The sequence below is a fragment of the Aquila chrysaetos genome, chromosome 12 (assembly GCF_900496995.4).
Source record: "Aquila chrysaetos chrysaetos chromosome 12, bAquChr1.4, whole genome shotgun sequence".
Lineage (NCBI taxonomy): Eukaryota > Metazoa > Chordata > Aves > Accipitriformes > Accipitridae > Aquila > Aquila chrysaetos.
Window position 1 is genome coordinate 29,161,460 of NC_044015.1, and position 72,089 is coordinate 29,233,548.

A 72,089-nucleotide genomic window follows, 5' to 3' on the forward strand; every position below is an offset into this window, starting at 1 on the left:
TACTGAAAAGATATGTACAGACCAACATTTCTGTATAAAAATATAAACACTTCTTACATATATGAGAACAGTTTATTCAGCTTTGAAGGCTAAATCATCCAAAGCACTGTCCTTCCTTCTGGCCATTAGCTCCTACTCACGCACAATAGGTGGCTCACCCAAAGAGCAGGAGCAGAGGAGATGTTGGTATGACACACGAAGCATGCCCCTGAGCTGCAGCTATCATGCTTTGATTAGGCAGTCTTCAAACAGACAGCAGTAGAGAATGATGAGCTGTGCTTTCTCTTATGCAGTTTATTTTAGAATTATTCTTTAATTAAAAAATTTTACTTTAAAAGTGATCGCATTTCTTTCTTGGGGATTTTTCTACAATTCCCAAGAATCCTTGCCATTTGCACAATGTGAGGCCTTGCATGATGGTTGTGTAAAAGCGGGAGGCAGAGGATCACTGAAGTAGTAAGGTGTTATTTATATCTTGTCAGATTCAGACAAAATTTTTTTATGGTTATTTTCCAAAGCTGTCAGTAAGAAGAAAATGTTGGGGTTTTTTTATTCCAGCTTTTTCCCAAAAAACTTTTACCATTATCCTTCCATGTGCTATTAGTCTGCAAGTTTCTGATTCTATGGACTGTAGTACAGAAGTAAAAATTATTTCCTGGTTAAATGTATTTGCAGAGAATCATATAACATGGGTGCATTTGGAGGACATAAATCTCAAGCAGATATTTCATTTTCCATCATGTAAAATTTTATATTCCCATCATATTCGCTTAAAAATCACTCCTCTTCTGGGACATGATGTAAAACCATAAATGAGCAATTTCAATGTGCTTTGTTAAATTTTAAGAGCCGGGATGTGCAATCAAATAGAGTATTTGGTTTGGATTGCTTAAAGCTGAAATTAAAGGGGATCACTGCTGATCTCCCACAGTAGAAGGCAACATGGGCTGGAAGAAGGGTAACTACAAAGAACTTCAGAAGTAAGGAGTGCACCAAATATTTTGTCAGAAGGCACAAGTCTGTTGACAGAGTAAGCCCAGCAGCCAGAAAACCTGTTTTATCAGCCACAAATATAGATGAGAGAATAGGCTCTATTGATAACAAGCCTGGCTTGGGACACATGGCTGGGAATTTGTGCAAGAAACATGAAATAATTTAGGTTGGAAGTGATCCTGGAGGTCATCACGTCCAATCCCCTGTTCAGAGCAAGGCAAGCTTTGAAGGTGGGTATCACCTTGTGCTTCTGAAACTTGATGGTACAGCTTCCTGGAGTCTGTCACCACAGAAAGGGAAATCTTGCCCACCACAGAAGGGCTGGTAACAGCCAAGATGGAACAGCCAAGGGACTTAGATATTGTCGCCACTGCAGTGGAAAAATACAGAGAAAGAAAAGGGAAAACAACAGAGAAGGTCACATCACCCACGTACCAGATGAATGCATGAAGTTCAAGGTCTCATACTCACAAAGGGACTCGGTTGTCATGAGTTAAGCAATAATTGGACCCCGGGGCTCAGCACAGTTTTCTGTTGAGACGTGAACACTCTGAACACGCATTGCAGAGTCATGCTCCTTCCCTGCTGGGGGGTCAGTCACACTGGTTTTTGCAAACACAGACAACAGATGTCAAATTACTGTTTTAGGAAGCGGGGCTTGAATTCCTTCAGGCAGTCACGGATTAAATTCTGCCTTCTTCATCTTCCTCTCATGACTGTGTTACTTAGACCAGAAGGAGCAGCAGATAGCGTGTAGTGTTTCAGGCATCTGGGGAACTTAATGGATGAAAACTAAGGCACCCTAGAAATTACTAGAAGTCACTGCTCGTCAGGGATTATAAAAATATAAAATTTGAATCCTGAAGTGGAATTTAGGCTTTATCACTTGTCCAAGTGTTATTACAAAAGTTTTGCTCTGTGCTACCAGGCTGCTTTGGCATGGACTACTGCTATGACTATGGCTGTGCTGGAGCCCTCACTTCCACACAGCTCTGCTTCTGTCTGAAGCAAAAACAGGACTGAAATGTGTAATCCAATGAAAAAAAATGTTTCCGATTACAAATATCTGAATTTAAAACTGATAATGGAATTTAAAGTGGTTTTCTTCTGCTGGCTTCAGAAGAAAGTAAACACACACTCAAAGTTTTGCTGGGAATGGTAGCTACTTGGTAGATATGTTTTACAGATAACATTTTGCCTCAAGTATTTTAACTTGTCAACCTCCTACTGGCAGTAGATTTAAAAAAAAAGTGAAATGGATTTATCTTTTCGCAAACTTCTGTAGCAAGTATTTATTTTGCAACCATGGTGCTGAAATTAAACAGCTAGATAGATAAATGTTTATATTCCTGCAACCACAGGACTTTTTTTTAAAGACTCCATGAATGTGTTGCTAAGAAACAAAGTCCTTAGCATATCTATGTCACTCTTTAACTTATCCTAACTGTAAACATTTTTTTAAAAATTGCATTTGAAATCATATTTTTAATATTTAACCGTTGTCCAATCACTTCAGACATCATTGTTTACAGGAGACAGTAGAAAAAAGGGGCAAGTGAGGTAAACAGATTTGCTCTTAAAGAATCATCATTTGGAGCTGCTGAAATGTTTCCAGGAAGCCTTTTTCCCCATGTAAGGATGGTCAGATCTATTATGGCAAATAGTTGTGATTGACTAGATGTTTGGTATTTTTGTGTTACTAAATCTTCCTGTAACTTGCTGCAAATACTGTTTGTTTTCTTGTTTCTTATGAATAAATTGTACTGAGTAAGACCTAATGTTTTAAGTTTTGCACAATTTTCAGGCGCTCTGATCAAATCCCTGGGTTTCCACCAATAGATATATTCCTTGATTGCACTGCCTACTCATTCTAAACATAAATTGCCTCAGACTACTACATCTCTCCAGAGCTGGATGGGATTTTTTCCTGTGGTATTTCTCTCCTAAAAAAAAAAAAAAAAGAGAGAGAGAGAGAGAGTTAGATGGAAAATGGAAGACCTTTCTTTTGGTACCAGAAGGAGCATGGAGAACAGAGCTGGAAATACTCACACCTATGTTCTCTGTCCCGCTAGGGTTGGATCCTTTCTGCACAGTCCCTAGCTCAGATCTCAGAAAAGGAAGCCTGCTAATAAGAATTTGTACTCAGCCATAGCGTTTCAGATACTTGACCCAGCAAGGGTGGGTCACAGATGTATCTATCTGCATAAAAGCAGAGCACCAGCTACATAAGGGTCAGACTGCAAATCTGTTTTGATTTGCCAAACTCTACTGAAGTGAAGTGAAAACAAGAAAAAGTATGGATTACTACTTACCAAAGAACAAATAACAGATGATGAAGAAAAACCTGCAACAGCCATTGCCTTTTCCTGCCTTCACCAAAAAAAATTGTGACCTACTTAGTTTAAGTAACCAGAAAAGCTTGGAAAAGCCTGAAGAAAGTATGAGTTAATGAATCTATGAGTTACATTTAAGAATCCTATAATGATAAGCAAGTGTAGGTCCTGCTCACGAGCCTGATCTCCTCCCACCAAGGGTTCACAAAACAGCTGAGCAAAATTAACAGCTCCCCTGCTAGGGAGGTCTCATTGTCCTTCCCTCCACTGATGCACTTCGCCCCCATGCTCCCCTTGCTTCACCATTGCAAAATTCCTGGCACTGCAACATAGACCAATTTGACTCATTATGCCCATAAACAGCTACTCCCTTGTTTGCTGCGCTCTTTTTTTTTTTTTTTTTTCCATTTTTGCAAGTTCAGTCAACTCACAGTGCATTCAAATGCCAAAACCACTGCAAAGGCGGCAGCAAGAGCACATGGCCAGACACCTCGTCCTCCCAGCTGTGGTTCGGGCAGCTCGCTCCAAAAGCACCCCAGCAGCCCAAGAAGCTGATGTAACAGCAACCTGGCGAATGTTTTGGTGTAGAGGGGGATCCTTTACTTGACAGTCTGAATTGTTGTATTTACAACAGAAAAAGGTCTCCCTCCAAAGCATCCAACGGGATGTACTAATGGTCACAGGAAAGTGAGCTGTGACAGTGGTTGTTCCATGTAGAGAATCAAATACAGTATTTTTCCCATTGTTTACCCAACTCCAGTGTCCGAGATGAGAAGCTGTGAGACACAGAATACCTGTCACTACTACTCCCCACATTGCTGAGTCCACTGGCAAGGAGCAACCCACCTTTGAAAAGCCATTTATATGAAAATAAAAAGCATGTTGTTACTGAACCAATCAACATAGCACTAATGTGCAATATTTTCCATCTGAGATAACACACTCAACACTATCTTATGGCCAGGGGGTACTAAAACTCATAATGGATCTTTTTCCTTGCAGCTATTCCTCATCACAAAGTAGTAAATTCAGGGTTATCTCAAGAACATGCAACTACTCATCTCAAATAGCCCCTCTTTTATCTCATCTTTGGAACAGCAGTACAGTGTTAGTATTTAAGATTTCCTAGTAAGTATTAAAATTAAACTCACATTTAGCAGGAAAGCATTGTCTGTTAAAGGAGTAAATACTTTCCTCAATATAATGCAGCAAGATTGAATTGAAAGTCATTGTTTGCTGAAGTCAAAGACCAGTTTTGCCATTTTTAATGGTGGCAGATCACAGAACTTTAAATTGAAAAGCATCTGTTTCTTTTTTAGGAAGTAACAAAAGTCAGGATAGGTGTTGTAAATTCCCTTGGGATTTGAGCGCTCTTCCCAGGAACCAAGTGTTGAGAATTAAATCTCATGCCAATCGATGCAGTTAATCAGCGGTGTGCTGTTACCAGTAACATCCTGGCGGAGCGCATCGGCAGGCAAGATGCAGCTGGAAGGTCCCAACATCTTGTCCTAAAGGATCACCATGGCTACAGAACTGGTACATATTGCTGTTTCTGAAATCATTCCCAACATATCAGACTAAAGTAATAGAAACACTTATATACAAATATCTGAAAATAATCACACAAAGTGGACACTTTTCCTCAAGAATTAGATCAAAAAGACCTTGAACCTTGCTCTCCATCTTTGTATCTAGGTAACAAACTACAGGTATTTGCCTAATCCCTGTGATGAGCAACTTGTTATTGATGCTTTCTTTGCTTCAGCAGGTTGATTCAGCCCAGGCTAGGAGCTCGGTTTAGGATAACTTACCTCCTTATATAGCCTGCCATTGTTTAAGATCCCAATTAGATTAAAATATTCTCCCACCCTGAGGACTTCCTTGGTCATTAGTCAGAAATGAGATTCAGTTTCTTCCTACCAGAACACTTATTGCCCCTGCCTGCTCTGGAGACACTAATCACTGCCTAGCATTACTGCAACTGCTCGCATCATTAGCCAGCCTCTAAAGAGATCATAGGCGCGTTGCTAAGCAGACTATCCTTTTCTCCCTGCCTGGGAAATACTCCGATCCTAGTATGAAGCTGCCCCCTTTTTTTTTCATAATCTCTTATTCCATAAAACATATAATTTGCTAATCATACAACACAGCACATTGCTGGCTCTCCTGTGAGATGAAATGCAATGATAATCAAAGCCCTTTCAGTGGTAACATATCCTTGGGTGACTGTATCCTGAGCTACCTCTGCAGGCTACGACATCACTGGACAAGACAAAATACTAAGAGCAAAACTCATATTTTTTTCAGGATTCATAGTGTATGTGAAAGTAACCAGAGTCTGTGCAACATGTTGGCAGATACTTGGATAAAAATACTTTCATTCCAAACACCGAAATCCCTCAGCTTCACTTTTATTTGCATTTTCTAAGCATGGATCATCAGAACTTGACCTTGTCTGCCTTAGACCACCAACTGCACTGGGCTACTCACGTGACAATGAAGTGTACGAATGCTGGCACCTCCTATTTGAATTCTCGCTGTCCTCCTCTCTACCTTCACAACTGCTATCGCACACGTGAATGGCAGTGGCTGGCTTGAATCCAGTGTGAGGTTTTTTGTCATAAGGATTAGTTTTAACAACGTCAGATCTCTCGTTATGCAAAAATATCATAACGCAAGGTACAGTTTGATAACTTTAATGAGGCTTTGCAATTTACATTCAATATGTATTATTACACAAAATATAAGAAATCACATATACATATAAACTTTTGTTTGTTTTACAAGTCAACCAGTATGAACTACACAAGCTACATTTATACACATAACAAAATGGAACATTGACGAGCTTCATTCACCGATCAACTATCTCGACACTTTACGGACCAACATTTTTTTGCAGCTGCTAAAACAACAATCTTCCATAAAGAACAAATAATTTATGTCAACGGATAGACTGACGTCACATTCTATGAAATGAAAAAGCCAAATTGAGCACTGACTGAACGCTTCCAGATTTCAGCAGAAGCCACGTGAAGCAACAGGGCGGAGCTTATACCAGCATCAAATCTGTCCACGGTTTATCAGCTCTGTGACTGAGAAAATAAATCACATATAGAAATTCTTTAGGGTAAATGAAGCCATTTCATTTTGTTACAGGGTTATTTAACCCACTTATTTTTCAACCTTTTTAAAACAAAAAGGAAATAGCTTTTAAAAGAAAAAATTGAAATATTTAAACCTTTTGGGTATTCATTTTCTGACTTAAACTATTCTCACTTACAATGTGAATTTGTAGTTTGCGAATAGTTTTGGTCCCTCAGACTGTCTTCTTGGTGAATCAGTTTTTAACTTTGTTGTCCAAATATACCAACAATTCACTGATGTAGTTATTTGAAGTTAAGTAGGTAAAAATAACATAGACATATCTATCTTAAAACACTCCCTCTGCTTCAAAGTCTCTGATACTCTCATCTTTGCTTCTGAACAGAATACAGTCACAAAAACCAAAGCTTCTTTTAGCAGTATTAAAGGTCAAGGGCCTCCTGTGTAAAGTCCTGGAAACCTTCTGGCACCTTCAGATATACTGATTGTCCTCAGCTCTTCAGACACAGACCCTGCAAAAACTGAGTGTGCAGTTTGCTTTCACAAACAAAACCACGCTCCCAGTGCAGCTCCCTGTAGAGGTGCTCATTTGATCACACACATTTTTCATGAGACATGTGTGACCTTTTACAAACAAAGCAGATGTACCTCATGAGCATTTCAGTATATGCATTAGGGGAACATTTCAAGAAACTTCCTTCAATTTGGGAAAAAAAACCAGCCTACTCTTTTTACAGACTAACCACAGCTTTATGCCTGTTAGTTTCAACAGAATTTGTTGAAAGGACTAAAAACTCACCAATAGATCTGAACATGTAACCGTAAGCAAGCTGAGCTGATCTGCTTCTGTGCTCCCAGAGGGAACCTCATGTTTTGTCAGTGATTTGAAAGTAACACTTACACTGATGAAGTTTGCAGGTCTCCCAAAAAATTCATGGAACAGTAAATAATCAAGAGGCCAAGTCAATGAACCAAGCAAATTGGATCATTTAATACGATGGGCACAAGCAAAATGTCTTTTATATATCCAACTGGAAAATTCAATGCCTAGAGGCAAAGAATACCCTTATGGAAAGGATGGTGGACCTAGGAAGCAGTGACTTTGCAGAGGATTCCAGGATATCACTGGTAGATAAAATCTACCCCTTCTACAAATCACCTTGGAGATCACTTTCACACTTGCATGTGTTCTTAAGAAGCCTGCTAAGGTTAAGAATTTGGTGGGGAGTACTATGAGGAACACTGTTCACTTTAGTACCTGGAAGGGAGAAATACAGGCTGATTTATCATTCTACTACCTGTTTTGGAAGGGATGTATTCTAAAGGGAATTAAAACATTCAAGTGCATCTTTTGGAGTAGCAATATCAAACTGGTAAGCAATAAGAGCAAACCACTCCCAATTTAAAACAAATGCCAAACCACTGAGCCTTGGAATTAATTTTAAGGTATTGCCTGTATATGAGCATTGCCTCCATCATCTCTTCATACACTGTGTTTAACTTTATTGCCCCATAGAGCTGAGTGGCTGTAGGTTTATTTGTTTGGAACTTACTGGTGAGTCAGATATTGCTGCAACCTTCAGCGAATTCTTGATGGAGCTGAGTTCCCACATGTGTAAGTTTATGATGTGCACGCCACAACATCCCCTTGTGATCTTGTACAGGTTTTTAAGAACAGCTTTCCGGAGAAGAATGTACACCCAGGGATCTAAAATCTGATTCCACGTTGCCATTCGGAGAGCGAAAAGTATTGTTTCACAGGTCTCCTTTGAACGACTCTCATTTATCCCAATTCTGGCCATTGTCACCTGAAAATGGAACATTTTAGAATTATACATCAAAAAAAATACACCAAGAGAGCACATAAATGAGTGAAATCATTTCAACATTATCTCTAATCTTCACACCTTCACAGCATCAATGCATCCCAATTGCAAAGTAAATACCTTCAGGCATGTAACATTTATCATCCTAAAAATCCTCTAATGTTTTACATGGGACATACATGTGTGTCTGCTGAACTAATTCTGCTGAACCTTGAGCAGAAAATGGCCATCAGCTAGAGAATACCGTCCAAAACCAGGGACTGATTTGAGCAAGGACTAAAAACTTATCCAGAATTTGAGCTAACAAAGCATGCCAAGACTGTTCCAGGGATGGATTTTTTTCAGGGATAGAGGCCACTGGTAGATCAGAACATTTTTATGAAAGGTATTTATTTTTTCACATTTTCCAAAATAAAGTTTGCTTAAGCAATACGGCACCTTGATTTCAACAAGAAGATTCACATGTTTTAAGCTGCAACAGAACACAATTTATTGACACCAAAGGGTTTAGAGGTTTCTGGGAAAATTTGAGCCACGGTGACAAAGGCCACCGATACCCCTCCTCTTGCCAATGGAGACACAGAGGGTTTCATTCACCTGTGGAGGTGCTGGACATGGACAGACCTCCACCAGCAACAACACTGCTGGAGCCAACAGTTTCACATGGGTGGAGGCATTAGTCTTCCAGCATAGCTCAGCAGGACTGCTTCTGGCAGAGGATACCCAAGAGCTACACCAGCCCAGTAAGTTGTGGCTGGCCTCCCCACCTTGCAGAGCTGCAACCTAGGCTTTGAAGCACCAGCCCTAGTGAACCACGTGCCGCTGGGGCTCCAACCCTGCAGAGCCCTCCTTTACAGGCTTTCTGCCACTGAGGTTTTGTAACCTGAGTTCCTGGGTGAAGAAAGCGTGACTCTGCAAAGCCAGGAATCTGCCAGAGGATGATAAATTATCTCTCTTTATTATTAATGTTAAAAGCACATGAAGACTTTTTTGGTAGAAGGATGAAACACTGTAAGGCTTTCAGTTCCAAAGCCTTTAAAATGATACAGTTATTTAACTAAGAAACAGGATATTTGACAACTGATGCTATGAGTACACTGTTTTATTGGGCAATGAGAGTTAGGGGCAGTCTGTCTGAGTGCAGAGGGTCATATTTTCACAAAGATACATTGTAAAAAAAACCAACCCACCACTAAAAAATAATAATGAATGAAGAGAGAAAACTACCGCTGAAGATTCCAGCAAACCTATTTTACTCCTTTTTCAATGCTTCTCTGTATTCCTAGGCCCTACCTATAGCTCGCAGGTCACCACATCCGAGTATAAACTTGAGTGGAACAGAGTGAACGCATAAAAGGAGAGTTTACTTGCTTGATTAAGCATTTAATCAAGCATTTCTGTACGGACATCTATGGCAGCAATGAAAAGAGCCCCTAGGAACATTCCAAAGGAAGCTGGTAAGATTGGCAGAAGCACAGCTGGGAACCGGTGCGAGGAGGAGGAGGAATGTCTGAGCACCAAGCCAACACAAACACTTACAAGTCAGTTCCCTGAATCTGCTTTTCACCCCACAACTGTTGGGCGCATTCCTCTCTGACATCAGCAGCCCACCCAAACTTGGACGAGTCCTTTGGCTGCTGCACGGGATGTTTTCTCAGGACAGTCCTACACTTTATTTATTAGAGGTCCAATACCACAAGCCAAACTCAGACGGAATCCTCCTTACTCATGCAAGTAGGACTGGGCAGCAAATGACAGCACAACAGAGCTCATAGACCAACATCCTTATCCGATATACCGCACACTTGACTTAATACAGACATATAGCTTCCTAATCTGCTTCTTGATGTACTTCAAAATTCCATTTGCTGTTCTTCTCTCGCATTCTGCAAAGTTAATAAACGCCAAATCCAACGCAGTTTCATGCCCAGAAGAGGAAGGAGTAGACATTGCCATCTAGGAAAAGCAGCTCCATTCAGATTTTGTAAAACTGTATTATTTTCTCATGTTACCTAGCAAATTTGTGAAATTCCTTTCCATTTAGTAGTAATCACCTCTAAGTAAATCCATTTATTTGCTGTTCAACTTGCTGGCTCAACATAAAGTACCTCTGTTTGGATTATGGAATTACATGAAGTAAATCAGGACAGCAAGGAAATCTGATACATCATTTTATGGATTCTGATACTTGGAGAAGCTTCATCCAGAACATTTAAGTTACCTCTTCGGAATACTGGACATACAAAAAGTAATGTATCTGAACTCGCAAGTAGAGCTTATGTACATAATTAAATGCTTAAGGAACTCAGCTGTGAATCCCTGTATTGGAAATAAGGTGACAAAATCTACATTATCTACAAATTTTGTTTCATAAAATAAGAATCTTCTAGCCATATTACTTATATTATTTGGGAGTGTTGTGCAGATATTAAAAAATGTTTCCTTTCTTGTATCACTAAAACCAACATAAAATGATATCCCAACTTTCTGAAGTTGCTGAGAGGCTGAGATTTCCATATAGGCCTGGACTAAGACAGAGAATCTCATTCCAACCCAAGGCATGAGCATTTTTATCCTAAAACACTCGTGGCAGAGCAGCGGGAGTGACAAACATGTTACCATCGCATTGTCTCTGAGTATGAAGTGAGATAGATAGCTTTTCACTCCTCCAAAGAGCCTGCGCTGGCTGTGCTGGGCCCTCTTCCATGTCTTCTGAGAAAATACGTAAGAAAAGTGCAAGCGACTAAAGCCAACTGCATGCAAAGACAGGGCAAAGAGGAGACCATGTCCTGGCTACTGGAGCCTTTCTAAAGCCATCTGATGCTTTCTAGAACAAGACCCTAAACTGCAGCTGAAGAGGGGTAGAATGGAGTGAGGCAAATATAAATTATTATTTCTGTCACGTTTTCATGGTTAATTTTTATATTTAAATTTAAATTCTTAAAATACTATTCCAAAGTCAGTTTGAAATCATAAATAATAAAAAGGCCTAATACGCTACCAGCTGTTTAATAAAGGATTGCATTGAAGCAAAACACACAGACAGTCTGTATTTGCTCCCTAGGTGCAAGAAAGTCATGTCACTGAACTGGCACAAGTGACCGGCTCAGAAACTGCAACCAGAGCTTGCCCCAGTGCTAAGCTGACTTCCAAGAGCAGGACCTCCTCTGCAGGCACAGAAAGGACACTTCTTTTCTTCTTATTTGACTAATACTGTTCAATAATTAGTTCACAGTCAAGAAGCCAGTTCAAAGACTGACTCTTTTTTTCCTTCCGTGTAGGTCCATCAGGTTAGTGTGATGCAGGAATTCTGTCCTCTGTAGCCAGCAGTACACAAATGGGGAAGCGGGAAGAGGCAATGTAATTGCATCATATCTAGTTGCCTTTGATCTCCACAACTGAATTTAGTATTCATGCAGATTCAGCAGTATGACTCAAAAAATTAATCCCCGGCTGGTAAATAATAAACCTAACTCATGACATTTTCTAACGTATTTAGAAATGTAAAAATCCAAGTAGCATTTTCTGAGTTATACAATGTTTATATGAATACAGCTGTACTATGTCTCCTTCGTTTGCAAAAAAATGAAAGTATCACACGATGTAACCAATAGAATTCAAACTTTCTTTAGGAAAGTAACTATGAAAGCATGACTGTAAAAGTGACTTTTTAAATCAAGGCTGCCTGCTTGTAAGATACAAAGTTACTCTGACTCATGTTAGTCCTTGATGGTTTAAGGAAAGACCTGAGAATTCTCTGTCCCTAAAATAAATACAGAGAAACCAAATTTGTGTCAAGCAAGGACTTGACACCATACATTAAACTTCTTCATCCTTTTTGTCCAATTTTAAGATTCACTAAAACCCAAACTCACTTTGCAAGATCCAGAAAGTCTGCTGGAAAAGTTTTAAAAACATTTTTAAATTGTTGACTTCTACAATTTTGCATCTAGCAGATAGCATCAGAGAATTGCCATTTCCCTTAGGGACAAAGCTCAGTGCAACAAACCGAAAAAAATTGCTCCAAAGCTTCACACCACTCTCCAAATATAAACAGCATGACTTTAATTTCCCTTCCAATTGGATCTCAATTATATGAGAACAACTAATAAGCTAAATGGCAGTGCTGCTTAGTCACATTCCTGTTGGTACTCAAGGACAGCCAGTCAAAACAAAAAGCAGACTGTACAGCTAGTTAGGAAATAAGACAAACTGTAATGCTACTTTGATGTATTTCAGCACAGAGGCTCTAAATCCAGGTTCTATCCTTGACTTCAGGAAACTGGATAAAAACCAGTCACCAAGAGATTGACATGGAAAGCAGAGCAGACAAATACCATCATTTCTCTTCCTCTGTAGCTCAGCCTTCAGGCTCCACTTCCCTGTGGGAACCTTGCAGACCCTCCCAAACCTCTTCCTCTTCCTTTGGATTTCATCACAAGCAGTTCTGAGAATTTCCATTCACGGAAGAAAGTCCATGTTTTTTTCAGTATTTGCAGAGTACTTCTATTTTATCACTGATGCCTGCATCGAATCCAGAGGTGCATATCCCCTTCTCCTAAACCACATAGGACTCAAGGCGGTATACTACTGATGATCTCCCACTCCATGGAAACAAAAAATACATAATTATTTTGAATTTCCAGAGCTTTTGGAACTTCCATGCTTCATACATGTTACAAAGAAGCTGCAGTCTGCTATAGTCAAGAGCTGATAGATGACGATACTTTGTAGTACTCTATAAACACAACCTTTAAGAAAAGAAATTGCAAAAGAGGGGAGAGAGAAATCAAAATCTATCTATCTTCGTGTTTTATGTACCATTTTATATCTCCTAAGAACAGTCGTAAGAAAAGAAACACTGACAGCAAATTGCCTGTATCATTGCTATATAGATATTGCAGTATATAAACCAAGCATTTGTTGCAACAAAGCTGAGTATGCTTCATTTTATTTTTTATGTGATTCTAGATAAGTCAGTTTAAAAGCAAGGGCTTCCAAGAAAAATATGTAGCGCACCACTTCTGCCAGCAAAATGTTAGTACACACACTGTACTACTTATGCCACATAATGCTTTTTATGTTATGGATCTGCAACACGTCTTTCCCCTAATGTTTTCCTTACCCTTTTTAAAAGAAAAACACGAACCATACCTTCAACTTTTATATACCAGATGATCATTTGGCCTAGCAAGTAAATTTTAACTGAGCATAGTGATTTTATAAAAAAATGTGTATTTCAAAAGGAATTGGAGAAGACAAAAGGCGTTAGCAAGTTTCCCTCCACATTAAAGTCCAGAGGCTAGTTTTAAGGGGATACGTAATACTTCCATGTGTAAAGTTTTGCAGGATCAGCTCTTGACAAGTAGCAGCAAAATAAGGGAGTCCTCTTTTCTCTCATGTACATTTCTGTGAAAAAATAATTATTCCACTAAAAATTAACAATGGATCCACTGGCTAACTATTCAGTTGGGGAAAAATCTGTGTCTACCTCCCAAAATCAAGTTCTAGTCCAAATCAGGTAAATCAAGGATGGTAACTACTACCTGCCTGATATGCATCCTTAAACATGCAAGTTCACTTATTATCCTGTTAAAGGCAGGTAGTCTGCGAAAGACCTTTCCCCTATCAGGGTCGCAGTCTCTCTTGGAGAATGAGAAACAGACAGAAAAGATTCGGATGACCAGAGATAGCTGAGGTTGCAAAAACGTTTTGTAGATGTTTAATCAGCCTCCATCTGCTCCATATTTACCCCCCTTAAAATGGAGCTGCGTAAACCTTTTGGAGGTATTGTAAAGCTAAAGGCACTCAGAGCTCAGAGGTGTTCCCAAAGCACTACTACTGCAATAAAAGTCAAAAAAGTATAGAGAAAACAGGAAAACACAACATTTTCCACAAAGCAAATGAAAATAGTTTCTAATATTCCTTTCTCAGACACAGTTGATTCTGTGACCAGGCAATTTCTCACCAGCCGATGCTGCTGCTTCGTGAACACAGGACCAGTCAGGATACATGTGCCTTTTTCTCGTGTTGCCAAGATCAAAGCTTGAAAGAGTATGCCCAAGCACCCCTCTGAATTGGTAGGGCAGATCTCCCACCAACTGACTGCCAAAGGACTGCAGTGTAGCAGCACATATACGACCCTGCAGCCGTGACATTAAATTAAGGCTCTGGGGGTGTCTGCCAGCCAGCAGCTCAGCTCCGTCTGACCTCGCCGTATGATCCCTCCTTGCTGACGCCGTTCAGTTCGGAGCTTTCTGCTCCCCTCACGCAGGCTCAGGTCTGCAGAGGACTCACAGCCTATTGCACTCCATTACTGTGCCATTAGTCAAGTGTGACTTTTTCACCATCTGTGTTTTTACAGCTTTATGCAAAATATTTATGGATGGCAATACACTTTCTGAACAAACATTTGGAAATGTCATTTGAAATGAGATTTTTATGTATGCAAGAATTTGTCAAAATTACTGAAAAAAATGTAAAGTGCCACAACGTTATACTCGCTACTTATATTTTATTAACTGCCTTTGGCATTATCGTGCTCTATATAAGGCAGGAATGCAATTATGAAGTAAGCCTCATAAACAGAAGGATTTTTTTGTGTGTATAAACTCGCAAACATTAACTGAAACTGAAGCTTTTATTTTCTGCCAACTTTCCCCTTAGACACTACCTATTTGCATCTGTTTTGCAGTAACATAAATTCAGGTTGGGCTTGAATTAAGCATTCCAGGTCCCTTCTCTTTGTTTCTCCGAAAGAATCCAGATACTTCTATCTCGGATTGACAGTCCTTTTTCCTTCTTTCCTTTCCTCCCCCTCAAAATTAGAAATACTTTTGTTCAACTAGCTGGCAATGTAATTACTCTCACAGCTTAACTGATTAACTCATTTGAAAGGAAAGCAGAATGGATATGGATAGAGGCGAATTTAGCACTGAAAACAGTAGACGACTCGCTGCATAATGAAAAGACAGTGTCCGTACCAAAGTCAAACGAGTGACCTGCTTCATGAGCTACATTTTAAAGTTACAAGAAAGCCTGCTTCCACAGGGCAAGGAATGTATTGCTCCCTAACAACAAGGCCTATAACAAAAACCTCTTGTACAAAAAAATTAATTTGACAGATAAAATTAAAATATTCTTTACACAGCAATGCTGAGAGAAACTTTACAGGACAACTGCTAGACCTCTTGGGACCAGAAAGCAATAGAGTATTTCTAATTCTGCATAATAAGGCCCATTCTGAGAAACACAAATGAATCAAATATATAAGTATTTAGGGATGTAAGGACTATATGTATTCAGGATCCGTTTATCCTTCCATTAGGGTCAGTTGGGTAAAGCTTCAAAGCCTGGAAATGGCCTATTGCTTCTCTTTTATTGCTTCGCTTTTTCAGGTTTTCACACTCATTTGGAAAACAATCACATGTTTTTGGTTAAATAAATATTCTCATTGATCTAGGAGCAACTGAACTTCTCTCACTAATACCCTACAAACACCCAAAGAAAGAATCACAAGTAACACATAATACTGGGGAGAAAGAGAACTGTCTGAATACAGAAAAAAGGAGACAATATACAGAAAACCTGGAGGAAAAAGGAGCTGCAAGGTCCATAATTATAGAATTAATTCAGCATTTAATTACTGTTATGCACAGGATTAAATCAATAGCTTAGAAGTGAACTGTCTTTTCAAACATCACCACGTTCACGCTGTTTCATTACTAAAGTCATCCTCCACTGTATTTACATGGCTGAGGAGAGATATCCTATAGATTCAGCAACCAGAGGCAACTCTTCCACTTACGTCTTTGAGAGCAAGAAAATGTTCTTCTACAGGGAATGCAGGATCTACCAGTTTTTACCTGGCCATTTTTTTATTCTCTCAGATTTGTTATTTTTGTCTAAGAATCCAAGAATTAAGCTGAATTCTTTAAGGGTTCCTTGGACAAGTCACTCCCCGATTTCAGAGGAATGGCACATACATGCAGGCTTTCAGGGCAAATACCACCGAATCCAGAGATATCCATACATATTAGAAGTGTTAAAAGAAGGGAGAAGAATTTCACAGTGAGTCAGTCATGATATATAGCGACCTTTTCACCTCTTCTAGAACTCAGGAATGCAGATGGTTTTGATGTGTGACTGAGCCTGCAAGACCTCAAGTAACAACAGGTCTAAAAAGGTAAAGAACCTACTCTATTGTCTACCAATGGAGTTAGACCTTCAGTTTAATTATCTGAGAAATTATGGTGTTTATTACGTGGGTGTAGGGGGGAACTAAGGAGAAAAAAACCATATGAATTTGTAATTATATTTTATGTATGTTTATGTTTACCATGCATGCAACATACACAGTGGAGGAAAATGAAATCTTTTTAAAGATGGATTGGAGTCACAGTCACCTAATGACTTGGTGCTATCTGATTTGCTGTATTTACAAATCTGGCTGGAGGCAAAGGAAGATGTGATGTGTTCCTTTCATGTTATTTTTTTAAAAAATCAACTTTATTAATGTGACTTATTCTATATATTATTCTGGAGAAGTATACTAAGAAGCTATGAACAGAAATATCAAGGCTAATGAATTAGCAATTTCTTTACCAAGCTGGAATATATAATTGGCAATTATTTTTTTCTTTAATGTTGCCAAATAAATTAGAAGGGACTGCTGTGCAGCTGGACCACCTTTTAGGTAGAGGAGGGAAGAGAAAAATCAAATCTCCATTTAAGAGTGATTTATTTCTCACTACTTCTGCAAACACGCACTCCTGGTAAAAAGTGGATTCGATTTTATTTCCAACTCACTAACGAACTGTAAATCCTAAAACAAATTGCTACCACTTACATGGATCCTCACCTCCCTCCTGCTCCACCTTCTGTTTTAACAGCATTCCATGCAGCGAGGCAGATGGGAACACAGCTAGCCACATCCCCGCCAGCACAAGAGTCTTCCTGCCCACGTCCTCATGTCCTGATGTTGGTCGTAACATGGGTGACACGGTTGCTCATGGGCAGACTCACTACATCCACTACATCGCCCTCCCTCCCGTAACTTTGGGGTGGCCGTGCAGCCCACGCACAGCCAGCTTATGCCGGGTTCGAGCCGCCTGGGGCAGCTGGCAGCACGCAGGTCCGGGTCAGCAAGGAGGGGACCAGCTGGAGATCAGTCATTAACTTCCACCTCTCCAACGACAAAGTCATCTTTGGTTTCTGCGAGTTTAGTGTTGAGGCCTAATTGTCTTCAAAACCTCAGTTCAGGACATCCCTTACACACAGGCCCATCTTCAGCTTTCGTTGGGAAATCACGCAGAAACACAACTCCAATGCCATTCAAACCCGCCCTTCGGCACGCGTCTCTGAATGAGGTCTTCACACGGTTCATTAAAAAGAGGAGCTAAGAGCAAGCTAATGAGCTGCTCTCCATTCCCTGCTCTGTCTGGAGTGGATAAGAGCAATCCTTCAGCAAGAGACAGTACATTACCTACACACGGCTCAGGTTCGTTCAGGCACTCAGCTATTTCGCCTCATCCGATATGAGACTTAATCCAAAAGAATGAGTCGCAATTACTACAACTTTACTGTAACTCCTGGTGTAAACCCTTTCAGCAACATTCTGCTACCTGACCGTTACTATTTCTAAAAGCCCATACGCAGAACCCACGACAGGCTCGTGCTCCCGTCCTGCTGGGCACTACGCACGCACACAGTGAACAGGCACCCTCCTTCCTCCGGGAGCTTGTGACTCAAATTGCAATTCAGCAGTTTCTGAATATTTTAATGTAAAATTTAAGTCTTAAAGGCACACATAATAAGAATTATTGCTCTGTTTTAAACCTAAGCAGCATATTTCCCAGAAGAGAATCCAAATAATGCACTCTCTCAGACATGAACTGATTCTACATTACTACTGAGACAAGTAACTTCTGCCAGAACGCCTTTATAATCACCATGCAAAACTTGAGATCATGAATTAACAACATAATAAATATCTCACAGAATAGATGAATGTATCTCACACCCTGATGTCTGTGATGTTAAACTTGGTGAGGATGAAGGACTTTCTGAAGTCGTTCCATGTGACTGTATTTGTCCCAGAGACTTTTCAGCAACAAGTTTACCATTTAAAGTCTTTAGATAGTCAGGAAAGAGAGCTTTCCTAAAATAACCATCCAAAAATGGTTATGCTGTGTATGACATTTTCCAAAAACGGTTATGCAGTGTATGATATTTTCAAGCAAGAAAGGTCTGAATGAGTGTAATATCCAGGAAATAGGAAGAATTTTCCTATATCAAACAAAATTGGAATGTATGTTAAATTGACTTACTTTTTAATATCAAGCACAGAATCCAAAAACTTTACCAACTGAAGAAATAAGGGGAGGTTATGAATGGCAAATTTATTTGGCTGAAGTTTTCTGAATTTGATTTTTTGAGATGGCAACTTCAAAACTGAAAAAAAAAAATTTAAAATTTTCTGTGAAAGTCACGTTTGGAACGAAATACTGTATTTCAATTTACAGATCTTTATGGTTTAATTCCATATATATAATATAAATTTAAAAATCAAGCGGCGAGTGATTTTGAAAGAAAAACAGGACCCCGTTGTTTTGAAAATGCAATGTTCTCACATGACTGGAAACCCACCTTCCCTACTTTTTCTCTCCAAAACTAATCTCATTGCATTCTGATGGCACTGCATTTTCAGAAAAAGGCTTTACATTAAGTTTTTCCAAACAGCAAAAGTAAACATAAATAAGAAAAACTATAATTATGCTTCCCCAAAAGCCTCTGGTAAAGGACATACTGTCAATCATCTCAGCTCTTCTTCCTTCCCTGGTTCACATCACTACTGCAGGACAATATGCTGACCAACGTCCATTTCTTCTCCAGAACTTCTTTCCTGTTGAGAGACTATCTCAGCTGCTCAACTCCCTGACTTCTGTGAGAAGGAGGCAAACACCTGAATTACAAATACAGCCACAATTTAATATAGAGTTCCTAAGCACTCTGACAAATTATGCCCTGGCCCACACTTAAAAACATTTTTTTTTAAATGATTCATATTTCTTAGAAAGGCTAAGGCCCTCAAGATCTCTACAGTCTGTAAAAGATGAAAATAGGAACAGACCAACTCTGAACACTGAATCAGTACCTTCGAAATTCAGTATCATTTTAGGTGGGTCTACTCTAAAATGATGCTCATTCCATTTCTCATCCAACCTGGTGGAAATTTGCCACTGTGTCTCTTAAGAATCCAAAATAAAAGAAAGGTCTCTACAACCAATACTAAAAAAAGGCATGAACATCTTATCCAAGGGTTTCTAGTATCATAGAAACACATCTGAATAGGTGGATTGAATTTTTACATGTATTGTATTAAACTTTGTTATTCTCTCTCTGCAAACACCTAGAATATCTTTTCATGGAGTAGTTTCATGGTGACATACAAAAGCACGCTCGAATTGTCTGAGTTGCTGCTTAAACCTTATTCCACAGGAAACTAAGCTAAAAAGACACTTCTGTCTTGAGACTAACAAAAACTTCAATCAAAATGAGTGTCCTCTTTCCTCTTAACCCCTAAAATCAGCTATTTATTCCAAAATACCTTTTGAGCCATAATATTAGGAACGATGTTAACATTTCAGCGATTTAACCTTGAGTATCAGAAGCTCATTAAGAAGAACTCAAACAAGAGTAGTAATTGAATTTGCACAGTGTTAATGTATGTACTGAGAAACTCAGAAAGCAATTAAAAGACCATGATATGAGGGAGAGCGAGACCCCTTTTTCTAGCGTAGCTTGAATGACAAGCAAACTCATATGAGAGAGATTTTTCTTTCCAGAGGAACTCAGAGAGCATTTTATTCAGTCAAACAGCCACTCCTGATCCTACCTCTTCTGACACAGCAAGGCCTGGAAGAGAAATAACAACCTAGAGTCGACAATAAGCATTACTGTATTGATGCTTCGGACTAGAGATAAAGAGGCATATCTAGCAGGCCTTCTGCTAGCAAAAAGCTTTTTTCCTTTCCCTATGAAACTGATTCATTTATTAAAACTATTGTGGCAGAAGGGGGTTCCTGACATGGGCTTGCACCCGGCCCAAGAGATGCAATGACAACATCCAACGGGTATTCCCGTGGAGGTCCTGCAGCAGGTCACTTCTGTGCCCGCCAGCCTGCCGCAGGCAGGGTGCGAAGCATAGCCCAGACCCAACTCCAACCACATCTTCTTTACTCTGGCAACACATCCCGTCTTTGTCTGGTGTCAACAGACAACCGTTCTAGCAAAACATGACAAACAATTCAATGCCAGCACAAACGTAGTCATTATCATCGATTATCTTCTTTAAAATCTGAATCTTGAAAAAGACAAAGTGTGTTTTTTCCCCTGTGAAAGTCACTTTTACAACAGCATTCAAAGCTGCAAGGTTGGCTAAACATGTTTAAGACTCTCTCCTTCAGTCTTCAGAAACAGATGACTGGAAATTGAAAGCCTAATTAATTCTTTTTCAAAAGAAAAGATCACTCTCCTTGTTGACAGTGCCCACGCAGGCACAACAAGCTCACGGAGCCTGCAGCTTTGACTGGCAACGTGTTCTGCTAGTGTAAGAGAATACGCTTCTGCAGAGCAGCCACCCATGAGATGTGGGGTGGCCGTACTGTATGTGGGGACAAGGCCCTCACTGGCAGAGCGTGGACCGGCATCTTGGGACATCTCGTGTCTGCTTCTCCTCAGGTGCATTTTCTGATTATGAAAATCACCAGTCACGGGAGCACAAGAGAAGGGACAGATTTTTAAGTAACTATTTTGTTGTAGGGACAATACAACCAGCAATATTTGAAGGCATACAAACAGCATTAATAGAGCAACGAGCTCATATACATGATGCCCATTGCACATATAAGCGTAAGGTAGTATAATAGAAATTGAAACTGCCAGCTTATTAAAGACCACAGAAAACAGGAATGGAGGGAGATGCTTCAAGGGTAACACAGGTATGAAATCCTGGCAAAGCGTCGCTGTGCATGTACATACATGACTACACGTAACAAAAACACTGAAATGAGATGCACAGAGGATTGCCTTGTACAACAAAGTACCTTATACTGTATGCAACTACGTGGCTTAGCTTGTAGTGTAAAACCTGCAACCCACTGGCCTCCTTCAGCACATACCGACCGTGAGCCTGCCTCAGCACCCAAAATACCTGGTGGAGCAACCAGGGTGGGGTGGGCTGGGGTACGGGTATTCCACCAAGAGCCTCCCTGTTAGTGCACCAGTGCCCTTCTCACCTGCTCTGGCAGCATATTCACTGAAAGGACTACTCAGACCAGCTCCGGCGGCTTCTAGGTTGGAGTGATTCAGCACATTGTAAGCTAAATGCAGCCCTAGGTGCACGAAAACCATCAAACCTCGTTGCATGAGACAATCTGAGGACAAGAAGAAGTCAGAGCGAGTTCAGAGAGATGCAGTTAGCACAACAAATTGGAAAGGGAAGAGATTACGTGAGAAAAGACTGATAGAAATTAATCTAGGCAGTAAAAAAAGCAACTGAATAAGAGCTGATTTAATCATATGAAATAAACGGCTGAGATCTTTCAAAAAAACCAGGAGTGGCTATTTTCTGCAGTAGAGGGGAGGTAAAACTGGAATGAAAGTAATCAGATAACTGCATGGAAAAAGATCTTAACAAGAAAAATTGGAATGTAAAAATATTTTTCTCAGGCTAAGACTGTGATCCACACATTAAAAAGATTAGACATTTCTCCATATCATAATTTGTTCCCAAAGATAAATTCACTCTGAAATAAACCCCTCCTGTCCATAATTACAGGGAGTTCACTTTGCTACTCCAAAAGCAAAGTTTAAAATATGTTTATCCCATGAGCCCCACAGAATTTGACATACTGAAGTCAGAATTTGCTCATATGAACACAGCTCCAAAAACAAGCTGTTCCTTGACAGGCCAGATGTCAAGTCACAGCCAAAAACCAGCTTTATATAACAATCTATTTCATCAGAGATGCTGATCACAAAATGCTCCAGCCCAACTATTTGCTTGGGGAATCCAACCCCTAGGGACCAAATTTATCCAACAAAATTCACATATCCCTAGCAAAGGGCTAAGACTCTAGCAAGGATGAAAAAAGATGACTTACTACACAGAGAAGTTGATGTTACTATCTTCGGAACATATTTTCCTGGAATTACCCATCACAAAGCAAAATTCTTTGGACTGTCAAAACAAATGTGCCTCTGCAAATCATCACCTACAAAGATTATTGGAAAATTCAGGAATTTCACTTGTTGCTTTTTTTGTGAATTCCCTCCTGCTCTCAACTCCTCAAAAGGAGATAAATGATTCCCCATAAGGGAAGAAGCGGGGACTACCCCTCATTCTGGTACTTCATTAAGGGAAGATTCCCACACAGTGGCAGAAAACTTGAAAAAGCTGCTCATTTTTGAGGAACAGATGAGATGGAGCTTCAGGAAAGAATCAGAAGGAAGAAAAAAAATCAGAAGGAAGACCCTGTCCAACAGCCCCAGGCAGAGCTCCACATGAGCCATGCCATGGGCTCTGCTTCTGAAAAATGCTCCAGATCTCCAGGAGTCTTAAAATAGAGGTGGTAATTGATTATAATATTATATATTATTATATATAACATTAAATGTTAGATATATATCCATTTACACACATATATAAAAGCACCAAAACAAGTTCACTACCACTGAGCAGGTGCAGAAGTCAAGTTCAGTTCCACACCAGACGCCATAAAGGACGATCCAGGGTCTTGTGCCTCTAATGTCATCTAAAGGTGATATTAGCACAGGACAGTGACTGAATATATAACTTCACTTGGAAAAAAAAAAAAATTAAAAAAATAATTAAAATCTAATAGTGAATTAAATCTCCAGTTGGATTACAATATTGGATAGACTTGATTTTGGTAGCCATGCACATATGACAGTTGATGTAGCTTAAAAACAGAAGAAAAATAAACAAAGCAAATCCCCCATCAGATGGAGAATCACACCAAATAAATCCAAACTCTTGTATCTGCAAACCACATGTGGCATAAACTGCATCGCCTTCCTCCACTTTCTCTTCCAAAGGTTTGTTTGTTTTCTAATCGCTTTGGTTTATACCAAGGCAATTCACTTTCACATAACATTTGTTCTGTATGCTCTTTGGGATAGAGAACATGGGTAAAATTCACAATTCAAAGATTAACACTAACTTCTAGATTTAGCTTTGAAAAAAAATTAAACAAGCAAATGATTGCAAAACAAGCATGTATTTAGCTACTTTGCCAAATAATTTCACCTATGAACACCTAATCACATTTATTTCAAGAAATACTTATTTTGGTATACGCTGATTATATTACAGAATGTAAACCATTCATTTCGCAAACTAAAAGCCCCGAGAAGTTTTAGATAAATCGGACAAGAAGATTTGGATCAGCAATTCATCGTAAACCATACGCCTTGATAAACCCTGGATCTCTTTATTGTAGCACTTTAGCAGTACGCTCCTGGCAAAGCTTTATTCCACTGCATCTGTATGCTCCACTGCAGTCCAATAAAGCTTGCTAAATTAACACCGCCCTTATAATTCCGTTTGCATTCAGTGAACAGAATGCTATCAAAACAAAGATTGGGTAATTCAGAGAATTAACTTTGATGTAAACTCCATGATCCTAACAGCTAAGAAAGGTAATACCTACCAAGGACCCCGTCCCTACTGCATTTCCCAGACTATCGAACTCTCCAGCTAAAACACTAATTGTTCACTTCCTTGAAAGTTTGTTTCAAGAACTAAATCCTACCTTACACTAACTTTTTTTTAACTTCTTGTTTCTAACACAAACTCGTCCACATTGCAGAACTATTTTCCATACTGCCAGGCTAATTTTGGTGATAGTTTGGTTAATCTCATTTCAAAAGAGATCCAGAAGCAAAGCATCATGAACCCAGAACGCACAGAGAGCACCGGCAGATTTGCCACCCGCTGAACCAGAATTGCTTGTGCATCACCTCCCTCTGCAACACAGTCCCGAAAACTACCAAGTACAAAATTAAGCAAGAAGTCATTCACTGGTCTGTATCACCAGCTGATGAAAATGCCAAACTCTGAAAAGGCTCTGAAAAAAAATTTGCTGCTGGAATAATAACTCATCGTCAACTACAACTTAGATGAAGTTAAATACTTTCAACAAAAGTAGTGCTGTGATTTCATTAAAGATTGTCAAGATTTTAAAAATTATGTTTTTATAATTAATAAAAATTGAAAGGCATAACAAAATTACCAACACTGAAAAAACAACAACAGTAGTTGCAATTTAGTGTTCCTTCAAATGTTGAATAAATGAAGTCTCTCTTTTGAATTAAAAACCTCTACAGCTCTTTTGTCATCCAAGGGCTTTTTAAAAAATCAAATTAATTCCAGCCTTTAAGGACAGTTATTTTATCTGAAAATAAATGTCACTAGAGGATAATATACTGCTTTTTCATGAAAAGTAAAGGCATTATTTGAGTTGCTTTCCTTGAAAACCGTTCTGTGGCTTGCCCCAGACAAATTTCATGAGTTGTCTGGAAATAACTGGAAGTAAGTTCACTAGAAAAGCTTGCTATACTGTTCTGACAACTTTGTTTATGCTCTATACACTACATCCACGACGCTGACAAAAGCCACCATGAATTTAAGCTATGCTGCAGAGCAAGCCTAGAAAAATTTTGTGTGTGTTGAACAAAAGTGAGGTTTTGTGCATTTCAGTGATGCAGAGATTTATATCCAGACTCTGTGCCTGAAGTCTGCGACATTGGATTAATTAAATGCTACTGGCCAGATATACCCAACTGCTGCAGCTAGGCTAATATCAGTATCTAATTTAGAACTAGTTTAGGTAATTCCATACTACACCATAGGCAGTGAGTAGATGAGACATAGCTGGATCTGATTCAGATCCCAGATTTAAATTTTCTATATTTGTAAGTTCAAACCAAAATTCCTCCTCATTCGTATCAGTGGAAAACTACCGGACCTTGTTTCTAGGAAATAAACTAAAATTTCATATTACTTGTGACTTAGCCTCTCTCATCCTAGTAAAAAAAAAAAAATTTTCTTCAGTCAGGTTTACTACAGTAAAAAGAGTCACAGTTAATATCATCTTTATAATACCATCATACAACAGGAGCTGTCAAATTCTTTCCCACATCATAATCCCGCTTCCTTTGACCGTGCTCGCTGACAGAGCACACGCGAGCATGAGCAACACTTACCGCTTTGGAAGAGTCAGAGCCGTTACCAGCAAGGGGTCCCAACTTAGAGCCGGGACAGCTGAGAAAGCGCACCAACCGCTCAGAGCAGCTTTGCTAGTCATCTGTCCAGGTTACAAACCCAGCTTAGTTAGGCCTAAACCAAATTTTTATTTTAACCCACTGCCAACTACTGTTTTTTAACATGACTCTAAAGCAAAGCCCTTAATACCCTGCTAACGGAGTGGAGGATTTTTACGTTCTTCACTGTTATCTTCCGTAACACAGTTCACAAGTAGCAGTAAACTGTAATAAAAACAACGAACGGACTACCATAAATAAAAAATTATATGAACCACAGTACAGACTAAAAAGACTTGCCACTCGAAGATTTCACTGAATTTTTGGACAAGCTCAATATTTGCTCTGATTTATTCTAGCCTCCATTCTGCTACCACTGCCTGCTTCACAGCACGGGAAAGACAGTCCTCACAGTCCCTATATATTAGCTTACTCAATGTATTTCGCTTATGATCAGAAATGGAGAATAATTACCATTTTTGTTATAGATGCATGCGTACATACATTACGGGCAATATGCTGTAAAATTAATATATTGAAGAGTGAATGAAGCCGTTATCACAGCTAAAGTGCCTTAAAACCTGGAGATTAAATAGTATAACTTTTATACAGTGGTGTGCATTAAAAATTGGCAAACACGTCAGGCTCTTACCAGGAATGGACTCCAGCAAATGCAAGAAACACACATTATAGCCAAGAGCTGTATGATCATTTCAAAATGATGAGATCTGCCTTGTCTTTGTTGACTTTTAAATTTGACTCTTAAGAGGGTAATTCCTGTGACAGCATTGCACAAGAATGAAATAGCAAGGGCCAGTAACCCAAGGCAAGAAAAAAGTAAGAGATAAAATCTGTCTTCCCAGTCCTCAACATGTTCTGTTTTATAGAAGCACCAGGTCCTCGATGCTTGAATTTGATAGGCTCTAAACCTAAGAACAGGCAGCAAAGCTATAAGAACAGCAAACAGACATACCATAGTCAACATCATTTTTACATGTTTAGAAGTCATTTTTGTAGAGTGAAATATTGGCTTAGTGACTCCAATGCACCGTTCAACAGCCATCACGCTGCCCAGGAAGAGCGGGCACAAACCAAAGAAAACCATGCAGATGCCAAAAACACTGCAAAGAATGTTGGACTGGTTAAATCGAATCCAGTCTTTATCCGATGCATACACAAACACTGCAATGGCTCCATTGATGAGGTGGCCGAAGAGATCGGTGACGACCAAACCACTAGCAAGAAGCAAAAAGGAGGCTTTCGATTTCTGTCTAAATCTCTGATACGCCTTCAGGAGAATTGCAATTGCAAGGCTGTTGGACAAAATTCCCACCGTCATGAAGATTATTGAAAAGAAAACGGAAATCTTCTTCTCCGTGTGGCAGGTTGTGTTTTTCAAGATTCCAAATCCAGCCAGCCCTGGTGATTTTGAACTGTTCATGGTTAGGAGAGGAGAGGCAGCCCTCAAAACATTTCAGCGGTCTTGCAATCAAAAGGCATCTGCAATATTAAAAACAAATATACACACACTGTAAAAGGCATACCACTGTTCAAATGACATTTGAAGCAGAAATTCCATAATATTAGTCTGTGGTACAAATCTAATTTTCCAGTTTTCTGACTGGTATGATATGGCATGATATTTTAAGCCCATCAGTCGCAGGAGAAAACAATTATCTGCGTGCATTGCACAATAACGTACGGCACCTCTATAGTCTCTGCCCGTAGAAGATATACAAAATAATATATAAAATATATGATGCTTATGGACATATAATCAGAGAAGCCATTCAAAACATTGTGGTGGCTAAACTACGTATATAAACAAATGTTTTTGCAACATACTCCTAGAATGAAAGTATTTATCAGCCCAACCGCAGTCAAAAGTGAAATACTCAAACTGGAATGTTTTGAGATGATAATCACCCCCCCACTTTTCTTCTCACTGCTAAGCATTTCTTTTCAAAACAACGTCCTAACATCTTCCAAGTAATTCTCCGCTCACAATTCAATGTTTTAAAGCTTTAACCTAACCAACACGGAAGCCTCCAACTCCCCTGTTCCCTCACTGAGGCACAGACTCGTATGTTCAGACGCCCCCTTATTCGGAAGCCGATTCTGCGAGTTACTTTATCTCCCATCTCTACTCCCGGGACATTCCTGCCGGCAGCAGCTTCCCGTGCGGACCGGGGAGCCGGCTCCAGTAACGCGCATTACGAAGAGGCGCTGCAGTCCCGCAGTTACGGAGCCCGGTCAGGCACCGGGCGCGCCGGAGCCCAACGTCCTTCTACCGTTCGGGACCGCCGAAGGGGAGCGCAGCCGGCGGGCTCCTCGGGCGGAGCGCCGTCCCCGCCGACCTCCCCCGAGCGCGGCCGCCGCCCGCAGAGCCGCCGCCGCCGCGGCCGCGCCAGCACGTGGCCAGCACCGGCTGCACCGGGGGAGCGCGCCCGAGGCAGCGGCGCCCCGCGCGCCGCCCCGCCACCAGCAGCGCCCTTAAGTGCCCGCCGCCGCCGCCGCCGCCGCCGCCAGGGGCGGGGCGAGCCCAGCCCGCCACGCCGGGCACAAGTGCCACCGCCCGCGGCCGCCACCGGCGCCGACCCGCCCGGCTCCGGGGCGCGTCCCCCGTGCCTTCGCACCCCGCACGGCTCCCGCCGCCGCGCACCGCTCCCTCCCGGTCCCGGTCCCGGCCCCGGCCCCGGCCCCGACCCGCCGCCGCTCACCTCCCCTTCTGCTCCGCGGCGCCGGGGAGAGGCGCGGCGCCGCAGCGCGGTGCCCCGCCGGCCGCCACCGCCCGGCCCGCCGCCACCGCCGCCGCCCCCCCCCCCCCTCCTCCCACCCCAGCCCGCCCGGCACCGCCCGCCTCCCGCCCTCCCTCCCGCCCGCCCCGCCCGGGGCCCGGCCACCCGCCAGCGCCGGGGCCGTCGCGCTCGCTGCCCGGCCCCGTCTGCCGGCGAGGGCCGTGCCGTCGCGCCGCGGCGGTCGCTGCTGCCCCACTCCGCGCTGCGCGGGGCGACCGGGGGGCTGCCAGCGCGCCCGGGGACGCGGCACCTGCCCCCCCCCCCCCCCAGCCCCAGCGTCCCCCCCCCTCTGGAGGGGGTTGCGGGGCAATTAGGGCAGCCCCGGGGGCTCCCGGCTCTGTCCCGAGGAGGAGGAGGAGGAGGAGGAGGAGACCCTGCGTCCGGGCCTGCCCCGCGCCGCGGGAGCGGGGAGAGGTGCGGGGAGGGGCGCGGGGAGCTCCATCAGCCCTCGCACGGCGGCGCGGAGCCTCCTGCCTTGCTGTGCCGGCGTGCAGAGAGGTGTCTCCGGCAAGGAGGGCCAGGCTGCCTTGTCACATCCCAGCGCCAGACGACGAGGCCACCCCAGCCGGGCGGGATGAGTTCTCGCCCGCGGTGCCGCAGCCACGGCAGGAGCAACTCCTGGGGCAACCGGGAGACCGCATCCGTCCTCAGCCGCGGCCTCATCCCTTCCCTTCCCACGCGCTTCTGCCCAGCCACCCGCCTCCCCGGCCCGCGGGGAGCCCCGGAGCACCGCCGCGGGGCGCAGCCGTGCACATCCCGAGGCACACGCCCCTCGCAGCTACCGGATCGCGTGGAGCCGACGGTGCTCCTCGGACCGTTTCTCCACTGGAGCGATGGGACGAGAAGGCAGCCGGGCGAGGAGTTAGTGATGCTACGGCTGAGGCTGGAGAGCCAAAGGTTCTTCGTCTCCCATCACGCGCGCAGGCTGGGACAACGTGAAGTTATAGATAACTTTTAAGTTCTCTCATCCATCAATGTCCAGGACTACCAAGCAGGCTTGAATGGGAATTTTTTATTAAAACCTCTTACTACAGAAATAAGCCAAAAGATAAAATCAAGGTCAAAAGATAAAATTAAAGTGTAAAATATCACAGAATTTGTCATGGGCAAGAATGATGGAGAACCTGTATTTGTCTCCATTGAGACACAGCCTTGAGTTGTACTACTCCTAGCTCCACAAGGCAAGTATTTAAAAATAAAAATTCTCAAACACACTACGGTTTTTGCTTACCTTCATATCTTGAATACTATGGATACAGTTTGCCCCTCCCAAATCCGCCAGTGAGGTAATACAGGCCAGTCAAATCCCTTCTTTCTAATAGTATCTCAAGTCACAGACATAAATGGTTAAAAGCGCCATGCGATGGCCTTCTTCCTCAAAACGCTTTTCAGATTTTGGCATCTTATCATACAACAAGCAAAAATGGTCAATTTGGTCTGATTGGGACCTATAAATTCCCAGAAATTCTTTTATTCTTTTTTTAAGACAACAATAAAGTATAAAAACATCTCAAAATACATTACTGCCCATTAAAGTTCAGAGGAAAAGAGTTTATGTTTCCCTGCCCAGAAATAAATGGAGATGGACATCTCAAACTACAAATACAGCTTGCACCGTGCCCTTTTTCCCTAGACAGATTTCTTCACGCATCCCTCCTGAAATGGGGGGCAATTCTGTTTGAAAAGAAGCAATGAAGTTGGTACTTCAAGACCCTGCAGCCTGGGAGGCAGAAGCTAAAACACCATTATCAGGTAGATTGAGCCAAAGAGAAGAACAGAAAAACCTTAAGACAGAGGTTTCAGTGTGCTTGTAAAAATGTGGTTAGAGCAAGGAAGGAAAACAGGCTTGTAGAGTGAGAAAAGCAGTGGTCTGCCAAAAGGAGGGAGAGTGACATTTCAGTTGCTGCAGAGATGGGGAAAGGAAAGCACGAAATAGTGTTAGGAAAGTAAATACATAAACTTCCATTTCTCTTTTCAGACAACAGGCATAGAAGAGTGCTCCTGCACCTGTACAGCTTGAAGAGCACAAAGTGCCACATCACAGTTTTGTACTGTTAGCAAAGCAGCAGGCGTGTTAAGCATCGACATAAGCAGGACAGATAGGTCTGCAGCTCAGCCCTGCACACATTTGTGTGCTCCTGATACAAGAATAACTGAAATAATAGCTTATCTGGAATGGGGTGATTTTGGGGGGTTATGGCTAAGTAGGATGGTGACTTCAGAAGGCGTTGGAGGAGTGAAAACTGGCAATGACACCAGCAGAACTAAGTTTTTCATACTGACTGATGGTCAGCTCTTTTCATCTCCTATTACAAATGAAAACAGAAGGAGTGACCGAAATTGTCCCATCGCAGCCTCTGCTGTGGGTCCTGCCCGGGGAGGCACTGCTTTCTCAGGGGGGAGCAGTCTCTTCACAGGTCGTACACCTCAGCCAGAACTGCTGGAATGGAGAGGAAGGATTAATGTCCTCTTCATCAGGGCAGTGGCTCTTCCTCTCATCAACGGTTTGCCAATCAACCAATATGAAGCCAGGCTTGCTAGAGTCCCTTATATGACTGAAAACAAAAGCTATAGGTGCAGGAGTCACATGGGAGTGTTTCTTAGAGGCTGGGTTGCTCTGGCTGTTCAAAGGCTGCAACAGATTGAAGAACTGAAGTAGTGCCATTGGCTGGGCTCACTGACTTCAGCATTTCTGAATGTGTTTTGGAACCAGTGTTTGTTGTAAAACCCTGGACTCCTGGATACTCCAAGAATCAATAAGATAACTACTCTTTTTCCCCAAGTTTCAACCTGAATGAAGGTGTCGGCATTCCCTGCTCACGTTCAATGGGTTTGAATTCAGAACCATTGGTATAACATATATGCAGAGATAAAAAGACAGTCTGCCTCTCCATGTGCTGTGGTAATTGCAATCCACCCATTGGTTACCAAACTGCACACAGTGGGAGGAAAATGTAAAAAAAAAAACCTCTTCTGGATGGGGAAGCATGTTGCTGGTTGGCAAATGAAGTGTACAGTAATCAAATCCTCAAAGCCTCCTGCTACAAATCCAGAAGCATACTCAAGTGTTGCACTAATTTTTTGCTAAAGACCAACTCCAGACAACCTTGCTGTAAATAAACAGGTAGCCATTTCAGTAGCAGCATCAAAGGTGGTAGAATGCAAATAAAACCAATATCCCTTCCCCTTTTGTCATCTTCTCTGAAATTTTTGTGCAGCCTTCAATAACAGTTACTATATACTTTTATTACATTATTCACAGTTCTTGCTGCAAAACATTGGAAACCTTTTTTTCTTTGTACATGACAATAGTAAATGTCAGCTTTCCAACTAATCACATTTAGTGAAATATCAGTGATACAAAAGTCTTTATATTTAGGAGACAAAAGTAGTAAATCAAAATAACTATAGATGGAAATTAATAAAATAGGATCAGATTTGGGGCACCTCAGTCAAATAAAACTGTCAGTGAAAATCCTTCAGTTAAATGCCGCATTGTTCGGCCCAGAACTGTTTGAGACAGAAAAGACTTCTGAGGTCACAGACGTTGGCAACGAGTCCTACAGCACCCATTGCCACAGAGGGTTAGACTTACTGTCTTCCACTTTTTTGACACTAGCGGTCCTTCAGGACTTCCTTCTCCTCTGGAATTAGTGTTATCCCTGCCACCCCCATGGAGCAGCCACTATCAAAGATCCAACTATACAAGATGAATGAGTTATTAAAATGAGAAAGCAGATATTCAGATGAAGTAGATGGGATTTACATCGGGCAATATGATACAATATGGTACATTTTTTTCATGCATAGACACCGTTCTGAATATTGCATGGCTGAGAAAAAAATGAAATGAATGCAAATGATGAGTTTCAAGAGGCCTATAAACAATACTGAGAGATGAGTTGGGCAGAGGCTTGCTCTGTTCTGAAGCTAGCAATAGGCAGACAGCAGAAGCATGGAGACGAAAAATTACAGTCTTGAAAGTCTGAGTCACTCCTTAAGAACACCAGGATTACTAATTCTTCTTGTATTTTTAGTGGTACTATTTAGTATTCTCATTATTAGAAAATGAGGAATAATTTACATGTCAGTTTGGAGGTTGTTGACTTGGTCTTACAGCAGATTTTCAAAGAGATTGTGATTTTAAATCACATATAAGTGAAGGACAATTTGCAATATCATTTCATGAAACCGTTAAAACTGAGCAAGGCTGGTTTTGCTTTAGAAATTGATTACACTTCATGTCTGGAAAATGTAGGCAGAAAATGAGCTCAGTAATATGGAAGGTGATGATGTACATAGTAAAATGGCAGTAAGTGCACAATAAAGGATGTCACGAATTCTTAAGCATTTGAAGGCTCATATAAACTTAACAAATAAAGCTTTCTTAAAAGCATTATGTGACTGTTGTGTCCCCTTTCAGAATCAGGTATAGTTTCTGATTTAGGTCCTGGCTTGACAGTGTTAAGACAAAACTGTAAGTTTCTGCCCAAGCTAGAAAATACATGTTTTATAAGAACACGTGCACTATCATATTGGTGTGCAGTTAGACAGTACAGGTACCTGAAGCAAGTAATGGAAGTTGCAGTATGTCTCCTCAAAGATCTGGTCTCAGGGTCCTGGGTTTGCTTGATTCTTGAGGAGGGTGGATAAGATGCATACTTCCAGTATCCTGGCATATTCAAAGTACTCATTTTAAAATACGTTAAACCACTTCTCCGATTAGAAAAAGCATGGTTCGGCAGAATGCGCTGAACAGCTTGTCCATGGCTTTGTCATTCAGATAACTGCCACTCTGACCTTCATGTCTCACCATGAAATAGTTTGTAAAGCAGTTACAAATTCTGGCATAAGTACTGCTTGAATTGGGACACTGGCCACTGCAGTTAAAGTAGGAAATTACTAGGTAGTTAAATATAAATTAATGGTGTTTTGTAACAAGCCCCAAATCAGTTCAGGAGGTTAAAAACACCAACATGCCAGCAGGCATTCACTATCAGAGTGGAATAAAAACAAGAAAGGTCATCAGGAATCATAACAACAAATATGCATCCTTCCGCCGAGATTTCCACCTGCTGATATCTAAAATGGGACTGTTTGCTCTTACTGGAAGTACAGCTGTGGATAATGGCGCTTTATTTTCTAAATATCCCTATCAGCAAGGAAGTTCAATTCTTTGCTTCTTGATAATGAGACATGCCTCCTGGCAAATGAGGTAAGAGTTGCTGTAGACAGAACAAAGGGGAAATATTCACAGTTTCCCTGGTGAAGTGTGAAGGGGGGGACACACACAACACGCAGAGTTTGCTATAATTTGTGACATTCACATTTGCATTGTAGTTCTTTTCACTAGGAAGAGCAAAGACAGATTTTCTGTTTTAATGTAGGTCTTGATCCTGTCACAAGAAGAGTCCAAGTCCATTCAGAGGCATTCCTTTAGCCAAGGAATTTGGTCGTCAAATGGCTGATGGGCCTATTGGTACCAAATAAACAGATTGTTTCTGAGATACCAGCAGACCTTCAAAGCAATTCCTTGACAAGCAGACCAAAAACATCAGCTAAAGTTCAGAAACAGCTGAATTTGACCTATTCATTGTGGCCAAACCGTGTTAGCAGAGGAGGAGAGAGCTCAAGCATCCATCATGCAGCTATCAAACATGCAGACAAAATTTCAAGTGGAAAAAAATGACCAAACCCAGAAGTTTCCAGCATAAGCCAGAATATTTGCAATGCACCAGGATATGCAATACAACAACAAAAAAATTGATTCTTTGCTATCTTACTCACATTTGTTCTTAGCAATGATTGCATAAACATAAAAATGAAGATGCTGCTTATTGGTCAAATGATTCACTAACAGATCATGCCAACCAATGCTAAATATTAGAAGTGGCTACTGAAACCTTTCGTTACATCGGTTTATTGATTTGCATTTGTTCCTACTTAGACATACACTTTCATCTTCATCACATACTGTCACTCTAAAATTACTTGTAGAACAGTGCCTAAGTTGGTTTTAACAGAAAGAACTGGAGGACAGTAATTCCCCTTCTTTCTTCTTCATTTGCAAACCTTGTGCATCTGGTACTTTCTTGATACCTTTTCTTCTATTATGTCACTACAAGGCATACATGGGAGATGGTTAAGGTCCTTCTGTGTGTAGTTTGATTCTTTCTTATATAAAGTTTTATGCATTACTTTGTACAAGTATGCCCCTTGGAAATGAGGGAAGAGGAACAGAATGATAGCAAGGTGATTATACAGCAGGTGTGTCACTGAAACATCTTTTAACTACTTTTTAAATATTGACTATTAAATAATCTGAGGATGTTCTTCCTATAACTCCACAAATTTGCAAGCATTCCCTTCAAGAATTTCTAGGAATCTTCCTGTAGTAATTCTGTACCCATTTGGCTGGCTTTAATGAACAGTAGATTTAACAGTCAGAAATATATTTTTTAAAGTTCAATGTAACGCTTCAGAATCAAGAGTTGTCTCCTTTCCAATCACATAAAGTATCCATTTTTTGTGCTACCATAGACCCAAATCTGTAAATGGCCAGAGGAGACACATGTCACCACTACTGACATGAATCTTGCCTGTTCAGGCTGGGGTGATTTGTAGTGAGTGGGCTTAATCAAGACTGGAAGTACTGTTCTGCCCATAACAATAACACTGTAATTTTCTTTTGTGTATTTTAAATATGTGGGACAAAATGTTCTCTCTTATGACTCACCTCTCTAATATTCTGACACAAAAGAACAAACAATCTACAAAGTGATACTAAATGCTGGGCCATATTAACTCCTTTTCTCTTCTTCCATTCTCCAGAATGGAGACACTGCAAAACCAAGTCAGAAGAAACTTTTCATCAAGTATTCTTTTCAATCATTCTGCTCAGGTCAAATTAAATAAAGAAATCATTTCCTTCAAATTGTCCTAACCTATTATATTTATGCCATAATGGCCAAAATAAGTCCATTACACAGATAAATCTCATTAAGGGTATGCCTGCTGTATGCCTTCAAGTTATGTGGTATTATTTCTGTGGTTTCTTTGCTCGTACACATGTTTAAGGATTTAATATGTGAAGGTTTGATAGATTAAACACTTCTAAAGGATATTTTGAAACTAAAGGGTCATATTGTTCTATTGGTTGCAAACAGAATTTCCACAGTGACTTCAAAGAAATAATTTACTTAAAATCAATGACCCATAGTTCACTGAATTCACTACAAGTTCTAGTAGTCATGCCATATTACCTCACCACTTAGTTTCTGGTCTAGCCAACAAGTAGAGAACTCTCTCTTCAGACTTTATCAGTTTCACAAACAAAAAAAATCATATTCTCTCAATACTTCAATAAATAGTTACAGAAACAAAACACCAAACAATAAATGCACTAGTTATAATCAGTGGTTTTAAAGAGACATTCTTCATTTCTCTTTTTAATCGTGTGATTTTGAATGCCTTTGTCGGGCACATGTGGTCTATGCATTACTTTTAATTGTGGCTCAAAAGAAGGGTGAAATGCTGTTGAATGGAACAACTTTTCATTTAAGGAATGTGGTAAAGGGTGGTTTTATTGATAAAGGCAACTCATCAAATTAGTTACTAATCCAGGAGACTTCTAATTAAGAAGTTAATTAAGAAGAGAGGCAAATCATATTTAAAATACTATTTATGATTTTATGTATTTGTCTTTAAAAGGGGGAATCTAAATCAGTTTCGTGGCCCATTAACTTTGGCGGGAAGGTGGAAGAAATTTCTAATGATTTATCGCTAGGCAGGTTCAGCAGCCTGCAGCACTTTCACGGAGGTTTTAGCAGCCTCAGCCCCACAGGAGGCACAGCTGAAGGTCATAAAAGGCCTGTACTATTCCTGGAGAGCTAGGAACATGCCCCACACCTACTTGCATGTGAAGTAGTTTACATATTACAGCCTATGTAATACTCCATCTGAAGTTCATTACTCATGGCTACTGCAGAGAAGCTGAAGGGTTTGGGGGAGGAGATGGGGGAGGAGATAGGGGAGGGATAAAGGTAGCGGGAGAAAGTTTGTCAGCCTTGCAATGATCTTATTTCACAGCCGGGGCATAGTCAGGATGGTGTGAACAGTCACAGGACTGACCCTGCTCCTGAAGGCTTTACAATCTACATAAATAAATAGATAGAAGAGGCTGAAGCGATCTTCTCCCCAGAAACATAAAAGCAACCCTTGTCGGGTATCATCTTCCAATATGCCGTGCTGGGCCCTGACAAGCATTTTTTTCAGACAGTTAAGATGAAACATGATGCTTCCAGTTTCAGCTGCATGTATTCCAATTCAAACAAGGATAAAAAGACATTTGAAACTGATAACTCGCCAAAGAAATGAAAAATGTGATCTGTTGTTTCTTGTGAGCAGATACTGATAGGACAATCAAAGCCGTGACCGAGTGAAATTCTTCCTTTCTGTTTAATAACCTGTAATTAATGCTGTTGTTTGCAAAAACGTGCGTGCTTTTCCATACTCCGGTTCCATTACAAAATCACAGTCAGATTAATATTAGTTGCTCATGATTATCCAAAGTATCAGGAAACAGAACACAGCTGCATTTAAGAACAAGAAAAAAAAGTACCTCTTTAACGTAGAACACTTTTGCATTTGCAAATGTGAAGGGGAACCATTGATGGAGTTCTATGGGTTAATCATTTCAACACTTATCATAAGAGCTTTCTAATGATACATTTTGTAGTCTGGGAAGACTTTCCGACTTTTACATCTGCTATCTGTGATCCTGGAATCCTGCATCCTGTATTCAAAGACTTTACCTTTGAATTTATGCTCTAGAAATATGTTAGCATTTATTCCACATCAAAGATAAGTCAAACTTTTGACACGACTTCCATTTAATACATCAAATGTGGAAGAGAAATAAACAATACTTGTAATCATGAATCCATGAATTAATAGGTTTTCATTTCTGAGACATAATGGAAAGCTGACAGATGCGAATCTAATATTGCCAATTAAATATGCTTTTCATTTATAATTGTTTGGGAGGTAATATAATGAGTTAAAATAAATCGGTATGAAACAAACATTTCTGAAAATGGTCATCCAGTTGTAAAGTCATTTTCCAGATAGAGGAAATAAAACTGTGGTCATAACTGGAAAATTCCTATTAAAGTCAGTGAAAGTGATGGAAGAGATTAATTTGGAATCAGTCAGCATTGTAGCCTTTACATTTTTATACCATTAGCTAAATTATTTTATCCTCTTTCTTCCAAAATTCAAATTTAACAAATAGTTGGAATGGTAGAGGAATTATTTATGTTTAAATAACAGGAAAAAAAAGTTCTATCAAAGTAATTATTACCCATCTGTTTTACAGCGCACAACGTTGAGCTTTCTGGCCACACATACTTGGCAAAACTCTATAGTTTCTGCAAGTGTTAGTCAAAGAGACTTCAACAACCTTACTTTCCTTAAGAAAACAGAAAGATGTTAACAACCCAAAATATGACTTCATAACTGATGTAAGTTCTCACCAAGACAATTTTCATTGAACTATGCAGTAGTATTTTTGTGGATTTTTATCAAAGGTATTAACATAATCCCTTCAATTAGAAAATAAACTCAGCAAAGTCAGGATGCTGTTATTTAACGTTAGCCATGCAGTGGCGTATTCAGAACCTTTTTGCTCTGTTCTAACAGTGAAGAATGCATTTCACTACAAATGACAAAATCTTTCAAATGAGCTTCTAAGTACCAATGAAGTTTCCCCAAACAAGAAGAGGAAGCATTTCTTTTCCCCAAACAAGAATAGGAAGCATTTCTTTACCGAGAGGGTGGTCAACCACTGGAACAGGCCTTCTAGAGAGGTGGTCAATGCCCCAAGCCTGTCAGTGTTCAAGAGGCATTTGGATAATGCCCTTAATAACATGCTTTAACTTGGTCAGCCCTGAAGTGGTCAGGCAGTTGGACTAGATGATCATTGCAGGTCCCTTCCAACTGAAACAGTCTTCTATTCTATTCTGTTCTATTCTAGCAAGTAGGCAAGTTCATTTTGATTTTCTGGTGGTTTTTTTTTCTCTGATTCTCCTCATTATTTTTCATATTTTGAAGTAAAAACACTTCAGTGTTATTTTTCAGTATATCATAAAATACAAATCCAAAGTCCATTAAAAAGCAATAGGAAGATTTCAGTAAACATCAGGGGGCTTTGGGTTACAAATAATATAAATACCCAACTATTACATTTCAGAGATACAGTTCTCTCCCTGAGCCACACCACCACAGCTAGAGATTGACAGAGATGCAGAAATACATGACTGCTGCAGATAAATGATCATCTAAAAGTGAGTAGAAATTAATTATGTTTACTATACACCAAAGTAAGCTAAACGAAATTAAGAATAAGGCAACAGCTTAGGCAAGCAAACCTAATTTTAGAAAAAGCTTCATGTTTTCACAACTTTTTTTTCCCTAGAATCGCTAGTATCTTAAAGCAAAGTGTGATATTTAAATGTTAGACTCAACAACAAACCACAACCAGAAGCGGGAACTCAGCCTCGAGGCTTCCAACTGAGTGAAAGTGTTTGCATTTTCTGGCAGAAGATAATTTTTGATGAAGTAATAAATTGATCTTAATGAAAAGAAAAAGCACTCATTTATGATGTGGAGAGATCTCTCTGTGGAGATATTTAATTAAGAATTATCTAATTTTTTTAATAAGTAATTCTCACAGTGTTGGCTTACCTCAAGTAATATCCGTGCTAAAGAAAGGTGGTAAACAAGTTTACATCCTTAATTAGAAGAAATTTCATTTTTAGTGTGATAGGCAGCCATGTAACCATTCAGCTCTTACTAAATTAATACAATCTCTATATAGTCTTAAGCCAAGCAGACAATTTACCTCTGAAGTCTCAATAAACCAGTTGCTCTTGATAAACAGTAGGATTTGATGAACAGTGGGCTAATGAAAGATAATGGTATTTCTACTAATAGCATTAGTGGAGTTTCACTGGAGAGAAGAGAGAAGAACAAGAAGGTGTTTGGAGAGGAACTAGACCATCAAAGCCTGCGAGCATATTATGAAGGAAGAGAGCAAAGAGGAATTCACATTTAGTACACGTCAACACGCTGATTTTCTTTGGCTTTGTTTTCTGAAGGGTAGAGGGTTGGGCTTCTAGGACAAAAGAAGTGTTCAAGTTTGGTAACAGACTTCTGCATGACCGGATTGACCAAGCAAATCTCAGATGCAAGGATTTAGTAATCATATGGGCCCATGTGTGTCTAAAGATACAGCGGCAGAGACAAAACCTCTGTGAATTACAGGTTTGCAACCACACTCTTCAGGTACTGGTGCTTGATGAGAGAGTTTAGCTTTACATATTCAAAACAGAAGCATGTCCAGAAGTATCATAAAGGTTCTTAGTGGCCAGCCACACGCATGCGTGTATAGATATTAGATCACATATATAAGTAAGTGCAAGCACAGAAAGAGTGAGTCTGACTTCTGATGTTTAAAGAATTGAAAACACTGGGCTTTCTGCAGCAGCTTGTAAGTCCATTAGTAATGCTACAGGTTGTAAAAACATGATAAGGATTTTTTTTTTAAATCTTTAATTAGTAACAAAACAATTAGTAGTATTTTAACATTCTGATTGCCTGAGGTCATAGCTAGTTAATAGTAAACCCAGGAATTATTTATCAATCAGACTTCTACTTTCTAGCTTGGAAAACTGGAGTAGGCACAGAGCTGGTTACTTAGTAGAAGTAAGAGAGATGAAAAATTAAAGAAATGAAAAAAAAAGGTACAAAATTAATCTATAATACTAGCACTATGTAGCACTGCAGTGAAAGCAAGACAGCTTTTGAGTAGCCTGATTTGGGTCACAAAAGTGCTAAACAGGGATGAGTCTGTAAGGCTGCTAGAGAAGTACCATTTCTGTTGAAATTTGACTAACTAATAAAATATCAGGATATTTATAAAAGGACATGTCATCTCATCCTGAGTAGCAGCTTTGATTCTTCTACTTTCATTTTTAACATTAAGTAACTGGCCAGTATGAGGTCAGATTTATTTCCTTCTGAGAATTACTTAGCCCTTAGGATGAAGGGCTAACATGGAGCTCTTACGACTTCATGTCCTTGTGCACTTGAGCTGTATTTAAGGAGTAAAAACTGCCAGTGAATTTCCATGTTTCCATTTTGAATGGCTTCTAGCCCTTTGATTTATTTTTCAAGAGGATCAGTCTTTCCTGCTATTTATTCTTAGCTTTCATAGCTAATTATCCACCCTATTCTGAGGTCCACTGAAGGTCTTTTACAGCGTCTGATGAAAGCTGACTGGCAGAGGAATTATCTAGGAAAATATGTTCCTGTTTCCTCACAGCTAGAAAGATTTAGATTGCTCTACCTTGCTACCATAGATGACCAAGAGTTTGGAATGAATTAAATAAGTGGAAGGATTAAGGGGTTGGAATGACAAATGTGAGTTTTGAGGAAATACTGTAAATAAATCAACAGGCTGGCTAAACAGAAATTAAGTGGGAGATGTGATTATCTTCTATATGAGCATAAGTATCAAAAACAAAAAAGAGGAAAAGGAACTGTTTAGGGTGAAGCCCAAGGAGGCAAAACTAGTGCTAACCGGACTAGATTGGGCAATGGAAAATACCAGAAGAATGTACTAAAGGTGAGAGGTGGGTGGTTGTGAAGTGTTCTAGTAATTGCGCTGGTATAACCCTGAACAGGATAGCCAAACCTGACAGCCTGGTTCAACTGCATAAATGTCATTCAGTGGGGGGTTTATTGATTTATTTATTTATTTATTACATTTAAAGAGGGTTTGGGTTTTTTTCTATTTTGCTTTCTTTTGTCATTATTTAATTATTTTCATCTTAAAGGCCAGAAAAAAAGATAGTGAATCATTGCAGGCAAGAATTGCATGAGTAGATTTTTTTTCATATGAGAATGGAAAGGTAACATTTATACAAAGACGGTGTGGTTCATGGTGATAACGGAGGCCACTGGCTTTTTTGGAAAGATACTGGCAAGCTAGGAAAGACAAGAAGAGAAATTTCAATGCTTGAAAAAAGAAAAGATTTTTAATTAATGTTTCTGACTTTCTAGTAATAAACACTATCAGTTTTTTAAAGATCTGCATCTTAAACAGTAACAGCTACACCTTAAATGTAAGATACAGTGTGCACAAACATAGAGCTTGATCAGGAATATAGAAATCACCAATAATGATACTACACTTTTAGACTGATTACAGAACTTGTACTTTTTTCTAAAAGAGTATCAATTTAAAATTACTATTTATTGTTTATTAAGTGTACTATGTGTAATATTTTTTGTTAACAGCTATAGTTTTCAGATGTATTGACTAGTCAGAATGAATGAAATTTATTTTTTTATTTTTACTGCACTATTAAGCCCCGCATTAATCTGGGACTGTACAACCCATGATAACATCATACTTTATACAGATTAATGTTCAATAATTACTTTTAAAAATTCCATACCTGAATGAAAAAAATAAAAATTAAGAACTTGTGGCTGCATGAAATCACTGTCTCTTTCGTGACACCTTCAGAGTCAGAAGGCCAGGAAAAGTTACTGTTTTCAAATCTCATGTTTCCATGTTTCGCATTGAAAAATATTTTTTTCATAATGTGAATGTGAAAACAGCATATCCCAGCAACCCCGGTAACTGCAGTAAATGTCACAAGCAGAGGCATACATATCATAAGCAATATACAGTATTAAAAAAGAATAGGTCAAAGTGACTCAGAGGTTTCTAAGAGGACTGAGCACAGAATCCTTTCTTTGCCAGATTCTACTCTTTGATAAAATTCAGTGTGATCTGTATTTTTCATCAGCAGTGTACAGCAAATAATAGTTAATGTTTTGCTTAAGTTCTCTGTCCTTATATTTGCTGAGGTATATTAACAACAGAATAATAAACTGGAGATAAATTGCTGAGGCCCTAATTAGCTATGTAGCAATTCAGCTATATTTGGAGTTACCTGTGGATGGAATGCATCTGTATCCATGAGATGATAATATCTCTGTAAGATCCATGTTATCTTTTGGGGGAATATATAAACTGTAGCTGAATCCAAAAAGAGAGAAAAGTTTTTCTAACTGAGCCAACATTTTAGAAAAAAGAAACCCAACAATAAAAAATAATAATAATAAAAAAAAAAACCACAACAAAACTAATAGTAACAGGTTATGGGACAATCTTCTTTTTAAAAATTCAGATAGAAAAAAGTTAAACTTTAGAGAAAAACCAATGACCCAAAACATAATGGTCATGCTATTGCTTCATCATCTTGAGCAAGCAGCAAATTAGTCTGCACTTTCTATAAACAGTGCCCACAACTGGACACAGCATTCGCACTGAGGCCTTTGGAGGACCAGATAGGGACAAGCTTGTTTTGTGCACGGCACAGCCCTCGTGTTCACAAGCTGTCGCACTCTCACGCTGCTGACTCAGGTTTTCAGGTTAACCGCAGTGGTTTTAAACATGCTAATAGGAAAAAAACAAGACAAATATCGAAAATATTAACATTTGGTAAAGAATCATTTTCTGTAGAATTAGTTGCTTTCTGATTCAGGGGGAGAATTAGTTACAGCTTGGAACACAGAATATAACCATGCAACAGCATCACCATTGGTTTAGGTTTTGCTAACTGAGCAGTTAAGTTATTTACTGTTGCACAATTCAGCCCTCAGTGAAATAGAAGAAAATCATGGTACATTTCCCCAGAATGTTTCTGGGGACAAACTGTACCTGAGGGTCTTGCTGGTGCAGAAGGTAAAAGAGAGAAACTGTAGTTAAAACTTGCTTCATTGAAACACTAACAAAGTCAGCCATGCTACTAAATTTCAGGTGTGATTACAGACAATAAAATGAGGCCTACAGAAATAATTTAGTTTAACAATACACGGCATCAACAACAGCTTTCTAACACCAGATAATTTAGATTAAGCAGTAAATCAGTGAAAAAAATAAATAAAGCTTATGGATTATATAAAATTCATCTACATGCCCATAACTTCTCATTTAAAAGTTCTATTCCACTTTATTTTTAAAGAAAACAATTGCTTGGCATATTTCTGTGCAAGGTTTAAGAACCTAATCAGCTATCCTCTAGAAAAATCCTACCCCGAGTTAATGAATTTGGGCTAATGAGAACATTCTGTAGCAGAGCAAATACTTTGTCACAGTTTTTCACACTTTCACGCATAACCGCAATGAGGTAGCTATATTGCAGTGGCCTGATAAACTACAGGATTGCGGCATATAATTTTTTGGCTAGATTTAGGACCAGGGTTTCCCCAAGAAAACTGTTTCAGCTGTGCAGTTCAAATGACCCTTCCCTTGCCTTACATCCAGTCTCAGCCAATACGTCGCTCAGCATCAGGTAGGTTTTACTCGCTATTTCAAATGGTCTTAATGCAATACTACTGGTTCCAAAACTAGTTCTGACTCTCATTTATTAATGAGAGCATTAATACACACTCTTAAACACACTCTTTTAGGATCAGAAAAGAATACTCCTTTACCTGTTTTGCAACATAAGAATACTTAGAAACATTCCTTGAGGCAGGAGAGTGCAGGAATAGAAAATCAGGATCGATACAAGCATGGGAACCGCACCTTGCAGATTGATTTGACTGCCTGCAGCGAAAACAGGATTCTGCGCAGACTCAGCATATAGATCTTCTTGGTCGCATTTAGCTATAAACCAGAACTACCTCTGTTCCTAAAGATCTTAAAGTCAGGCACTCTTAAATACCACGTATATCGTTGTCAAGTTCTCCTGGTGACTAGTTAGACCAAGTGGAAGGGCAAGCTACCAAGTCTGGGGGCAATTATACTACTAAGAAACAGTTTGGTTTTCTTTTTGTAAGACAGTACAGGCTTGAAGATCAGAAGGCTGATTAAAAAAATCACTTATACCAAGCAATACACCAAAACCCCTCCCCTGGTTAGAAAATTGATTTAAAAAATAGGGGGAGAAAATATATTACCTGCTTTAGTAAACTGTAAGTGGCGATACCTCATGAAATATTATACCTAAATCAACTCATACTATTTGCAGTTGTGCTGAAATATAGTTAACTCAAACTCAAATTCATGCTACTACATATTTATCCCATGTGTATAAAGTTGACAGGAGCATATATGTATCAGAAATTGAATTTCTGAATTTCTGCCTTTTTTTTTTTTCCAGTGGGCCTGAATTTGACTAATTCGCTCAGAAAGGAAGGAATTAAAATTCTAATACAGTTTTAATTTTGCTGCAACCAGCCACTGTTACCCCTGACATTTGTATTTCATGCTCCTTGTTTTCTTGTACTTCACACAAAACCTTATCCATAGACTGCAGAGAACCTAAACATTTGAATCACATGCAGTATGTTGTGAATCAGGAGCTCAGCACAGAGTCAGTAATTAATTTTGTGGTGGGTTGACCCTGACTGGACACCAGGTGCCTACCAAAGCTGCTCTATCACTCCCCCCCTCAGCTGGATAGGAGAGAGAAAATATAACAAAAGGCTCGTGGGTCGAGGTAAGGACAGGGAGAGATCGCTCACCAATTACCTTCACGGGCAAAACAGACTCAACTTGGAGAAAATTAACTCAATTTATTACAAACCAACCAGAGCAGGATAAGGAGAAATAAAACCAAATCTTAAAACACCTTCCCCCCACCCCTCCCTTCTTCCCAGGCACAACTTCACTCCCAATTTTCTCTACCTCCTCCCCCCTCAGCAGTGCAGGGGCCGGGGAATGGGAGTTGTGGTCAGTTCACACATTATTTTCTGCTGCTTCATCATCCTCAGGGGCAGGACTCATTACACTCTTCCCCTGCTCCAGCGTGGGTCCCTTCCATGGTGTGCAGTCCTTCAGGAGCACACTGCTCCAGCGTGGGTCCCCCACGGGGTCACAAGTCCTGCCAGAAAACCTGCTCCGTGGGCTCCTCTCCACAGATCCGCAGGTCCTGCCAGGAGCCTGCTCCAGCGCGGGGTTCCCACAGGGTCACAGCCTCCTTTGGGCACCCACCTGCTCCGGCGTGGGGTCCTCCCCGGGCTGCAGGTGGATATCTGCTCCACCGTGGACCTCCCTGGGCTGCAGGGGGACAGCCTGCCTCACCGTGGTCTTCCCCACGGGCTGCAGGGGAATCTCTGCTCCGGCGCCTGGAGCATCTCCTCCCCTCCTTCTGCACTGACCTGGGGGTCTCCAGGGTTGTTTCTTTCATGCATTCTCAGTCCTCTCTCTGGCTGCAAAAATGTGCAGGTTTTTTTCCCCCTTTTTAAATCTGTTATACCAGAGGTGCTACCACCGTCACTGATGGGCTCGGCCTTGGCCAGCGGTGGGTCCGTCTTGGATCTGGCTGGCATCGGCTCTATCAGACATAGGGGAAGCTTCTAGCAACTTCTCACAGAAGCCACCCCTCTAGCCCCCCTGCTACCAAAACCTTGCCACACAACCCAATACAGAAAAGAGTAATTCCAACAGGTTTGAGCAGCAACAGTCTACGTCTCATCCTATTTCCCTAAATTCTGATTAAATGTCATAAAGTACATGATCTTTGGTGTTCTGCATTGATCATACGATTAACCTTCATGGGGGTTCACAGCTTGGCAGGCTGTAGGTTTTGCTGTCTCAACCATTTCATCATAACACGTGAAAATAGCCAGAATTATTTTTTTTAAAACTGAAGGTCTGCCACATGAGTAACTGACATTCGTGCACCACTGCATTGTAAATATTTGATTTTTCCCAAGTATGGGACAGATTTAGGTCCCCTTCACAAAAACCTAAATTCAAAAATGTCTCTGTGTGTGTTCAATCTCACAGTTTTAACCAAGCGTAGTGAAAGCATAAATTTCTCCCAGAAGTGTGAAAGAGATGGTTCCTGTAAGTAGAGAAGTTACAGATGCTCGGTGCTTGCCTTTGGGCTTCTTCAAAACTGGGGTCAGCACCTTTCATCAGTAAACATAAAGAGTGCTTCTGAACCTTCTACCAAAGGAACTGCAGGTCCTCTGGATCAAAAACAGTTGTCTGGTTCTGTCCCTTCTGCAGGGAAAGAAGTTATGTCCAGTGCTTTGCCTTGGCTGCAGACTAATAGAGCGCAAACTGTTTCCATGGATCATCTGACTCCTGTTAGTCATTTTTTCTGTTTAAATCTCCAGATTGCCTCCTTGTGATAACTTCAGACATATTCATTGAGACAGCCGCTGAATAAATACTGTACTTCCCATTTACCAAATTCCTTTACTTGGATTATTTCTTTGTTACAGTCTAGTACTAGGCACAGCATCCACATCCATCTCTACCTGAGTTATTTTTCTTTCTTTAAAATTTTCTCCACTGGACAGTAGTAACAATCAAATGTTGAGGCATGAAAAGTTTCCCGATTCCACCTCAATGATTATTTCAATGGATATTAAATGGTTCTCATCATCCCCTGCCTACTGAAGTAATCAGTGTCACCACTGGATCTAGAATGGCTGGTTGAATCTTACAGAAATTAAATTATTGCTTTAAAATAATGGGTGTCTCTTATTGATTACCCCTCCAAATCTAAATGTGTTCTTTTTAATGAAACCTATATAGTTTCTTGGATGATCAGAGAAATGGTACAGTGTAAGAGCTACTGTAACCTTTCTTACAATTTAGTTCATTCTGCCTTTAACTTTTCTGTCTCCATAAGTGGTAACCTAATTCTGCTAAGAGTTAATGAGAAGTTTATCTTCTGTGAAATTATTTTCTGTGAAATTATTCCTGATCAGGAAAAGGTCTTTTAAAAAAAAAGAAAAAAAAAAGGAGGAGAGAATAAAGTCTTTAATAACAGCCTCAGTGGAGCATCTTTTCCTGTGAGGCTTCTTTAAAGTTCAAAAGAATGCACAACTACTGAGACATCACCTTCAAACTGACTGTCTTGTGGTGTGGATTTCTTGTGAGTTTCTTTGGCAATAATTGCAAGATTCCTGATGTATTAATGTAGTTCTTCCAGGAGGAGATAATCCAAACTGACTATTCACTATCTACCTGAAATGGTGCAACAGGAGATTCTGAAAGATTAGCCATGAGCTTGACCTAACTTTTATTATACCTGAGCAGAATCTCCATTTCTCCATCAGCATCATAGGACCAAGGAAACGACACAAAATCTCCAAACCAGTCTTACCAGAAAAATCGAAAGCAGGCCCATTTTCAAAAGTGGTCAAGTAAACCAAGGACATGACTTTCATCATAATTGATAGCAATAAAACAGTGAAATCATTTAAACGCTTGGAAAATAGCTACTATTTTACCAGCCCCATTCTAGGGAGCTCAATCATATCTCTTTATCAAAACAGAGTGTGCAACATGTGCCCACAGTCTCCCTATTCCTAATTCTGAGAAGTGAAATTGCAATACATTATGTGGGAACCCACTGAGCTAAAGAGCAGAAGGGAGATTACTGGTGGGCAGATACTTTGCTATCCTACAAAAATTGCAGCTTTCCAATTCCAGCCCAACCTGTTTGCAGGCAGCGCTGCTTTACAGGTTTGCCTGCCGTACAGCAGAACTCTTGTATGAGCTGTGGTTTCCTACCACAACTGAAAACAGAATATGCATTACAACATTAGCATCTGGGTTGATAATTAACCTTTGCAATGAGCACCAGTTTTGCCCTTATCAACAATACAGAGAAAGAGCTGATATAAAAAAAAGGATTGAGACTGGACTTAGTTTAAGTTGTGGGGGTTTTTTTCCACTGACAAAGGCACACCATTCCCACTCAGATATTAAAATTACCACCATTAAACACAGCAGAAGACTTATCTTGACAGATGCAGCAGCACTGTAAATTATTGGGAAGATTGATATAGAACAACATGATGGATAAAATTGAGAAATAATATTCTGGTATTGGAGCCTATTTTAGTCTTGGAGATTGATGATGCATGTCCAGAATTCTTATTCTTTGTTGATGGGCGCAGAGAGAGAAATTGTGCAAGTACCAAGACTGTTGATAAGGAAACAGGGAAAACAGCTGGTCTGGAATAATCACCACTTACCTGCCAGAAGACAAAACAGTGTATTCCTTGGCCCAATACATCATCCTGCCTTCCCCAAAGGATTTGTGAGAATAGCTTTAGGATACTGTTCCCCTGTGCTATGTTCTGTTGAAATAATAATAAAAAAAAAAAAAAAGCCAAAAGCCTGGCAAAGAAAAGAAAATCATTGCCAAACAAAACAGAAGAGGGAGTTAAGAGAAGAACAAGTGGATGCACTAATAGGATAGGAGGGAAGTGTGAGGTATTTAATTGAAGAGTAACAGAGACCAAGAAGCATACAGAAACATCTTGGTGAGAAGAATGTAAAGGCAATAACCAAACAGTACAGTCAATACATCATATGCTGTGAGGGCAAAAGTTAAGGAAAGCAAATTGCTTCTTCAGGAAATCCAGGTATCAGCCCATGGTGCTGCAAAACAAAATTGATTAGAAACAACTGGGCGAATGAGGAGAAAACAAGAGAATTTACACATATATTTACACTAATAACTTTGTATGAGTTACTGAGCAACTGGAAGCAGATGGAAAGCTTCAGATAAACTCTGAAAAACACTGGGAAGTCATCACTGGGAAGATGGCTGGGAAGCCATCTACAGTCTGGTTAGTACAGGGACCAACAAGCAGCTATTAGGGTGGTCCTGGCTTTGGGGGGGGCGGGACGGGACAGTAAAGCAGTCTATTGTGGGGGCTTTACTACAGCTTCACTCTTCACTACTCAAGCTCTCTAGCCCTGAAGATGCTTACAAGCACCGTATCTCCCCTTCCTAATATCAACTTATGATGGCAAGGTAAGTTCCAGTGTTGGGTAGAAAAGAGAGTGTGCATGTGTAAAAGAAGTTTTATATCTGTATTTTCCTGATGGGCATTAAACAAACATTTAATGTTCTTTTGGGAATCAAGAGAAATTCAGACATTTATTTCACAAAAGATGTATGTTTTCGTGACTATGAGATAGCAGAAAAGGCTGAGGTGAAGTACTATCACCCATTACTCTATACCTAGATTTTGTCTGCTAAATAATACAAAAAACTGAAGCAGAAAATTTGTAAAATGTTTAAATGAAGAGTATTACCTTCCATTGCAGTCACTTTATGAACAAATGCCATATTTGGACACATGTGTATGCGACTGCCACTGGACATCCACAAGACATATTCACCTGTCTCATCACATAAGCAGAGCTGACTGTATTACCAGCAATGCCAGCTTTGCAGATACATTTAGTCAAATCCCTAGGCTTTAGCTGCTGTCACAGGGAACTTTCTGACACTCATTTGAGGCACAGGCTGGAAGTCAAACCTCATGGAAGTCAAAGACAGAACCCTCATAAACTTCAGCAAGGCCAGGACTGCACTCAGCCAAAGAAATGAGCGGCTGTTCACTCACACTCGAAATACAGACCAGACTGCATGTCTGTCATTAGAGCAAGAGCTGTGGAAGGAATAATACTGGCAATACGTAGACCTAAATCTAGTGCAGCTAGAAAAACCTTTATCGAAAAATGAGGAAAAAGGCAGAAAACATTTTGAAAGGGATATGATGATAACTGGAGTATGTAAGTACCTAGGAAAAAAAGAAGATAGAAGACAGATTGAGTGTGTCAGTTACCATACCAAAACCATAACCTGACTTATGGCTAGCAACAGTAATAGACACGCAAACCCAGAGCTGTTTGTCCTGGACTCAAGGTGCGGAATGCACTTTCTCCCTAAAAATGAAGAGCATCACTATGGTATATTCAAGGTGTGAAGTGATACTTATAATCTAGTAAGGATGCATAATGCTCAGCATAAACAGTTTTCTTTCTTTGTTTTTAAAGCACAGTTTTTCTCCATTAATGACTTAAGCAACATCCTTTGTGAAGGATAGCATCTAGGCGACAGTTGGCTCTCGCAACGGTATGATCTCCGTAAGTTTAAGAGCATTGCACAAAAGGTTTTTTTCTTTTTCCTTTTTCTTTTTTTTTTTTTCTTAAGAAAGAACTGGGAAATGAGGGAAGTGAGTAAAATTTTTAACATTGGCAGATTGTCTTCCTTTATGTAAACAGCCTCAGGGGATTTGTTGAGACACAGTATTCAAACAAGCAGATTTTATTTCATAATAAATGAGCTTTTAAAGTGTTCTGGCATATTCAATTACACAAACAAGTTTTTCCCAATTCAGAAAAAAAATCTGAGTTTTTTCAAGTCTTTTTCCTTGCATCTGAAAATAACCTTGCTTTTCTCCTCAAATAACTCTTACTTGCTTTTTTCCTGAATTTTGTGATCTCATTTTCATTCGCATCACCAGCCAATCCTATCATTAGGATTTAGAGATTTATTAAACCTTTCATGGTAATCTTGATAATGTATTTGTGGTGCATTGAATCGAGTCCTAATGAAGGTTTGTTTTAAAGAAATGTAAACAAGAGGGGCTTGTTCTCATCTAATGCAATTTGGCAGCAGAATCTCCCATAGAGAGGAAATGAGCTGTCCCATGGTTAGCGTACTAGTCTGGAACTCAGAAATTCCTGGTTTAGTTCCCTGTTCTGCTCTAGACTTCCTGGATGACCTTAAATAAATCTCTCTCTGCCTCTGATCTGCATGTGTAAAATGAAATAATACCTGTTTCCTGCTTAACAGTTCTTACTCAGGTTGTGGATCTGCTCACACCGCCACCACATCTCTATCTGCAGTTTTCTTGTATGAATAGACCATTAACCATTTAGCAAATGCCTTTCCTGTCCTTTTTTCACCCCAGTAACCTTCTCCTGTCTTTCCTCTATTTTCTATACATCCTTGACTGCCTTATCCCCGCCTGTTATGTATGTCTTCTTTCACCCCTGAACCAGCACCTATCATAGACACCTGTTTTCAGATACAAACCCAGGTAATTTTATAGTCTAATCAAGGCAAATGATTCACTCTGTTCTTCATAAGCTTCTGGAAACTATAACGTATATAAGACAAAATTAAACCCTTTAAACCACTCTCATGAATTCTGCCTAACCTAATGCACGTTTCATGCCTGATGCTAGGACCAGGATGTTCTTTCAGAGACAGACCTGGACAGAGTACTTGGAAATCTGCAGCTCAGAATGTGCCATGATAAAATGTAAACCACAGAACTTTTGCACTTTAAAGCGATATCTTTAAAATACTCTTAACCATATATATGTTATTAATAAATATAGGATATTTTATAATATAACATAAAAAGAATTCATATAAAGTATCAACACCGAGAGAACACGGAAGAAATATCTGGAATAATTAGCACTTTCAAAAGTATTCTTTGAGAGAAATCAAAGGAGCTTTGATAATTCAAACTACTGAAAATCAGACTGTTGATTAAAAAAAAAAAAAAAAAACCAAACAAACAAAAAAAAAAAAAAAACCAAAAACCGAAAACACGAATATTCACATTGTAACCAAATGTAAGGCTACCCTTCATAAATCTGGCTACTTTTATTCTGAGATTACTCAGGAAATAAAACACAGCTTCTCCAACACCTATTTTGTAAAAAACAAATGGAAATCCAGACTCAAGAGACACATATTTTGTTCTATTCTAGACTTTGATCCATGTCCATGTATGACTAGGTTTTGGGGTGTTTTTTACATTCCTAATCCCAGCTTCAAAGTCATGGTATCCGTTAGATCTGTTAGCCAAGTATGTACCAAAGACTGTACATATAGTTACTGCCAATGGAGTTCAGAATTATAGTGGAAAGTGATGACTCAGACCAATGGTTAATATTTCTAACAATCCTATCAGATTAATATATTCCAACTCTTTGTCTCAGGATGATAACATTATTTTTATGATATATTCTTGATGAGAAAAATCCAGGGAAATCTTAAGGGTAATGCCTTCCATAGTTTCAACAGTTACATTTAGAGGTGTGAATATAAATAAGCATAGCTTACCAAGAGTTTGTTACAGTACTACCATTCTTATTTGCCTGCATTGTATGTAAGGGCACACTGAGTTTTCATGTTACATTTTCCACAAGAGTTGTATATGTAATAATTCTCTATTTCCATTTTGAAGTCGTAGTTACTAATCTATTGGACATTATCACTCACCCCTCTTTTGGTAAATACGATTCAGCATGCAATGCCTTCCAAAAAAAACGCCAAAGATCCTAAATCAAGATATTTCATTGAATCAATATGAAAAAGAACCATTTCAGCTGCCTTATCTGGAGTGATTAAACACATAAAAAAGTCTCCGGTTATTCCCTCTGCAAAGAGACATCAATTCTATTCTTAATCTCGCAATTTCCTGACCGAAATCCCACTGTGCATATTTTGCACAGCTCACTATAGTAGGCAGGAGGCTTATATTTGGTTTGACATTATTATACTCAAAGCAACATTTATACTCAGTTTCTACTTCTAGTAGAGCATTAAAAGTTTGCTGCAGGAGGCAAAGTTTTTAAAGGAAACTATCCAAATTCAATTAAAAGTATTAGGCAATTATTTATATTGCTTGCTCCTTAAGATACTACCTGTTTTAGACAACAGGTAACTAGACAAACTATGAAGCTAGAAGTTTATTCTGTTTTCTGTTCTATGCACTAAGAATAAAATCCACTCACAAGATGGAAAAGCTATGATAGAATAGTCAAATTATTCTCTTGAATTTTTGTGAAAAATAGTATTGGAGCACTTAAAGAAAAGACACTGCAAGTATACTGAAAAAAAAAAAAATCTGAAAATACTGAAAATTTATTCCCACTGCATCATGTTTGGCTTCCTAGTCATGATTTCACTTTTGTTTAGCAGTGAAAATAGGAAATAAAGCAGAGACTGGTAGACTTCATTCAGTTACAGTAGCATGACTGTAGGAAAAAAATACTATAAACTAATCATGTAATTTACTTTGAGGGTAGAAAGTTTGGGCATTAGGACTGAGTAAATCATAACCAAGTAAAAGGTGATGAGTTGGTATTACCACATTGCCCTGCTAGTGTATTCTATTCCTGATCTGATGACCTGAAGAGAAGGGAACTCAGTCCAATCCTTGCTATCTTTTGTAAAAATAACAATAAGGTATTAGGTACAACTAATACTAGTGAAGATTACTGGCAGCTGAAAATCAGAGTACCATAATCAAATGGAGGCCATTCTATTGCACTCATATCCCAGCTGTTCTTGGCATTACCATTATAGAATCAATTTAACTATTGACAGGAGGGAAAAAACTCCACAACTTCACAAATGACTGACCCAAATTTTTCCCAACCATTTCTTTTCTTTGGTTCTCCTTACACAGTGATATCTCACCTACTAAGAACTAGAGAAAATAATCTATGTAGTACATGTAGAGTGAGGTATGTGACATTTGGTGAGATAGCCTTTCTTTTTTTTTTTTTTTTTTTTAATAAAACTCTTTTCACAGGAGAAGCTAATGGAAAAACTTGGAGAAAAATTATCAACTCAAGCTCTTAAAACAACCTTTTCTCTGAAATAAATAGCTTGCAATATAAAGCTTAAGTGGGGATTAGCTGGCAGGCAGCTTCAGAGGATAAAAAGAAGTTGCAGTTTCCTCTCCCTGTGCCTCCAGCATAATTGTTGCAGCACCATTTTGTAGCAGAAGTATGGGAACGGGAAGGCAGATGGAAAGTGGATAATGCTGTGTCAGGACCTCATATCTCACAGGCTAAGAAGTATATAAAAAGCTGGAGTTAATGCTGTGAAACCAATGCTTGCAAAAGAGTTTCAGCTCTGTTCCCAGATTAGCAAACCCATCAGCACAGCCAGTGCAGGGCGTTAGGACATAGTCCAGCACTGGGAGCAAATATTGGCCACTAGCAGTACCTTCAAACATTTCAATATGATCATCAAATCAGTACCACAAAGACCCACTTGTTCAGAGAAATTTCATTTCTCTACAGTATAAGATTCTCTTAGCTGACTGATTTCTCCTTTTTTTTATATGAAAGGTTTCCCAGAAAGCGTGGCTACTTCACTCACTGTTTCCCACAGAACTTGTGCATCAGGTTTTGTTTTCTTTCAGTTACATTCCAAGCCCTCCTTGCTGTTAAAAAAACCTGAATTTGATCTGACACTCTGCACTTGGAGATGGACGTAAGTGGGTCTGATGGGAAGTCTACATTGTATCTTGCAGTGCTTCAAAAGTGTAATTCAGACTGCTAAATTTTTCAGTGTAGCCTTTTCAAAGATGTGCAGCATCCAGTTATGACTTTTGGCTGTAATTCCCGTATACTAAAAAAAAAGTAAAATCTATAAAAATAATAATATGGATCATTTTGATCATTTATCAGAAGTGATCCCTGGACTGACCCTAATGACATATCTGGCCTACCCAAAACATCACCTTTTAACTTTACTTCATATTCTTTACCGCATTCTTCATATGATCTGGTCTTGGCAGGTATGTTCCACTTAATCCAGGCTGAATTTACCAGGTAACTACTTTAACACTGTTCCCGTGACTACAGTGCAAAATAACAGTATTTGTTTGCATTTAATTCTGTTGCCAACATATCAAGTAACAGCTTGAGACAGTGGAGGGCTTCAAGAGGAGGAGAAAGAAGGGGAGGTGAGTGCATCCATAACCAGCACCGCAGCAAGCTATTTCCATCTCTCCAATGCCACAGCAGATAAAGCAAATTGCAGTTATTTTATTTGTGCTTGGACAAAGAAGAATGGATTTTTTTAATTCCTATTTTCCTTCTGAGAATCAACCACTTCAGAAGTGAATGCACTGTAAGGTGCGAAAGAAACCGCAGCCTCTGCTTGGCTGTACAGGAGAGACAACATGCGTTTTCCATCACGCATCTGACTCCTTTCTGCAACAAGATCCGGCGAAAGCTCTCATTCATCTCCCTAAATCATATTTGTGTTGCACAGTTTCTAAGAGTGCTATTTCCATTCCTATTCTCTACTACATTATTGTAAGAGAAGCATGAAAAATTATGTCTGTCTTGCAGCCTGTCTCCTTCTCCACATTATATTTTACCTTCACTAGAGATGTACCTGATCTGGAAATCCCAGTTGAATGAACACTGAAGCTCACACTGGCTAGAAGTTGTAACTCTGATGCTGACTGGAAATATGAATCCCTGGTCCAAAAAACTGATGACTTTTAACAAGTTTAAAACCTGTCATAATGTTCTGATCTAAACCTGCTGCTCACATTATTTAATGACAAGTGAACGCTATCCTGAACCAGAACGTGTGCATCGCCTGAAAACAGACTAGGTTCGATATCCAGAACTGACCACCAAGCTTTATTTCTACGCACAATCAAAGGAAACCCTGAACCCCAAATAATACCAACTTTTAAGAGACTCTGATATGAATTCAGATTGAATTCGAGTGTATCAGAAAGAAAGAAATACATCTAAAACAGCAAACTACCCTCTCTTCTCTATCCTGGTTGCTTCTCTGAACTTGCTTTGGTTTTGATCCATAGCTTCACATTCCACACTGATTTTCAGGTTCAAACAAAGGCACAACCCTACCAAGTTCCTCTGCAGTTGATGTTAAAACAGAAACCATGTAAATAACTGGGGTTTTTTGGTTCAGTAGCCAATAGAAAAAAAAAAGTTAGTGGTTATTTTTTGGATCCATCCCAAACTGGAATGTTTCCACATACTCAGCCAATTAAGACAGATCATTTGAGATTAAACAAAACATTTCATTCAAGCAGAAACAAATCAGACTTACTTAATAATGCCAGCAAGCCAAAGTCAGAAAGCAATCACGAAAAAAGAAAGCACTTCACGTCCCTGATCCTATGTACCAAAGGTGGTGATCCTCTTGCTCTTGGATCGCAGATGACTTGCAGGCGCTCCAAGGACCGCTCGCATGCCAGGCCTGGGTACGTGAGGGAGCTGGGCTGGCTTTTGCAGGAACGTGCTGGCTGCATCCTCTGAACCCTTCTCTAAGAGAAGAAAGGAACCAGCTGTGGCCAGCACTGCTTGCCTAGATCAGTGACAGGTGACATGTTCAGCCTCAGGGAACTCTTGTCAGCTCCTGCCTGTGAACTTCTTTCAGAGTTTCCTCTCCTCAGCTTCTGAGTTACAGCGTTTTGCTAGCTGAGTAAAATAAGTAACATAGCTCACGATGACAAGTTTCACCTTTTTCTGTTGGAAAATCATCCAAAATACGAATTACTTGAGCTGTTAACTCCAAGAAATTTCGCTCTAGGTCTTCACCCCACAAGTAGACCAGAGCAGTAAACCAGGACATCATGAGACCAAACCCTGTTCAGCAGATTTCAGTTAATGAATGGTATCCAAATCTCTTTGTTAATCAAATTCAGATATCAAAGGTTTTTTGGAAATATTACAATAGTTTCCTGGGACACATTTTTCTTCATCTTGTATTGTCTAAAATAGTACATTTTGAGAAGTAAATTGTTCACAAAAAAACCCCAAAGTTAGTCAAAGCTATTAAAAAAAAAAATCACATAGATCTTTAATTCTGCTGGGGTTTAATGTAAACTAATGTGATAGGCCAGGTTTTCTCAAATGTTTTGCAGAAAATATTTACATTTCTAAATAATTTCATGCTTTTGCTTTTTTTGAAGAAAATTTGGATGATAGTGTTGAAACTCCTCCTGAAAAAATAAAGTAGAAGAATGTTTAAGCTGAAGTATAACTATGAGACTGATCCTCTTTTTCCTATTCCTATACAACTTTTTCTTGAAAAGAAAAGCCTTGACTTTTAACATATAAATTAATGACCACATAGACAAAAAGTAAATGCAGTCAGTAAGACCAGTAATGGAACTATCATCCACACGAAGTGTACACATGTGAGCCATCAAAAAAAGAAAAAGGCTAGTACATCTGTTTTTTCAATACAATAAAAGACACCATTCTTTATTGGTCACTCCTTTTAGAAGTACTTCTGATGGCCAAGTTTTGTCAAACTGTTGAATTTAATAAAAAGAGGTGAAATTGCATTTTCAAATTCGCTTAACGCTCAAAGTGAAATGCAGATGTTTAACTCACCACAAACATCACCATTTTGTTTATTTAACAAAGAGCTTGAGGAGTTCATGTGCCTCTTCTGGAGTCACGCTGTATACTCCTTTCTGAGACTACTCCCGCTGATGTCAAACTCTCCTGGCTTGTAAATTTGGCTTGACGCTAACTGCACTACACTAATTGAGAGGACTGTGAGGCTGCAGGCCTGTGAATAAAACAAGGTATGCCTTCACATCTGCAGATAGCAGTTGCCTAAAAAATAACAGCAGGGAGATGAAGGAAAGAACTAGAATTTCTGCAGGAGGTTAAACCTTCTTTTGCTGCTACAAAGAATAAATTCATTTTTCCCTTTCTGAAATAAAATTCAGTTGCAATTCAAAGTTGTATAATTAGAATTATCCAATATCAGGGTAAGTCAGAAGGCACAAAAAAAGGTGATAGCTGTAAAAAAGGCAGGCAAATTTTTCCATCGCATTTCACCTATCAGCGTCTTTGTGACCCTTTTCTCCTGTAGCTTTTCTCTTAAAACCTTATGCAGGAAAAAACAAGTCCTACTCACTCTGCTTCCTTTGGACAAACTGCTTCTGTTCTGAAGCCAAAAGCATATGAATTGCACGTTGTACTTTTTTCTTTTATTTATTCCCCATGTCTATCTTCAGCCTGGAACCTTGAGCTACCAAAAATAAATACTAAGTCAGAGGAAAATGCTAGTGGGATTTTCATCATTTAAAATAAATGAATAAATGGTCCCTGATCAGGAAAGCCTTCAGCTACCCAAAAGTGTTTCTGCAGCAGTGTACTACACTGGTTGAATATCAGGCATTAGTCCTGCTGAAATATATGAAAAACATTAACAAGGTGATAATGCCACTTCACAAGTGTGAAGATCAGTTACCAGGATTATGTTCCTAATTCATATTGACCCTACAAAGGACCTGAGAGTAAAGCAGACTAAGAAGAGACTCTTAGTTACAGCAGCAAGTGAATGCATGCTGGAACACTACAAGCTTTTGGTTTTGCTTTGCACATAATGGAAATGTTGCTTAAGAGTTGTTGAGCAATCTCCTGTAAGGAAATTTGTGATTATGAGAAACCTTCTCCTAAGGGATTTTCTATGTTTTGGAAGATATTATGTGCTTTGATTTGTGAGGTGTTTGAACTTGAAAATGCCTGGGGGTGGGGGCTAAAGGCTTTTTTGTTTGCTTGGTTATTTTGGTTTTGTTGTTTGGGAATTTTTCTGCACTGTAAGGCAAATAAATAGTTATCTCCCTATTTATTTTTTTTTCCCCCAAAGAGAGGTAGCTTCTGTTTCGTTACGGCCTCCTCGACTGCACTGGTAATCCAAAACCCAGCATAAGGTGCATATTTGTACATTGCACAATTTCAGGCACTTTTGGGATGCCACCAGACTGCAGCTGATTTGGAAACAAATGCAGTCACTGGGAACCTTTTCCCTGACCTCACAGGGCTTTGGGAAGGCATGTGAAGATCATTTCATTAATCTAGTAATCTCCCTTGTGAACATCACCAGGAAAGTTGAAGCACACAGGTATTAAGATCACACACTAGAAATAATGACAGGTTCATTGTTAAAGGGTTAAGGAAACTTGTCTCAGACAGTCTTTCTGGTCCCCTCTCCAGTTCTTCAAGTTTTGGGAAACTAATTCTTTTTTGGGGGTCTGGTTGGGTCCTTTTGTCACTATTTGCTGAAGTCCTATCTGGGAATCGTCCAGCATGAAAGTGTTTAAACACACTTCTACTTGGTCTGACAAGTGCCTTCTCTCAACGTGGTTTATTCTCTGCTTGCCACATCCTACAGGCAGTGTTCAATTAATAGCAATTTAATAGAAGTAAGTTTGCAGTTATGTTTACACAAAAACTGCAAAGTACTTTTACCTCTCAAATCGTTTTAATCACTTCCTTTCCAATAGGAAATAGCATCCATAGCATTCTTCCTTTCCAATAACACAGCAGAGCTCATAAACCAGTAAATAAACTCAGTCTCTTGTCTACTTGGACAAAAATACTGGACTGCTGCCATCTTTTGGTTACACTCTATGATAATTGCCATCAATTAGAGGTTGTTTTCTAAACCAAACACAGGAATAAAGTATTCTCAAGACATTTTTGAGTTTGTTGTAATAAAGGGAATTCTCTAAATAAATACAAATACAAGAACATTTTCTCTGTAGTCACTAAAGTTTCAGAAGCAACTTCAGTGTATTTGTACAAGGATCTATAGGAGGGCCTGCTTGAGGCAACAGAATTTCAGGACACTTGAAAACAAACAGTAGATTTTAGATTTTTTAGTAGATTTAGTAGATTTTTTTTTTTAATTACAGACTCATCACTAGATAAGTTGTGATCCTTGTTTTTGCATTTCATTCTTTGCTTTGTAAAACTACTGTATATTTCACTACTTCCATGAATATATAGCTGTATTTTCTGAAGCCTTTACCAATCTGTCCTAATGATGTTTGGGACTTAATATGCCCTCACAGACCTGAATTACCAGAAGCTTGGATGCTGACTTCTGTGATACATATAGGTTAAATGGCAACACGTGGGCAGAGTTAGAGACTAGAGAGAGAGTAAGCCCACGCTGCCCATTGGTTTTGCCTTTATGTCAGCCGACGATCAATGACTGAAACTGCAAGCTTCTATCACTGGTCCAGCTTTCTCGGACTGTAAATACGTCCGCTGCTGTTTCATTTAGGAGATCAGAACACAATCGATGCAAGGAATACATTTTACAAACAATTTAGCAGCTGAATGAATATAGCTCACAAATTATCGTGCCAGCTGGAGTGTTTCAGAACGTGTTTCAGAAGACATACACAAAACTATTTCTCTTAATTTCAGTGAGAAATCAAGATGAGAGCCTCCTACTTCTGGCAGTCCTTTGATAAATAGCAGAAGAGGTGAAAAAAGAAATTATTGCAACAAAGCTGTGGTTTCTTGAGATTCTGTGATAATTCCTCTAGTCCACACTATCTGCAGCTAGAATTTCACAATATAGGGGTAGAACATGTCTTTTCATGCGCAAAGTGCAGAATATTTTCCACTTAGCCTTTAGCAATACATAGTCCACCATGCACCCAGCAGGTAGCTCTGATTCACCTAGAAAGATATGTGTATGGGGTACATATATCCTGGTTAGCTAGCTAAGATAGTATTATATCCATGCCCAGTAGCAACAGCAGCTACTAGAAAATAACATCTTTACCCTTTTGAACTGGGCAAAATATGTTGTATAAAGATCAAGGACATAAAATAAAGATATTTGCAGTGGAGTTTTCAGTGTCACTTCTTGGGGTATAACTGTGCTTTATATAGTTGAAAAGAGTTCTACCAGCAAAAAAACAGAAGTTTGATATAGCAGCTTATGACTCTACAAAGGAATAAACAGTCCACACTCGCTGTCAAGCTGTGATATGTTATTACAGTGCACCGCATTCAAAGAGCAGAAAGCAGACTTGCTATTAATTTCAAACTTAAAGAAGGACAAGTTGAATTTCTCTCAATAAGGAATGAATGCTTTAATGATTATTTTTCTCTTTAATTTCAAGGTTCCGGGGAAGACTTCTATGAATTTTCATAGAAAAAAAGAAGAGGCCTTTTGATATCAAAGTGGCCCTTAATTTAAAGTATTATTTAATTTAAAGTATTACTCAGCCAGCACTGCAGAGATTACATTTGCTTTAATATAAGAGTGTATGTGAATTTACCAGATTGTGTTGTGGATTTCCTCATAGTGCACACCCGCAAGGCTCACGCTAGCCACAACTATTGAGATGGACTATGCCTTCAGCGTGGAAATGAGCTTGATGTATGTTGAATGCTAGAAATCAGACAGCTCATAATACAATTTACACTACTTCAGACTGTTCAAGTGTTGCCTACAACATCTCTTCTCCATAGGTCTACAATCGGTCACTGAGCCAACAAAAGAAAATGGCTTTGTGGCACATCTCCGAACACGGCAGGCTTAACCACTTTGTTTCAGGTAGCCACAGCTGATGTTGATGAACTGGCATTACCGCTGAGGAAAAGCCACTCAGATGCACAGCTGCAGGAAATGCTGAACACAGCTTAGGTTAAAAATGGGGAAAACAAAAGAGCCATTTGCAGTGCTCAAATCTTTATTGTGGTCTGCAGCCTGATTTGAAGTAGTGGCCACGTTCCTCTCCCTTACCCACAGACCCTAACCTGAGATGAGGAAAAACATGGTTTAGGGCAAATTATTCTTGTTATTATTGTGTTAATGACCTGTTACCCCAGCTGAGCAGACCTGTCAACTTTCCAGACATCAGTGGTACAAAAGGACTGACTGGGGCTCCCAAGCACATCTCAGGACTTTATAAAACAAACAAATGAACGCAAAGAAAAACATACAAATACACAACATTATCCTTCTCAATATCTCCCATATTCATATCAGCTTGACCAAAAATAAAGACCTAGACACATGCACACTGCTGCAAGTACCCAGTGCTTTTTGGTCTACTACTACTCATGTTTTTTCCGCCAGTAATTGATCTAATATAATCTGCTTAGCTGGTACATAAGCACTAGTTCAGCTCCTTCCCCACCTACTTTCCTCCTTCTACATCTAGAATTCACAGATGCCCTTGAAAATTTTGGCTCTTTTGCCTGCATTTATAACAGAGCAAATACAAGTGTGCATCAGTTACATGTATTTCATATGAGAAGTTCTCTTACAAAGGGCATTTGACCCTGTAAAGTTTGAGTTCCTGGTAGAAACTCTCTTCTTATATAAAGGAAGTTCAAAGTAAGAGCACAGTTTGACTCTTTGTAGATTGGAATACTGGAGATGGGGTTTTTTTCAGTTTTGTTCTTCCCCACTGACCTGAGACAAATAAGAAGCAGCTTCAGAATCTAACCCAATCTTCCACAGTTCAGCAGTACAGCTGCAGAGCAAAACTGCTCGTGTTGGTTGGTAGCCAAGAATAAAAAGGAAAATGGAAATTACCCCACCTATGACCCTCACAGTACTTAGTTTTTGCAGAAACCTTTTCCTATATGAGACGCTTTCTTCTGCTGATTTACAGAGAATAAACCACAAGCATCAGCAAAGTGATTTGTGCCATGCTATGAAATCACAGTGATATACAATGGTCTAGGAACAAAAAATGGTCTAGGAACTAAAAGCATTATACAAACTTCAGAGTTCTTTCTGACCACAAGTGAAAACTCACATTTCTTCCTGGTGACAGCAGTGTTACGCATCTGTACTTACAGAAATGTGTAAGAAACAACTGTCAGATTTGGCTGACATTAAAGCAAACACCTCCAAATATAGGAGGGTGGGAGGGAAGAGAGGGGAGGAACATCAAAACATCTTTAACTGTTGAAAATACAAAAAAAATTCAGTTCTACATCGTCCTGAAATATAGGTCTGGTCTCAGGTAACAGAGAAATGACAGGAAATGGAGCTTGGGAGAACTGTCTAGACCTTCACCCTGTGCATATCCCTAGCTCCATGGTTTCTCGGGGTGGTGTGTCTCATCTAGCAACACTTTTCTAGCACATCCTGGAACAGATAGCTGCTTCCTAAATATATCCCACTCATGACCTAATTAGTTCTGAGCTTGCTAATTCTAAGATATTTTTGACTGAATTATTGAGCTATAAAGAGCAGAATTGCAGCTGTGAGCTAAATTATACCTACCTCTACCAAGCAATTCTCTTTTTTTCAATCCTCCATCTTTTAAAAGATGAGGGCCTGACAACCTCTGGAAACCGGTTGTGTCAGAAAAAATAGGAATGAAGCCCCAAGAGTGCTAGTGAGCCCAGCATGCAGCCCTTTCACAGAGTCAGGGTTGTTTCTTGCATCAACTTGAGTGAACGAGAGGGTTTTTTAATATAATCCTGTAAAGAAACTATACCTACAAATTCAAAATGTCACAGAGAATACCACTGTATCTAAAGGATGCCATTAATATGGCACTACAAGAGTAAAGGACAAGAAAGAAAATGAAGAAATAAAACTGCAAAACAAACAACAAAGGAATATGGAAGAAAATTACTGTCAGAGGATGAAGCGTTTTGTATTAGTAGATCATGTTCGTTCCCACTTACTTCTGAGCAAAGCAAGGTCTTCTGTGCTCTTTTCCAGTGGTGCCTGCAGAACTGCAATGCATCTGCCAGAGCCGGGCTCCTTGGAGCTGTTCAGTATTTTGGGTGGGAACGCAACGCAGCAGAAGGCAAAGGGGGTGATGACGGGAGCTGACCAAGCATCTTGCACTACAGCAGTTCAAGGCCTCTGAGCAACCCCAGGCTGAGTCTTCATCTAACTCAGCCCAAAGGCTGCAGCAGCCTTCGGAGCAGAATACAGACAGTCAGAAACACCATGATTTTATTGTTATAGCAAAGGATTATCCCACATCTTCCAAAAGCACATTTGGGGCTACTGCTCCCTCGCGCGCGCTCTCTCTCAGCACTGTGTAGCAGACCTTACTGGTAACGCACCGAGAAAGGAAGCTGCTCCGAAGACAGAACGTTGCACAACAACATTCCACTTATGTGGTACTGATCAGATGCCAATTATGTATCATTAAGTATTGTGTTTGGATAGTAAATCGGGCAGACTCAGCTAAAATAACACAGCTTGTTTTACTAAGTCTTTATGTAAATAAAACTATTGTACTGTTCCTATTCCATACTTATTGCTTCTCCCTATGGGCCAGATTCTGCCTTTCCTCTACTCAGTAAAAGCCAATTTCATAAGTTTTTCATTAGTTTCACAATGTACATTTCACAACATACAATAGTCACAAATTTGACCTTTCTCCAGCCATTTTCTGCAAAACTTCTCTCATTCTCTGTGAGATACAACCATTTCTTCATCACTTTCCCTGAAGGCAGAATAAAAAAGACATAGATCACATGTCATTTACTTCCGGATATACAAGATGTTTCCCCAATTCCTAAATGCAATGCCATGACGCATCAAGGGTCCAGAAGGACTAGTGATGCTCTTGTGGTCTATCAAAGTGCAAATGGAGTCCAAAGTCAGTGCAAGCTGTAGATACGTGATATACCAACCAATTCTGTAACTGAACAATTAGACATCAATGGAAAACAAAATCCAAATAAATTTAAATAGGAAGTCACTCAGTAGTAACTATTACCAAAGCAAGAAGGTTCTCATACATTCCCAAAAAATCAACAGACATGGATATCTAATGTCTGTACTAACCACTTTCTCCAAATCTTGACTGAAAAATGAGCATAGCTAGCTTTTTGGAGGGGCTGCCTTTATTTACACAGGTCAGTAGGCTGGATCAGCCAACCAGCACAGAACACATCTTTTGACCAGGAGACTTGCCTATGCAGATTTCAGTAAGTACTGCCAAGAGCCAGTTAAGAATGTGGGCGTTATCGTGCAGAATTATGAAAGTCTTCAAGGAACATAGTGTAAAGAAATCTAATACCAACTGACTGCAAACACCGTAACTCACATAACATAGTTTGCACACCCAACAACCGTGAAGAACTTGCAAGTACAAATATTTCAAAAATATGTGTTGAAGAGACATAGGAGAAATAAACAAACATTGGAGAAACTGTTTGCATCTGTCTTATAGCATACAGAGTGTTACTGAACATGTACCTACCTAGTGACTTTGATAACTGTTCAGTTGTGTACATTTTTGTGGGAATAGACAATTATCTTCACACTGTATGGGCATTGCTTTTCAAAGTGAAAGTTTGCTTTAAGGAGTCTGATGATGGAAATGCGGGAGACTGATCACAAAACATACAGCGAAGTCCTTCAGCACAAGCCTAAACTCAACATTGCGAACCAAATGACCACTCTAGGAAATGAATGGGACTTGGCAAGAGTGATATTTATAGCTGTGACATAAAATTAGACCTCAGGGACTCTGCTTTATATCGAGAATCATTTGTCCCCTGACAAAAACTGGGACATAAGCGTGGCATTAAGCTCACTCAATCTACTCGTAAATCTCATGATATATGAAAAACTGAAACAATCACATTTGGTCAAAATACTTGTCATTTGAGAGGTATATTGAGGTGTCTCCAATGCACCCTTGAATGTACTCTTCAAGCAGAAAACATGGGTATACATCCTGCATAAATATCATTAGTGAACAGTAGTGGAATCCCCCCAAAAACAGCCAATAGATAAAGTTGGTCAGACTCATTGGAGATGCATGCAGAAAAGGAAGAGATGAAGAAAATAAATGTTCATATGTTTTAAAATACCCATTTCCAGATCATCGTGCATCAGTTCAGACTAACCATTACCCAGATGAAAGCTAAAGTTACTTTAACACCTATTCATTTCTGCATGTCTCAAACACATCTTCCTTTCCTGACCACCAAATCTCCAGTTATCTCACTTTCAAGGTCCTCCATGTAATTAATTTTCAATTCATTTTCCATATAATTCTTTTTTTACTTCTATTCACCACTACCCAGCCTTTGATTTCTTTTTTCCATGCTCCTCCTGTGTTTTGTCTTGCATTACATAAAAAAGTTACTCTATGCCACTTGCAAGACAGTAAACACTTCATCCAAATGCAACTTGAAAAAGAAAAAAAAAATTCAGCACGTTTTAGAATTAACCTTTTGGACAAAACAATCTTTCCCAAGAATGCTTTGCATTATGAATCAGGTCTTTAGGTCTCCGTCAAAGATCTTAAATGTGTGACTCTCTTCAAGTCAAATTTATATCAAGCTAGGATATTGCATCATACTCAGGTGCACTTTGCTACATTTTTTGTATAGATAGCAATATTGACAGAGGAAGTGTAATGATTCTCAATTTCACTAGTGCTATGTCAGGTAAAGAGACTGTCTTCTGGACAGCTGCTCACAGTCCTAGAGCAATGTCCTGGTTTCAGCTTACAACAGTCCATAATGAGCAATAATTGATGTATTTCAAACTGTTCTTAATGCCATTTGGCAGTTGGGAAATATTTCCAGGTCATTTCAGGGATTTCAGGTAGACCCATTTAGTTCTTGGTTGCTGCTAGAGATTTCGGCATATCCCATGCTCAGATGTAACATTTCTAGCAGACATGATGAAAACATTTCATTTTAAAATATGATATTTCTGCATTTTGGATATTACTGTGGTTCAGATTACCAAGTAAAGTAGAATACATGTTTTATGTAGAATTTGATTGACATGCTTCTCTCAGGAAGAGTAAATACTCATACATCTTTTGAAATCTTTTCACGGACAATGAAGAAAATGGTTGTTCCAAACTGCAGGATGAAAAATGAGAAAAAATTATGAAATAAAATAACAGAATAGTCAGATTTAAATGTATATAAGAAGAAGTCAAAAGAAACTTTTAGCAGCATTTTAGGGCTACTGGATGTAAGTGATAAAGATGGCAAAGCATAGGATACATTAGAAGATGCCAGAGAATAATTTTCCCTGTAAATACTCACCTGTATGCAGCTGGAATGTTTCCTGACACAGCATCCTCAGCATCATCTTGAGTAGATATAGCAAATAGCTTCTACCTAAAGTTTAATCAAAAACATGCTATGTATTACCAAGGCTTAAACGTCCAGAAATATCTGCTGTCTCCTGTATCACAAATTTTATTTCAGGAGCCTACAGAGCACTAGAGAAGCCACCTGAGAACGGAGCCAACATTTGCTGCAGGCAGCTACAGTATTTCTATGGACCTTAGCGGGCACCACATCTGCTACCAAAGAAGCCAGCTGCTGCTGGCTACATTGCTCAGAAACCTGGTCGCTGAGACTTTCTGGAGGTGGGAGTGGGGGTGAAGAAATACTGTTGGTAGCTTTATCTATAAGTTGAAGCTGAGGGTACACACTGAGACTCCTTGTGAAGGGTCTTGTGCAGACACGTTGGCTGGTGGCGGTAAGACAGTTGAACTGGAAGGCAGTAAAAAAGTACCGGGCATCACCATATTGCCCAACTTCCAGAGAGTTTTACCGAGCTTCCGCAGTGGCTAAAAACTCTTATTGTAGACCTAGACAAAGAACTCCATTAGTGTTTGGAAAGAATACCTGTCCTTTAAATATGTTTTCATTTTGTTTGACAAATGTAATCCTCCTTTACTGTTTTGTTGTAATGCACAAATGAAACTGGTGAAGCAGAAGGAGGCTCTTTTCATTAGGAAACATGGAAAAAATTTCAGCTGAAAAAAACAGTCATTCACACAGCATAGTCAAAACTTGTATTCAAAGGACAAATAAAACCAAGAAATGGAAAAGGTTAAAATGCAGTTTAAACCTAGCAGGAAAATTCAGCATCTCTACCTTTAGGACATGTATTAAATATATAGGATATTCAAATGCATTTTTTTAATGGCTTATACTGACTGTATGTGGGGAAATTTACTTTTTTTTTTTTAGAGTGAAAGCATTTGTAAACAAAATCCCAGACTCAGCAAAAACATCCACCTGGATCCCACACTGCACAAAGCTGAAGCTCAATGTTCATGGTTGTGTAGGTTTGTACAGAACAGAAGACAGTGCCAGACAGCAATTGGCAGAATTGGCCTTCTCAAATTAGACATTCACTTCTAATAACAATTGTCAAGCTGTAATAAAAGGAGGAAAATAAGAGCTTTTAAACAATGCAGTATGGCCATGTAAAAATCTTCTTTTACTTATAGAACCTTGCCCTCAAATCCTCCCAGGTAAGGAAAAGGAACCAGGACACCTGGAGTTTCTAGCTGCCTCTCAGTATAACCAATTGTGTAATTTTTCTACCAAGCAAGTCATTTTTTTAATTTGTGCCTCTGTTCCCCAAGTTGTAACATTCTCCGATAACATTTGTGACAGATCTGATGGGTTTCATTAGTTTTGTGTTTTCATGTGCGGAAAAGTTTAGAGTTAGACTTGATCAACAGAGAAAAGGCACAAGATCAACAAGCTCTATCCATACCCAGCAAGAACAGGATGCAGCAGTAAATGGAGCTCTTTCATGGCCATGAAGAAGTACAGACCAAATAAAAGGAAATTGTATCTTCAAACCGAGCTACGCTTTTTCTTTGCACGTCTCTTGCAATGAAAAGAACAAGTGTAGCTTGGGACGTTGCCATTCTGTCACCCTCTAGGAAGAAAAGAAAAAAAAAAAAGCACAAAATTATGTAAAGGTAATTCAAATATCAGGTGCAGGACTGAGAAAGAGCATGGTGATATTTCTTCAGAAAGGCACTTGTAGCAGAGGAGAAGCCAGACTGCAGTTCATTTGCTTTGCTTTGTGCTGCTCGCTGCCGTGGCTTGTAACAGTAGAATTCATTCCACCAGGCACACATCCTAGTACATGCAACTTCTCACAGTATCCTCACTGCAGCCACCTGAGGAATAAGTAACAACTTACCTGAACGCAGAACAATTGTAAATTAACATATAGTAGCCAAGCACAGCAGTAACACACTAATAACTATCTGTTTCCCTGTCCCAGTTACTGAATTCCTGAGGGCAAGCAAAATAGCTTACAGCTGATGGAGGTCTGAAGGCTACATATGAATCATTCCCTGTCTCTTGAGCATCCTGAGTCATCTTCATTGTGAACAAAACAATGTTATTTATTTATTGCCTATCACTGTAGCATCTGGGTGCCATGCAGAGTTTAAAATCAATATGCTGGCAGGCAGAGCAGTACAGCACAGGCTCTAGACTATGTCAGATGGTTGTTAGATGTCATTGTTGTTAGCACCAGCTTTTTTTGCTTTGCTTTGTCTTTTCCTGCTGCTGCTGTCACTCTGGCAGTTGCAGTAAGTTGCTGAATTTGTCCTTGCTTTCCCATTGTTTGAGATTCTGGATGAAGTCAGTGACTATGCAGAGCTGAGAGCTCAGCCTTGCAGATAAGCAGAAAGCAAGAGCTGGGGAAAATGGTAAGGTATGGGATGTGTTGGTAACATAGCTCCAAATGCGGTCATGTTATCAAGCTACCATTTTGATATCATCAAAGCTAGTTTCTAGTTTCTTTTGTTTCTAGGTGTATCATTCACAGGTATTTTAATGGGAACTGAGTTTTCAGACAGTGATTTCTCATGCATTTACCTTTCACCAGACAATCCCATTATGAATTTAGTCATTCACATGATTATGTGAGTAGTTAGAGAGTTGCTTTTTCCCTAAACAAATCCTTATGCATTTCCTTTGGCAATGTTTCTCTCCTACGTAAACAAAGAAAACTATGTAGAGAACATTTTACTTAATAAAACAAGGCAACACATCATACCAAGAATGGATTTCAGGACTTTTTCCCAATTTGACATCTTAATAATTTTTATTTATTGGATTTAAGCTTCTCAGCCTTCAGATTTCAAGTCAGTTGAGATATATGCTTCAAGGTAGAGATGTCTTCAAAAAACATGCTAAGTATCTGTAAAAAGCAGGCAGCAAAGAACAATAAGAATCATAGAATCATTTAGCTTGGAAAAGACCTTTAAAATCTTCAAGTCCAACTGTTAACCTAGCACTGCCAAGTCCACCACTAAACCATGTCCCTAAGTCCCACATCTACACATCTTCTAAATACCTCCAGGGCTAGTGACTCAACCACTTCCCTGGGCAGCCTGTTCCAATACCTGACAACCCTTTCAGTAAAGAAATTTTTCCTAATATGCAACGTAAACCTCCCCTGGCACAACTTGAGGCCATTTCCTCTCATCCTATCTCCAGCCACCTGACAGAAGAGACCAGCACCCACCTCACTACAACCCCCCTTCGCGTAGCTGTAGAGAGCGATCAGGTCTCCCCTCAGCCTCCTTTTCTCCAGACTAAACAGCCCCAGCTCCCTCAGCCGCTCCTCAGAAGACTTGGGCTCCAGGCCCCTCACCAACTTGGTTGCCCTTCTCTGGACACGCTCCAGCACCTCCATGTCTTTCCTGGAGTGAGGGGCCCAAAACTGAACACAGGACTCGAGGTGCGGCCTCACCAGTGCCGAGTACAGGGGAACAATCGCCTCCCTGCTCCTGCTGGCCACACTATTTCTGATACAGGCCAGGATGCCATCGGCCTTCTTGGCCACCTGGGCACACTGCCGGCTCATATTCAGCTGGCTGTCGACCAGCACCCCCAGGTCTTTCTCTGCCGGGCAGCTTTCCAGCCGCTCTTCCCCAAGCCTGTAGTGCTGCACGGGGTTGCTGTGACCAAGTGCAGGACCCGGCACTTGGCCTTGTTGAACCTCATACGATCGGCCTCAGCCCATCGATCCAGCCTGTCCAGATCCCTCTGTAGAGCCTTCCTGCCCTCCAGCAGATCAACCCTCCCTCCCAACTTGGTGTCATCTGCAAACTTGCTGAGGGTGCACTCGATCCCCTCATCCAGACAGTAACCTTTACAATATTTCTAATAGTTCTTGCTTCTAGCAAGTCTGAAACTTAATAACCTCACCAACTCTCAGTAGCTCACATACTCGGGGTATGTGAATTTTGGAGTGCTCTGCATGAATATTTATGATTTGGTTCCAGAACTGCTCAATCCTGCTGAGTTTAGTGGAAATCAGTATTACATTCAAACGTGTCAACAGATATCACAGTTAATCACACATACACACATAAAAAAACCTAAATACACTCCAGACTGGAGGATACTCAAAAAATTTGGACATAAAGTCATCCAGTCCTCAGAAGAGACACTGACAACCCACAAACATGAAGCCACTGGAAATGCTGTATATGCAAGTAATGATTCCCCGCACAGAAAATGCAAGAAATCTTACTGACTATTCTCTGTGATTTTGAAGCCTGGAAATCAAGCAACTATTTAAAACCGTTGAGCAAAACCAAAATTTCAACAACAAAAGAAAGAATTCTCTGAGATTCACAACAGGCATTTTTTGGCTTTTTTTTTTTTTAATTTTTTTTCTTTTCTCCTTATTTCCTTGCTTTAAGCAGCATGGCCCCCATTCTCATATGATTTATTACAAAAACCTAAGAGCCAAAGGGTTATTCTGGTTATCTTCATTAAGAGCTTTAAAAGGGCACCCAGAAAAAATCACAGCTGGAGGAGCCCTGAAATTCCTGTGGAGAAATGGCAGCAATTTGGAAAGGGACTGCATTGGCAGATACCTCCTTTAAATCTCTAATTTCTGTTCCCCCGTGAATACATCATTGTTTAATTTCTCCCACAGAGGGGAGTACAGAGCCCTTGTTGTAGGGTTCATTTCTTTTAACAATGGCTTCTGTCTGCATTTAATTATGTTAGTACACAGAAGGTACTATCACCTGAAGCAACTGTCACCTTATCTGTTGGTCCGAAAGGCAATATAGGGATAACTGGTTGGAAATAAATGTTTCTGTAACAAGATATTAAGCAAGGACATGAGAAATAGAGATTTCTCAAGAATACAGTTACAGTATACAGTCTCTTCCATCCTTTCATCAATGTGTCTCACATGAAGGTAAAACAATACATAGAGAGCACATCAAATGAATACAATTTCAGAAGAGCCTTCTGACTTATGACCAGCTGCTTCACACCGTGGGTTCTCACTTACTGTCGGGCGTCAAAGGAAGGGATACCACTGTGACCCTAATCCCAGATGAGTAATGTTAGCAAGAAAAGCTCTGTCAGTGTGTCAAAAAATCAAGCCATTCAAGCTTCCATCAAGGGAGATGGGGGGGGGGGGGGGGGGGGGGAGGAATTCTCTGATGTCTTTGCT

At 39.8% G+C, this 72,089-nt stretch overlaps 1 protein-coding gene across 6 annotated transcripts; it reads right to left on the reverse strand.

Annotated features, from left to right (window-relative positions):
- Positions 1-6,006: 6,006 nt before the first annotated feature.
- On the reverse strand, positions 6,007-48,518 carry PTGFR (prostaglandin F receptor). 6 transcript variants are annotated; one of them, XM_041128134.1, is made up of 4 exons: positions 27,633-28,033; positions 26,256-27,103; positions 7,985-8,239; positions 6,007-6,421 (listed from the first exon to the last, which is right to left on the reverse strand). In XM_041128134.1, the coding sequence occupies exons 2-4, from the start codon at positions 27,042-27,044 to the stop codon at positions 6,410-6,412; spliced, it is 1,056 nt and encodes a 351-aa protein (XP_040984068.1). In that variant the 5' UTR covers positions 27,045-27,103; positions 27,633-28,033; the 3' UTR covers positions 6,007-6,409. The 6 variants fall into 6 exon arrangements, with proteins under 6 accessions (XP_040984068.1, XP_029890053.1, XP_040984067.1 ...); XM_030034193.1 differs by lacking the exon at positions 27,633-28,033 and adding an exon at positions 48,484-48,518 and having other exon boundaries at positions 6,007-8,239; XM_041128133.1 differs by lacking the exon at positions 27,633-28,033 and adding an exon at positions 38,228-38,278 and having other exon boundaries at positions 6,007-8,239.
- Positions 48,519-72,089: the final 23,571 nt, after the last annotated feature.

Excerpts from the sequence above, each read along its gene's own strand:
- PTGFR (XM_030034193.1), bottom strand. The coding sequence starts at position 27,044 with ATGAACAGTTCAAAATCACCAGGGCTGGCTGGATTTGGAATCTTGAAA. Across the intron at positions 8,240-26,255 it reads TTTGCTGGAGTCCATTCCTG|GTGACAATGGCCAGAATTGG; the intron begins GTAAGAGCCTGA and ends TTCCATTTTCAG.